Below are 72,089 nucleotides of genomic sequence, written 5' to 3'. Positions count from 1 at the left end.
GTTTCTCAGAAAACTCCCTTTTCGTTTTTATGTGAAGATGTTTCCTTTTTGAACATAGGCCTCAACACCCTCCCAAATATAACTTTGCAGAATCTACAAAAAAAACTGTTTCCAAACTGCTCAATCAAAAGAAAGTTTCAACTCTGTGTGATGAATGCACACATCAGAAAGTTTCTCAGCAAGATTCTCACTAGTTTTTATGTGAAGATAGTTCCTTTTTCAACTTGGGTCTCAAAGCACTCAAAAATATCCCTTTGTACATCCTAGAATAACAGAGTTTACAAACTGCTCAATGAAAAGAAACGTTTACCTCTGTGAGATGAATACACATATTTTAAAGCAGCTTCTCAGAATGCTTCTTTCTAGTTTTTATGTGAAGATATTTACTTTTTCACCATAGGCCTCAACGTGCTCCTAAATATCCCTTTGCAGATTGTAAAAAAAGACTGTTTCCTAACTGCTCAATCCGAAGAAAGTTTCAACTCTGTGAGATGAATGCACACATCACAAAGAAGTTTCTCAGAATCTTTCTTTATAGTTTTTCTGTGAAGGTATTTCCTTTTTCACCATAGGCCTCAAAGCCCTCACAAATATCCTTTTACAGATTCTACAAAAACTCTGCTTCCAAACTGCTCAATAAAAAGAATTATTGAACACTGTGAGATGAATGCACACATCTCAAAGAAGTTTCTCTGAAACCTTAAGTCTAGTTTTTATGTGAATAGATTTCCTTTTTCACCATAGGCCTCAAAGTGTGCCAAATATCCATTTGCAGATTCTACAAAAAGACTGTTTCCAAACTGCTCAATAAAAACAAAGGTTCAACTCTGTTTGATGAATGCACACATCACAAAGAAGTTTGTCAGAATGCTTCTGTGTAGATATTATGTAAAAATATTTGCTTTTTCACCATAGGCCTCAAAGTGCTCACAAATATACCTTTACAGATTCTATAAAAATACTTTTTCCAAATTGCTCAATCAAAAGAAAGGTTCAAATCTGTGACATGTATGCACATTACAAAGAGTTTTCTCAGAAAGCTTCTCTCTACTTTTTATGTGAAGATATTTCCTTTTTCACCATAGACCTCAAAACGTTCACAAATATCCCTTCACAGATTCTACAAAAAGACTCTTTACACACTGCTCAATGAAAATAATGTTTCAACTTTGTGAGATAAATGCTCACATTGCGAGGAAGTTTCTCAGAAAGCTTCTGTGTAGTTTTTATGTGAAGATATTTCCTTTTTCACCATATGCTTCAAAGGGCTCAAAAATATCCCTTTGCAGATTTTACAAGAAAAGAGTTTCCAATCTTCTCAATGAAAAGAAACAGACACATCTGGGAGATGAATGCACATATCACAAAGCAGTTTCTCAGAAACATTCTGTCTAGTTTTCATGTGAAGGTATTTCGTTTTTCACCACTGGACACAAAGCACTCAAAATTGTCCGTTTGCAGATTCTACAAAAAGTCTGTTTCCACACTGCTCATCAAAAGAAAGGTTCAACTCTGTGAGATGAAGGCACACATCAAAAAAAAGTTTCTCAGAAAGCTTCTATTAAGTTTTTATATGAATGTTTCCTTTGTCACCACGAGCCTCAAAGTGCTCACAAATATCCACATGAAGAATATTTAAAAAGACTTTTTCCAAACTCCTCTACCAAAAGAAAGTTTGAACTGTGTGAGATTAATGCACACATCACAAAGAAGTTTCTCAGAAAGCTTCTTTATAGTTTTTCTGGGAAGATATTTCCTTTTTCACCATAGGCCTCAAAGCCCTCACAAATATCTCTTTGCAGATTCTACAAAAAGACTGTTTCCAAACTGCTCAATAAAAAGAATTATTGAACTTTGTGAGATGAATGCACACATTTCAAAGAAGTTTCTCAGAAACGCTTAGTCTAGTTTTTATGTGAATATATTTCCCTTCTCACCATAGGCTTCAAAGTGCTCTAAATAGCCATTTGCAGGTTCTACAAAAAGTCTGTTTCCAAACGGCTCAATGAAAAGAAAGTTTCACCTCTGTGAGATGAATGCACACATCACTAAGAAGTTTCACAGGAGGCTTCTGTCTAATTTTTATATGAAGACATTTCCTTTTTCACCATAGGCCTCCATCTGCTCACAAATATCCCTTAGCAGATTCTACAAGAACAGAAATCCAGACTGATCAAAGAAAACAAAGGTTTTTCTCAGTGAGATGAATGCACACATCAGAAAACTGTTTCTCAGAAACCGTCTGTATACTTTTTATGGGATGATATTTCTTTTTTCCGCCTAGGACACAAAGCGCTCAAAAATATCACTTTGCAGATTCTATGAAAAGATTGTTCCCAATCTGCTCCATCAAAAAAATAGTTCAACTCCGTGAGATGAATGCATACATCACAAAGAAGTTTCTCAGAAACCTTCTTTATAGTTTTTATGTGAAGATATTTCCTTTCTCACCATAGGCCTCAAAGTGCTCAGCAATATCCCTTTGCAGATTCTGCAAAAAGACTGCTTCCCAACTGATCAACCAAATAAATGCTTGAACTCTGTGAGATGGATGCACACATCACAAAGAGGTTTCTCAGGGATCTTCTGTCCATTTTTTATGTGAAGATATTTCCTTTTTCACCATAACACTCAAAGCCCTGATAAATAACCCTTGCAGATTCTACAAATAGACTGTTTCCAGATTGGTCAATCAAAAGGATGGTTCAAATTTGTGAGATGATTGCACACATCACAGAGATGTCACTAAGAAAGCTTCTGTCTAGTTTTTATGTGAAGATATTTCCTTTTTCACGATAGGCCTCAAAGCACTCACAAATACCCTGTTGCAGATTCTACAAGTACAGAGTTTCCAGACCGATCAGAGAAAATAAACGTTTACCTCTGTGAGAGCAATGCACACGTCACAAAGCTGTTTCTAAGAAACCTTCTTTATATCTTTTATATGAATATATTTCGTTTTTCACCATTGGCCTCAAAGTGCTCATAAATATCCCTTTGCAGATTCCACAAACAGACCGTTTCCATACTGCTCAATCAAAAGTAAGTTTAATCTTTTTGAGATGAATGCCCACATCACAAAGAGGTTTCACAGAAAGCCTCTGTCTAGTTTTTATGTGAAGATATTTCCTTTTTCACCGTAGGCCTCAAAGCACTCACAAATATCCCTTTAGAGACTCTACAAGAACAGTTTCCAGACTGACTAGAGAAGAGAAACGTTTACCTCTGTGAGATGAATGCATACATCACAAAGCTGTTTCTGAGAAACCTTGTTTATACTTTTTATGTGAATATATTTCCTTTTTCACCATAGTCCTCAAAGCACTCATAAATATCCCTTTGCAGATTCTACAAAAATACTGTTTCCAATCTGTTCAATCAAAAGAATGGTTGAACTCTATGAGATGAATGCACACATCACAAAGAAGTTTCTTGGAAAGCTTCTGTCTAGTTTTTATGTGAAGATATTTCCTGTTTCATCATAGGCCTCAAAGCTCTCAAAAATATGCCTTTACAGATTCTACAAAAATATTGTTTCCAAATTGCTCAATCCAAAGAAAGTTTCAAATCTGTGAGATGAATGCACACATCACAAAGAGGGTTCTCAGAAAGCTTCTCTCTAGTTTTCATGTGAAAATATTTCCTTTTTCACCATAGGCTTCAAAGCATAAAAAATATCCCTTTGCAGATTATACCAAAATACTATTTATAAACTGCTCAATCAGAAGAATATTTCAACTCTGTGAGATGAATTCTCGCATCTCCAAGATGTTTCACGGAAAGCTTCTGTCTACTTTTTACGTGAAGATAATTACTTTTTCACCATAGGCCTCTAAACGCTGACAAATATCCCTTTGCAGATTTTACAAGAAGATATTCAGCTCAAGGAAGAGAAATGGTAACCTCTGTGAGATGAAAGCACATATCACAACGCAGTTTATCAGAAATATTCTGTCTAGTATTTATATAAAGTTAATTCCTTTTTCAACATAGGACAAAAAACACTAACTAAATTCTACAAAATACTTTGGAAATTCTACAAAATACTGTTCCCAAACTGCTCATCAAAAGAAAGGTTCACCTCTGTGGAATGAATGCGTATATCAAAAAGATGATTCTCAGAAAGCTTGTATCTTTTTTTATGTGAATGTGTTTCCTTTTTCTCCATGGGCCTCAAAGTGCTCAAAAATATCCCTTTGCAGATCCTAAAAAAAGACTGTTTCCAAACTGCTGAGCCAAAGGAATGGTTCAAATCTGTGAGATGAATGCACACATCACAAAGAAGTTTCTCACAAACCTTCTTTATAGTTTTTATGTGAAGATATTTCCCTTTAACCATAGATCTCAAGGGGCTCAGAAATATACTTTGCATATTCTACAAAAAGACGGTTTCCAAACTGCTCAATCAAAATAATTGTTGAACTCTGTGAGATGAATGGATACATCACAAAGAAGTTTCTCAAATTCTTTAGTCTAGTGTTTATGTGAAGATATTTTCTCTTTCACCATAGGCCTCAAAGTGCTCATAAATATCCCTTTACAGATTCCACAAAAAGACGTTTCCAAACTGCTCAATCAAAAGAAAGTTTCAATTCTGTGAGATGATTGCACACATCACCAAGAAGTTTCTCAGTATGTTTCTGTCTAGTTTTTATGTGAAGACAATTCCTTTTTCACCATAGAGGTACTACACACTCACAAATATCCCTTAGCAGATTCTAAAATAAGAGAGTTTCCCAATGATCAAAGAAAAAAATCATTTACCTCTGTGAGATTAATGCAGACATCATGAAACAGTTTCTCAGAAAACTTCTTTATACTTTTCTGTGAAGATACTTCTTTTTCTGCATAGGCCTCAAAATGCTTACAAATATCAGTTTCCAGATTCTACAAAAATACCGCTTCCAAATGATGAATCAAAAGAGAGGTTCAACTCTGTGAGATGAATGCATATATCACAAAGAAGTATCTCAGAATCTTTCTGTATACTTTGTGTGTGAAGATATTTCCTTTGTCAACACGGGCCTCAAAGTGCCCAAAAATACCCTTTTTCAGATTTTACAAGAACAGAGTTTCTAGACTGCTCAGAGAAAAGAAACTGCTTACCTCTGTGAGATGAATGCACACATCACAAGGCTGTTTTTAGGAAACCTGCTTTACAGTTCTTATGTGAAGATATGTCCTTTGCCACCATAGGCCTCACAGCAATTCAAATATCCACTTGCAGATTCTACAAAAAGAGTGTTTCAAAACTGTGCAATCAAAGGAAAGGTTCAACTCTGTGAGCTGAATGCAAATATCACAAAAAATTTTCTCAGAATGCTTCTGTCTAATTTTTATCTTAAGGTATTTCCTTTTCCACCATAGGCATCAAAGCGCTTCAAATATCCACATGCAGATACTTCATAAAGACTGTTTCCAAACTGATCAATAAAAAGTGTAGTTAAACTCTCTGGGATGAATACACACATCACTAAGAAGTTTCTCAGAATGCTTCTATCTAGTTTTTATATGAAGATATTTCCTTTTGCAACATAGGCCTCAAATCGCCACAAATATCCACTTACAAATTCTAAAAAAAGAGTATTTCAAAACTGGTCAATCAAAAGAAAGTTTGAAATCGGTGAGTTGAATGCACACATCACAAAGAAGTTTCTCAGAATGCTTCTGTCTGGTTTTTATGTGAAGATATTTCCTTTTCCGCTCTAGGCCACAAAGCGCTCCATATATCCACTTGCAGATTCTACAAAAAGAGTGTTTCAAAACCGCTCAATCAAAAGAAAGGATCAACTCTGTGAGTTGAATGCACACACCACAAAGAAGTTTCTCAGAATTCTTCTGTCCAGTTTTTATGGGGAGATATTTTCTTTTCCAACATAGGGCTAAAAGTGACATAAATATCCACTTGCAGATTCTACAAAAAGAGTTTTTCAAAACTGCTCAATCAGAAGAAAGGTTCAACTCTGTGAGATGAATGAACACATCACAAAAAATTTCCTTAAAAATTTTCTGTCTAATTTTTATGAAAGATATTTCTTTTTCATCACAGGCCTCAAAGCGCTGCAAATATCCCCTTGCAGATTCTACAAAAATACTGTTTCCAAACTGCTAAATCAAAGGAAAGTTCAACTGTGTGAGATGAATGCACACATCACAAAGAAGCTTCTCAGAAAGCTTCTGTCTAGTTTTTATGTGAAGCCAGTTGCTATTTCACCCTTCACTCAACACCCTCCAAATATCCATTTGCAGACTCTACAAAATGACTGTTTCTAAAATGCTCAATCAAAAGAAAAGTTCAACTCTGTGAGATGAAAGAACACATCACAAAGTAGTTTCTCAGAAAGCTTCTATCTAGTTTTTATATGAAGATATTTCCTGTTTCACCAGAGACCTCAAAGGGCTCACAAATATCCCTTTCCAGATTCTACAAAAAACAGTTTCCCAACTGCTCAATCAAATGAAAGGTTCAACTGTGTGAGATGAAAGCACACATCCCCAAGAAGTTTCTCAGAAAGCTTCTGTCTAGTTTTTATGCAAAGATATTTCCTATTTCACCACAGGCCTCAATGGGTTCACAAATATCCCTTTGCATATTCTACAAAAAGACTGTTTCCAAACTGCTCAGTCAAAAGAAGGTTTTAACTCTGTGAGATGAGTGCACACATCTCAAAGTGGTTTATGAGAATGCTTCTGACTAGTTTCTATATGAACATATTTTCAATTCACCATAAGCCTCAAAGTGCTCGCAAATATCCCTTTGCAGATTTTATAAAAAGACTTTTTCCAAGCTCCTCTATCTCAAGAAATTTTCAGCTCTGTGAGATGAATGAACACGTCACAAATAAGTTTCTCAGAATGCTTCTATCTAGTTTTTATGTGATGATATTTCTTTTTCACCACAGGGCTCAAACCCCTCAGAAATATCCCTTTGCCTATTGAACAAAAACTCTGTTTCCTAACTTCTCAATGAAAAGAAAGGTTCAACTATGGGAGGTGAATGCAAACATCACAAAAAAATTTCTCAGAAAGCGTCTGTCTGGTTTTCTTGTGAAGATATTTCCTTTTTCACCGTAGGTCTCAAAGCCCACCAAATATCCATTTGCAGATTATATGAAAAGACTGTTTCCAAACTGCTCAATCAAAAGAATGGTTCAACCCTCTGAAATGAAAGAACACACCACAAAGAAGTTTCTCTGAAAGCCTCTGTCTATTTTTTATATGAAGATATTTCCTGTTTCACCATAGGCCTCAAAGGACTGTCAAATATCCCTTTGCAATTCTGTGAAAGAAGTCACTGGTAGCTTGATGGGGATGGCATTGAATCTATAAATTACCTTGTGCACTATGGCCATTTTCACAATATTGATTCTTCCTACCCATGAGCAAGGAATGTTCTTATATTTCTTTATATCCTCTTTTATCTCATTGAGCAGTGGCTTGTAGTTCTCCTTGAAGAGGTCCTTCATGTCCCTTGTAAGTTGGATTCCTAGGTATTTTATTCTCTCTGAAGCTATGCAGCCATAAAAAATGATGAGTTCATGTCTTTGTAGGGACATGGATGAAATTCTAAATCATTTTTCTCAGTAAACTATCACAAGAGCAAAAAACCAGACACCACATATTCTCACTCATAGGTGGGAATTGAACAATGAGAACACATGGACACAGGAAGGGGAACATCACACTCTGGGGACTGTTGTGGGGTGTGGGGTGTGGGGAGGGATAGCATTAGGAGATATACCTAATGCTAAATGACAAGTTAATGGGTGCAACACACCAGCATGGCACATGTATACATATGTAACTAACCTGCACATTGTGCACATGTACACTAAAATTTAAAGTATAATAATAATGAAACAAAAATAAAAATAAAAACAAAAAAATAAAAAAATCCCTTTGCAGATTCCACGAACAGACTGTTTCCCAACTGCTCAATCAAAAGAAAGGTTCAACTCTGTGAGATGAGAGCACACATAACAAAGCACACATAACAAAGCTGTTTCGCATAAAACATCTGTCTAGCTTTTATGTGAAGACGTTTCCTATTCCACCGTAGGCCTCAAAGGTTTCACAATATACCTTTGTATATTCTACAAAAATACTGTTTCCAAATGCCCAATCAAAAGAAAGCTTCAACTCTTTGAGATACATGCACACATCACAAAAAAGTTTCTCAGAAAACTTCTATACAATTTCTATTTGAAGATATTTCCTATTTCACCTTAGTCCTCAAAGGACAAAAAACTATCCCTTTGCAGATTCTACAAAAAATTGTTTCCAAACTGCTAAACCAAAAGAAAGTTTCAACTCTATGGGTTGAATGCACACATCACAAATAAGTTTCTCAAGATGCTTCTGTCTAGTTTTTATGTGAAGATATTTCCTATTTCACCAAAGTCCTCAAAGGGCTCAAAACTATCCTTTTGCAGATTCTACAAAAAGATTGTTTCCAAGCTGCCCAATCAAAAGAAAGATTCAAATCTATGAGATGAGTGCACACATCGAAAAGAAGTTTCTCAAAATGCTTCTGTCTAGTTTTTATGTGAAGATATTTCCTATTTCACCAAAGTTCTCAAAGGGCTCAAAACTATCCCTTTGCAGATTCCACAAAAAGACCGTTTCCAAACTGCTCTATGAATAGTAAGGTTCAACTCTATCAGATGAATGAAAAAATCACAAAGAAGTTTCTCAAAAAGTTTCTGTCTAGTTTCCATATGAGGATATTTCCTATTTCACCATAGGCCTCAAAGGGCTCAAAAATATCCCTTTGCACATTTTACAAAAAGACTGCTTCCAAACTGCTCAATCAAAAGAAAGGTTCAACTTTGTGCATTTAATGAACACATCACAAAGATGTTACTTAGAATTCTTCTGTCTAGTTTTTATGTGAAGATATCCCCTTTTTCACCATAGTTCTCAAACCTCTCCCAAATATCCCTCTGCAGAATTACAAAAAGACTTTTTCCAAAGTGCTCAATCAAAAGAAAGATTGACTTCTATTAAATGAATGCACATATCAGAAAAAAGTTTCTCAAAATGTTGCTGTCTAGTTTTAATGTGAAGATATTTCCTTTTTGACTTTAGTCCTCAAACTGCTCACAAATATCCCTCTGCATGTTCTACAAAAAGACTGTTTCCAAACTGCTCAATCAGAAGGCAGTTTCAATTCTGTGAGATGAATGCACAAATCACAAAGAAGTTTCTCAGAAAGCTTCTGCCTAGTTTTTATGTGAAGATATTTTCTTTTTCACCATAGGCCTCAAAGCCCACCCAATATCCATCTGCAGATTCTACAAAAAGACGTTTCCGAACTGCTCAATCAAAAGAAAATTTCAACTCTGTGAGATAAACACACATATAACAAGGAAGTTACTCAGAAAGTTTCTGACAAGTTTTATGTGAAGATATTTCCTATTTCACCATAGGCCTCAAAGGGCTCACAAATATCCCATTTCATATTCTTCTAAAAGACTGTTTGCAAACTGCTTAATGAAAAGAAAGGTTAATCTCTGTGAGATGAATGCACACATCACAAAGAAGTTTCTCAGAATGCTTCTGTGTAGTCTTTACATGAAGATAGTGTCTTTTTCACCATAGGACTCAAACTGCTAAAAAATATCCCTCTTTAGATCCTACAAAAAGAGTGTTTCCAAACTGCTCAATCTAAAGAAAGGTTCAACTCTGTGGGATGAATGCACACATCAAAAAGAAGTTTGTCAGAAAGCTTCTCTCTAGTTTTTATTTGAAGACAATTCCTATTTCACCCTAGGATCAAATCGCTCCAAATATCTATTTGCAGGTTCTACAAAAAGATGGTTTCCAAACTGTTCAATCAAAAGAAAGGTTCAGCTCTGTGAGACGAATACACACATCACAAAGAAGTTTCTCAGAATGCTTCTGTCTCGTTTTTATGTGAAGACATCTCCTTTTTCAACATAAGCCTTAAATCACTTACAAATATCCCTCTGCAGATACCAAAAACAGACTGTTTCCAAACTGCTCAATCAAAATAAAGGTTCAACTCTGTGAGATGAATGCACTCATCACAAAGAAGTTTCTCATTAGGTTTCTGTCTGGTTTTTAGGTGAGGATATTTCCTATTTCAACACAGGCATCGATAGGCTCAGAAATATCCTTTTGCAGGTTCTACAAAAGGACTGTTTCCAAACTGCCCAATCAAAAGAAATTTTCAACTTTTTGAAATGGAAGCACACATCACAAAGAAGTTTCTCAGAAATCTTCTGTCTAATTTTTATCTCAAAATTATTCTTATTTTGTCACAGGCCTCAATGGGTTCACAAATATCCCTTTGCAGATTTTACAAAAGTTTTGTTTCCAAACTGCTCAGTCAAAAGAAACTTTCAACATTGTGAGATGAATGCACACATCACAAAGAAGTCTCTCAGAATGCTTCTGTCTAGTTATTATGTGAAGACATCTCCTTTTTCAACATAAGCCTTAAATCACTTACAAATATCCCTCTGCAGATACTACAAAAAGACTGTTTCCAAACTGGTACATCGAAGAAAGTTTCAGCTCTGTGAGATGAATGGACTCATCACAAAGAAGTTTCTCAGAATTCTTCTGTCTAGTTTTTATGTGAACATATTTCCTTTTTCACCATAAAACACAAATTGCTTCAAATATCCATTTGCAGATTATACAAAAAGAATGTTTCCAAACTGCTCAATCAAAACAAAGGCTCAACTCGTGAGATGAAAGCACACATCACAAAGAAGTTTCTCAGAAATCTTCCATCTACTTTTTATATGAAGGTCATTCCTTTTGGACCTTAGGCATTTAACTGCACACAAATATAAATCTGCTTACACTACCAAGAGACTTTCTCCAAATTGCTAAATCAAAAGAAAGGTTCAACTCTGTGAGATAAATGCACACATCACAAAGAAGTTTCTCAAAATGCTTCTGTCTAGTTTTCATGTGAAGACATTTATTTTTCTCCATTGGCCTCAAACCGCTCAGAAATATCCCTTTGCAGTTTGAACAAAAAGACTGTTTCCAAACTGCTCAATGAAAAGAAATGGTAAACCCATAAAGGTGCATGGAACTGTCACAAAGAGTTTTCTCAGAAAGCTACTGTCTAGTTTTTATGTGAAGATATGTACTTTTTCACTATAGGCCTTAAAATGCTCCAAATATCCATTTGCAGATTCTACAAAAAAACTGTTTCCAAACTGCTCAATCAAAAGAAAGGTTCAATTCTGTGACATGAATGGACAAATCACAAAGAAGTCTCTCAGAATGCTTCTATCTAGTTTCTATGTGCAGATATTTCGTTTCCACCATAGGCCTCAAATGGCTCAGAAATATCCCTTTGCAGATTGTACAAAAAGACTGTTTCCAAACTGCACAATCAAAAGAAAGATTCAACTCTGTGAAATGACAGTGCACATCACACAGAAGTTTGTCAAAATGCTTCTGTCTAGTTTTTATGTGAATATATTTCCTTTTTGACCATAGGCCTCTAATCTCTCCAAATATCCATTGGTAGATTCTTCACAAAGACTGTTTCCAAAGTGATCAATCAAAAGAAAAGTTCAACTCTGTAGGATGAAAGCACACATCATAAAGAAGTTTCCCAGAAAGCTTCTGTCTGGTATTTATGTGAAGATATTTCCTATTTCTACATAAGCCTCAAAGGGATCAAAAATATCCCTTTGTAGGTTCTACAAAAAGACTGTTTCCAAACTGCTCAACAAAATAAAGGTTCAACTCTGTGAGGTGAATGCACAGATAAAAAAGAGGTTTTTCAGAATGCTTCTGTCTAGTTTTTATGTGAAGATATTTCTTTTTCACCACAGGACTGAAAACACTCAGAAATATTCCTTTGCAGATTGCATAAAAAGAATATTTCATGGCTCCTCAATGAACAGAATGGTTCAACTCCTTGAGATGAATGCAAACATCACAAAGACTTATCTGAAAAAGCTTCTGTCTGGTTTTTATTTGAAGATATTTAGTTTTTCACCATAGGCCTCAAACTGCTCACAAATATACCATTGCAGATTATACACAATGACTTGATCTCAAACTGCTCAATGAAAAGAAATGTCCAAATATGTGGGATGAAAGCATGGATCACACAGAAGTTTCTCAGAAAGTTTGTCTAGTTTTTAGGTGCAGATACTTCCTTTTTCACCTTATGCCTCAAAGCGCTCCAAATATCCGTTTACAGATTCTACAAAAAGAGTGTTTCCAAACTGCTCAATCAAAAGAAAGGTTCAACTCTGTGAATCCAAACTGCTCAATCAAATAAAAAGTTTCAACTCTGTGAGATGAAAGCACACATCATAAAGAAGTTTCTCAAAAAGCTACTGTCTAGTTTTCATGTGAAGATATCTCCTATTTCACCATACACCTCAAAAGGGCTCAGAAATATCCCTTTGCAGGTTCTATGAAAAGACTGTTTCTGAACTACTGAATGAAATGAAAGTTTCAACACTGTGGGATGAATGCACACAAAACAAATAAGTTTCCCGGAATGCTTCTGTCTGATTTTTATGTGAAGATATTTCTTTTTCACCACAGGCCTCAAATCACTCAGAAATATCCTTTTACAGATTGTGCAAAAAGACTGTTTCTAAACAGCTCAATGAAAAGGAAGATTCAACTCTGGGAGATGAATGCAAACATCACAAAGAGGTTTCTCAAAAACTTCTGTCTGGTTTTTATGTGAAGGTATTTCCTTTTTCACCAAAGGTCTCAAACCGCTCACAAATATCCCTTTGCAGATACTATAAAAAGACAGTTTCCAAACTGCTCAATGAAAAGAAAGGTTAAACTCTGTGAGATGTAAGCACACATCACAAAGAGGTTTCTCAGAATGATTTTGTCTAGTTTTATGTGAAGAATTTTCCTTTTTTACCATAGGCCTCAAAGCACTCCAAATATCCATTTGCACATCCTATGAAAAGACTGTTTCCAAATTGCCCAATCAAAAGAGCGGTTCAAATCTGTGAAATGAATGTACACACCCCAAAGAAAATTCTCAGAAAACTTCTGTTTAGTTTTTATGTGAACATATTTCCTTTTTCACCATGGGTCTCAAAGCACTCCAAATATCCACTTGCAGATTCTACAAAAAGAGTGTTTCCAATCTGCTCAATCAAAACAAATGTTCAACCCTGTGAGGTGAAAGCACACATCCCAAAGAAGTTTCTTAGAAACCTTCTACCTAGTTTTTTGTGTAGATATTTCATATTTCAAAATAGGCCTCAAAGTGCTCAGAAGTATACCCTTGCAGATGCTACAAAAAAGAGTGTTTCCAAACAGCTCAATCAAAAGAAAGCTTTAACTATCTGAGATGAATGCACACATTACAAAGAAGTTTCTCAGAATGCTGCTGTCTAGTTTTTCTGAGAAGCCATTTCCTTTTCACTGTAGGCCTCAGTCTGCTCACTAATAGCCCTCTGTAGATACTACAAAAAGACTCTTTCCAAACTATTCAATCAAAATAAAGGTTCAAATCTGTGAGATGAAAGCCCAGGTCACAAAGAAGTTTCTCAGAAAGTTTCTGTCTAGTTTTTGTGTGAAGATATTTCCTATTTCACCTTAGGCCTCAATGGGATCAAATATATCCCTTTTCAGATTCTACAAAAAAAGTTTCCGAACTGCTTCATCAAAAGAAAGGTTCAACTCTGTGAGATGAATGCACACGTAAAAAATTAATTTCTCAGAATGCTTCTGTCCTGTTTTTATGTGAAGATATTACTTTTTCAACATAGGTCTCAAACCGCGAACAAATATTCCTTTGCACATTGCACAAAAAGTATGTTTCCACACTGCTCAATGAACAGAAAGGTTCAACTCAGTGAGAGGAATGCAAACATCACAGTTTTCTCAAAATGCTTCTGTCTAGGTTTTATGTGAAGATATTTACTTTTTCACCATAGGGCTCAAACCGCTCACATATCTCCCTTTGCAGATTCTACAAAATGACTTGTTGCCAAACTGCTCAATGAAAAGGAAGGTCCAAATTTGAGAAGAGAGCAAGCATCAAAAAGAAGTTTCTCAGGAAGTTTCTGTCTAGTTTTTATCTGCAGATCCGTTTGCAGGTTCCACAAAAGGAGTGTTTCCAAACTGCTCAATCAAAAGAGAGGTTCATCTCTGTGAGATGAAAGCACACAGCACAAAGAAGATTTTCAGAAAGCTTCTGTCTAGTTTTTATGTGAAGATATTTCCTATTTCACCATAGACCTCAATGGGCTCACAAATACCCCTTGGCAGATTCTACAAAAGGGCTCTTTCCGAACTGCTCAATCCAAGGAAAGTTTCAGTCCTGTGACATGAATGCACACATCACAAAGGGGTTTCTCAGAATGCTTCTGTCTTTTTTTTATGTGAAGAAGTTTCCTGTTCACCACAGGCCTAAATTACTGCAAATATCTATTTGCAGATTGTACAAAAAGACTGTTTCCAACCTGCTCAATCAAAAGAAAAGCTCAACACTTGAGATGAAAGCACATATCACAAAGAAGTTTTTCCAAAAGCTTCTGTCTGGTTTTTATGTGAAGATATTCCCTATTTCACCATAGGCCTGAAAGGGCTCACAAATATCCTTTCACATATTCTGCAAAAAGACTATCTCCAAACTGCTCAATCAAAAGAGAGATTCAAATATGTGTGATGAATGCACACAACACAAAGAAGTTTCTCAGAATTCTTTTGTCTAGTTTTTATGTGAAGATATTTCTCTTTCACCATAGGCCTCAAATGGCTCAGAAATATCCCTTTGCAGATTGTACAAAAAGAATGTTTCCAAACTGCTCAGCCAAAAGAAAGTTTCAGCACTGTGAGATGAATGCACACATCACAAAGAAGTTTCTCAGAAAGCTTCTGTTTAGCTTTCATGTGAAGATTTTTCCTTTTTCGCCATAGACCTCAATGGGCTCAGAAATGTCTCTTTGGAAATTCTACAAAAGGACTTTTTAGAAAACTGCGCAATCCAAAGAAAGGCTCAACTCTGTGAGATGAACACATACGTCTCAAAGAAGTTTCTCACAATGGATCTGTCGAGTTTTTTTGAGAAGATATATCCTTTTTAACCATAGGCTGTAAACTGCTCATGAATATCCCTCTGCAGATACTATAAAAAGACTGTTTCCAAACTGCTGCATCCAAAGAAATGTTCAACTCTGTGAGATGAATACACCCATCACAAAGAAGTTTCGCAGAATGCTCCTATCTGGTTTTTATGTGAAGGTATTTCCGTTTTCACCATAGGCCTTAGAGTGCTCCAAATATCCATTTACAGACTCTACAGAAAGAGTGTTTCCAAACTGCTCATTCAAAAGAAAGGTTCAACTCGGTGAGATGAAAGCACACATCACAAAGTTGTTTCTCAGAAAGCTTCTGTCTGGTTTTTATGTGAAGATATTTCCTATTTCACTGTAGGCCATAAAGGGCTCAAAATTATTTTTTGCAGATTGTTCAAAAAGATTGTTTTCAAACTGATCAATCCAAAGAAAGTTTCAACTCTGCGAGATGAATGGACACATCACAAAGAAGTTTCTCAGAAAGCATCTGTCCAGTTTTTATGTGAAGTTATTTCTTTTTCACCCTACGCCTCAGTAGGCTCAGAAATATCCCTTTGCAGATTCTAAAAAAGGACTGTTTCCAAACTGCTCAATATAATGAAAGTTTCACCTCTGTAAGTTGAATGTACACATCACAGAGAAGCTTCCCAGAATGCTTTTGTCTAGTTTTATGTGAAGGTATTTCCTTTTTCACCATAGGCCTAAAACTGCTCACAAATATCCCTCTGCAGATACAACAAAAGGACTGTTTCCAATCTGCTAAAACAAAAGATAGGCTCAGCAACGTGAAATGAATGCACACGTCACAAAGAAGATTTTCAGAATGTTTCTGTCTAGTTTTAATGTGAAGATGTTTACTTTTCACCATAGGTCTCAAAGCATTCCAAACATCCATTTGCAGATTCCACAAAAAAACTCCTTCCAAACTGCTCTTTCAAAAGAAAGGTTCAACTCTGTGCGATGAAAGCACACATCACAAAGAAGTTTCTCAGAAAGCTTCTGTCTAGTTTTTATGTGAGGATATTTCCTATTTCACCACAGGCCTCAATAGACTCACAAATATCCCTTTCAGATTCTACAAAAAGCGTGTTTCCGAACTGCTCAATGAAAAGAAAGTTTCAACTCTGTGAGATGAATGCAGAAATAAAAAAGAAGTTTCTCATAATACTTCTGTCTGATTTTTTTGTGAAGATATTACTTTTTCACTGTAGGCCTCAAACCGCTCAGAAATATCTCTTTGCAGACTGTACAGAAAGACTGTTTCTAAACTGTTCAATGAAAAGAAAGATTTATCTCTGTGAGATGAATGCACACATAAAAAAGGAGTTTCTCAGAATGCTTCTGTCTCATTTTTATGTGAAGATATTCCCTTTGTGACTATAGTCCTTAAACTGCTCACAATTCTCTCCCTGCAGTTACTACAAAAAGACTGTTTCCAAACTGCTCCATGAAAACAAACGTTCAACTCTGAGAGATGAATGCACCCATCACAAAGAAGTTTCTTAGAATGATTCTGTCTAGTTTTTATGTGAAGAAAATTCATTTTCAACATAGGCATAAAATGGCTCAGAAATATCCATTTGCAGATTGCACAAAAAGACAGTTTCCAATCTGTTGAATCTAAAGAAAGCTTCAGCTCTGTGATATGAATCCACGCATCACAAAGAAAGTTCTCAGAAAGCTCCTTTTTAGTGTTTTTGTGAAGATAATTGCTTTTTTGCCATAGGCCTAAAAGCACTGAAAATATTCATTAGTGGATTCTACAAAAATACTGTTTCCAAACTGTTCAATCGAAAGAAAACTTCAACTCTTTGAGATGAAAGCATACATCACAAAGCATTTTCTCAGAAAGATGCTGATAAGGTTTGATGTGAAGGTATTTCCTATTTCTTCATAGGCTGTAAGAGCTCACAAAAATCCGTTTGCATATTCTAAAAAAAGACTGTTTCCAAACTGCTCATAAAAAACAAATATTCAACTCCGTGAGATAAGAGCACATATCAGAAAGAAGTTTATCAGAATGCTTCTGTCTAGTTTTTATGAGAAGATTTTCTTTTATTATTATCATTATTATACTATAGGTTTATGGTACACGTGAACAATGTGCAGGTAAAATGTGGAATGGAATGGAGTTGAATGCGGAATGGAATGTCAAATGGAATGGAATCAAAAGTGGAATGGAATGGAAAGGAATGGAATGTGGAATGGAATGTGGAATGTAATGTGAAATGGAATGTGGAAAGGAATGTAATGGAATGTGGAATGGAATGTGGAATGTAATGTGAAATGGAATGTGGAAAGGAATGTAATGGAATGTGGAATGGAATGTGGAATGTAATGTGAAATGGAATGTGGAAAGGAATGTAATGGAATGTGGAATGGAGTGTGGAATGGAACGGAATAGAATGTGGAAAGGAATGGAATGGAATGTGGAATGGAATGGAATTGAAAGGAATGTGGACAGGAATGGAATGGAATGGAATGCAAAGTGGATTGGAATGGAATAGAAAGTGGAATGGAATGTGGAATGGAAGGGAATGGAATGTGGAATTGAATTGAATGGAATGTGGATAGGAATGTAATGGAATGGAATGGAATGTGGATTGGAATGGAATGGAATGTGGAATGGAATGTGGAATGCAATGTGGAATGGAATGGAATCGAATGTGCAATGGAAAGTGGAATGGAATGGAGTGAGGAATGGCATGGAATGGAATGAAATGGAATTTTGATTGGAATGTGGAACGAAATGGAATGGAATATGGAATGGAACATGAAATCGAATGGAATAGAATTTGGAATGCAACAAGGAAAGTAATGGAATGGTACATGGAATGGAACGTGGAATGCAATGGAATGGAACGTGGTTTGGAAGATGGAATGTAACGTGTAATGTAACCTAGAATGGACTGTGGAATGGAATATGGAATTCAATGGAAAAGAAAGTGGAATGGAATGGAATGGAATGGAATGGAATGTGAAATGTTATGAAATGTAATGTGGAATGTAATGTGGAAAGGAATGGAATGCGGAAAGGAAAGTGAAACGCAATGGAATTTACCACGGAATGGAATGGAATGGAAAGTGGAATGGAATAGAATAGAATGTAGAATGGAATGGAATAGAATGTGTAATGGAATGTGGAATTAAATGGAATGGAAAGTGCAATGGAATGGAATGGAATGTGGAATAGAAGGAGGAAAGGAATGGAATGGAATGTGGAATGGAATATCGAATGGAATTTAATGGAATGTGGAATGGAATGCGGCATGGAATGCAATGGAATGTGGAATGGAATGGAATGGAATGTGGAATGGAAGAGAATGAAACGTGGATTGGAATTTGGAATGGAATACAATGGAATGTGAAATGGAATGTGGCATGGAATGGAATGGAATGGAATGTGGAATGGAAGGGAATGGAATGGAATGGAATATCGAATGGAATGAAGTGGAATGTGGAATGGAAGGGAATGGAATGGAATGGAACGAGTAATGGAAAGGAAAGGAATGTGGAATGGAACATGGAATTGAAGGGAAAGGAACGTGGAATGGAATGGAATGGAACGCGGAATGGAATGGAATGGAATCTGAAATGAATTTTTATTTGGAATGTAGAATGGAATGTGGAACGGAAAGGAATGCAATATGGAATGGAATGGAATGGAATGTGGAATGGCCAGGAATGCAATGTGGATTGGAATGGGGAATGGAATGTGGAATGGAACGTGGAATGGAATGGAATGTGAAATGGAATGTGGAATGGAAAGTGGAAAGGAATTGAATGTAGACTGTATTGTGGAATGGAATCTGGAATGGAAATTGGAATGGATTGTTGAAGGGAATGTGGAATGGAATGTGGAATGGAATGTGGAAGGGAATGTGGAATGGAATGCAATGGAATGTGGAATGAAATTTGGAATTGAATGGATTGGAATTTGGAATGGAATGTGTAATGGAATGTGCAATGGAATGTGAAATGGAATGGAATGGAATGTGTAATGGAATGTGGAATAGAACGTGGAATAGAACTTGGAATAGAATGAGGAATGGAATGGAATGGAAAGTGGAATGGAATCTGGAATGGAACATGGAATTCAACGTGGAGTGGAACGAAAAATGGAAATTGGATTGGAACGGAAAGAAACGTGGAATTGAACTTGAAATGGAATGTGAAATGGAATGGAAAGAAATGTGGAACCGTATGAAATGGAATGTGGAATGGAATGGAATGTGTACTATAATGGTATGGAATGGAATGTGGAAAGGAATGGAATGGAATCGAATGTGGACTGGAATGGTGTGGAATGGAATGGAATGGAATGTGGAATTGAATGGAAAAGAATGTTGAATGGAATGGAACGGAATGTGCAATAGAATGTGGAACGGAATGGAAATGAATGTGGAAAGGAATGTATTTGAATGTGGAATGGAATGGAATGGAAAGTGGAATGGAATGTGGAATGGAATGGAATGCAATGTGGAATGGAACTTGGAATGGAATGTGCATTGGAACGTGGAACAGAATGGAATGTGCAATGGAATGTGGAAAGGAACGTGGAAAGGTATGGAATGTGCAATGGAATGTGGAATGGAATTTGGAATGGAATGTGGAATGGATTGTGGAATGGAATGTGGAATGGAAAGTGGAATGGAATGGAATGTAATATGGAAAGGAATGTGAAATGGAATGGAATGGAATGTGAAATGGAATGTGGAATTGAATGGAATGAAATGTGCAATGGAATGTGGAATGTAATGGAATGGAATGTGTAATGGAATATGGAATGGAATGGAATGGAATGGAAGGGAATCTGGAATGGAATGTGGAATGGATTGGAATGTGGAAATCAATGTGGAATGGAATGGAATGGAAGGTGGAATGGAATGTGGAATGCATTGGAATGCAAAGTGGAATGGAACATGGAAAGAAATATGCACTGGAACATGGAAAGGAATGGAATGTGGAATGGAATGTGGAAGGAAACGTGGAATGGAATGGAATGTGCAATGGATTGTGGAATAGAATTTGGAATGGAATGTGGAATGGATTGTGGAATGGAATGTGGAATGGAAAGTGGAATGGAATGGAATGGAATATGGAATGGAATGTGAAATGAATGGAATGTAATGTGGCATGCAATGTGGAATTAAATGGAATGGAATGTAAAATGGAATTTGGAATGGAATGTGCAATGGAATGTGGAATGTAATGGACTGGAATGTGTAATTTAATGGAATGGAATGTGTAATGGAATGTGGAATAGAATTTGAAATTGAACGTGGAATGGATCATGGAAAGGAACATGGAATGGAAAGGCATGGAACGTGGAAGGGAAAGTGGAATGGAACATGGCATAGAAAATCGAATGGAACGTGGAATGGAATGGAATGCAACGTGGAATGGAAATGAATGGAACTTGGAATGGCATGGAAAGGAATGTGGAATTGAATGGAATGTAATGTTGAATGAAATGGAATACTTTGTGGAATGGTATAGAATTGAATGGAATGTCGATAGGAATTTAATGGAATGTAAAGGAATGAGGATTGAATGGAATGGAATATGGAATGGAATGTGGAATGGAAGGGAATGAAATGTGGAATTGTATGGAATTGAATGGAATGTGGACAGGAATGGAATGGAATAAAATGGAATGTGTATAGGAATGGAATGGAATGTGGAATGGAATGTGGAATGCCATGTGGAATGGAATGGAATCAAATGTTGAATGCAATGTAAACGGTATGAACTGTGGAATGGCATGGAATGGAATGAAATGGAATTTGGAATGGAATGTGGAATGGAATGGAATGGAACATAGAAACGAATGCAATGGAATGTGGAATGGAATGCGGAATAGAATGGAATGGAACATGTAATGGAAAGTCGAATGGAATGGAATGCATTGAGGAATGGAAAGTGGAATGGACTGGAATGGAACGCAGAATGGAACGTGGAATGAAAAGTGGAATGGAATGTGGAATGGAATGTGGAATGTGGACTGGATTGGAATGGAATGCGGAATGGAATGGAATGGAATGGAATATGGAAAGGAATGGAATGAAACGTGAAATGCAATGGAATGTAGAGGAGAATGTGGAATGCAATGGAATGCAATGTGGAATGGAATGTGGAATGGAATGGAATGGAATGAGGAAAAGAATGGAATGGAATGGAAAGTGGAATGGAATGGATTGGAATACAATGTGGAATGCAGTGGAAGGGAATGGAATGGAATGTGAAATGGAACGGAATGGAATGTGAGGTGGAAAAGAATGGAATGTAGAGAGGAATGGAATGCAATGTGGGATGGGATGGAATGGGTAATGGAATGGAATGGAATGTGAAATGGAATGTGGAATTGAATGGAATGGAATGTGCAATGGAATGTGGAATGTAATGGAATGGAATGTGTAATGGAATATGGAATGGAATGGTATGGAATCTGGAATTGAAAGTGGAATGGATTGGAATGTGGAAATCAACGTGGAATGTAATGGAATGGAATGTGTAATGGAATATGGAATGGAATGGTATGGAATCTGGAATTGAAAGTGGAATGGATTGGAATGTGGAAATCAATGTGGAATGGAATGGAATGGAATGTGGAATGGAATGTGGAATGCATTGGAATGCAATGTGGAATGGAACTTGGAAAGGAATATGCACTGGAATATGGAAAGGAATGGAATGTGGAATGGAATGTGGAAGGGAACGTGGAATGGAATGGAATATGCAATGGATTGTGGAATAGAATTTGGAATGGAATGTGGAATAATTGTGGAATGGAATGTGGAATGGAAAGTGGAATGGAATGGAATGGAATATGGAATGGAATGTGAAATGAATGGAATGGAATGTGGCATGCAATGTGGAATTAAATGGAATGGAATGTAAAATGGAATGTGGAATGGAATGTGCAATGGAATGTGGAATGTAATGGACTGGAATGTGTAATTTAATGGAATGGAATGTGTAATGGAATGTGGAATAGATTTCGAATTGAATGTGGAATGGATCATGGAATGGCACATGGAATGGAACATGGAATGGAATGGCATGGAACGTGGAAGGGAAAGTGGAATGGAACTTGGCATACAACATCGAATGGAAAGTGGAATGGAATGGAACGGAAAGTGGAATAGAAATCAATGGAACCTGGAATGCCATGGAAAGGAATGTGGAATTGAATGGAAGGTAATGTTGAATGAAATGGAATGCTTTGTGGAATGGTATAAAATTGAATGGAATGTAGATAGGAATTTAATGGAGTGTAAACGAATGTGGATTGAATGGAATGGAATATGGAATGGAATGTGGAATGGAAGGGAATGAAATGTGGAATTGTATGGAATTCAATGGAATGTGGACAGGAATGGAATGGAATGGAATGGAATGTGTGTAGGAATGGAATGGAATGTGGAATGGAATGTGGAATGCAATGTGGAATGTAATGGAATCAAATGTTGAATGCAATGTGAATGGTATGGACTGTGGAATGGCATGGAATGGAATGAAAGGGAATTTGTAATGGAATGTGGAAAGGAATGGAATGGAAAGTAGAAACGAATGCAATGGAATGTGGAATGGAATGCGGAATGGAATGGAATGGAACGTGTAATGGAAAGTGGAATGGAATGGAATGCAATGAGGAATGGAAAGTGGAATGGACTGGAATGGAACGCAGAATGGAACGTGGAATGCAAAGTGGAATGGAATGTGGAATGGAATGGAATGGAATGGAATATGGAATGGAATGGAATGAAACGTGAAATGGAATGGAATGTGGAAGAGAATGTGGAATGCAACGGAATGCAATGTGGAATGGAATGTGGAATGGAATGTGGAATGGAATGGAATGGAATGTGGAAAAGAATGGAATGGAATGGAAAGTGGAATGGAATGGATTGGAATAGAATGTGGAATGCAGTGGAATGGACTGGAATGGAATGCGAAATGGAACGGAATGGAATGTGGGGTGGAATAGAATGCAATGTGGAAAGGAATGGAATGGAAAGTGGGATGGAATGGAATGGGTAGTGGACTGGAATGGAATGCAATGTGGAATCAAATCGAATGGAACATGGGAAGGAATTTGGAATGGAATGCAATGGAAACGGAAGGAATGGAATGCAATGGAATGGAACTTGGAATGGAAAGTGGAATGGAATGGAATGCAATGTGGGATGGAATCTGGAATGGAATGTTATGTGGACTGGAATGGAATGTAACGGAATGTGGAATGGAATGGAACGGAATGGGGAAATGGAATATTGATTGTAATGGAATGGAATGTAGAATGGAATGGAATGCAATGGAATGTGGAACGGAATGTGGAATGGAATGGAATGGAAAGTGGAAATGGAATATTGATTGTAATATAGTGGAATGTAGAATTGAATGGAATGCAATGGAATGTGGAATGGAATGGAATGGAAAGTGGAATGGAACGGAATGGTATGTTTAATGGAATGTGCAATGGAATGCAATGGAATGTGAAATGGAATGTGGCATGGAATGGGATGGAATGTGGAATGGAATGGAGTGGAATGCAGAATGGAACAGAATGGAATGTGGAATGGAAAGTGGATTGCAACGCAATGGAATGTGGAAAGGAATAAGTTATGGAAAGGAATGGAATGTGGAATGGAATGGAAAGGAAGAGAATGGAATTGAATGGAATGAAGAATGAAATGGAATGGAACGTGGAATGGAATGGAATGGAATGTGGAATGGAAGGGAATGGAATGGAATGGAACGCGTAATGGAATGGAATGGAATGTGGAATGGAACATGGATTGGAATGGAAAGGAACGTGGAATGGAATGGAATGGAACACGGAATGGAATGGAATGTGGAATGGATTGTGGATAGGAATGTGAAATGGAATGTGGAATGGAATCTGGAATTAAATGGAATGGAATGTGGAATGGAATGCAATGGAATGATATGGAATGTGAAATGGAATGGAATGGACTGGAAACAAAAGTAATGAAATGTGGAATGGAATATGTAATGTAATGTGGAATGGAATGTGGAATGGAAAGTTATGGAATGTGGAAAGGAATGTGGAATGGAATGGAAGAAGGAATGGTATGTGGAATGGAAGGGAATGTGGAATTGAATGGAATGGAATATGGAATGGAATGTGGAATGGAAAGGAATGGAAGGTAGAATAGAATGTGGAATGAAATGGATTGGAATGTGGAATGGAATGGAATGGAACGTGGAATGGAAAGTGGAATGGAATGGAATGTGGAATGAAATATGGAATGGAATGGAATGAAATGTGGAATGGTATGGAATGGAAGGCGGAAAGGTTTCGCTTGGAATGGAATGTGTACTATAAAGGAATGGAATGGAATGTGGAATGGAATGGAGTGGAATGGAATGTGAACTCGAATGGAAAGGAATGGAATGGTATGGAAAGTGAAATTGAGTGGAATGAAATGTTAAATGGAATGGATTGGAATGTGGAGTGGAACGTGGAATGGAATGGAATTGATTGTGGAATGAAATGGATTTGAATGTGGAATGGAATGGAATGGAATATGGAATAGAATGTAATGGAATATATGATGGATTGGAATGGAAAATGGAATGGAAAGGAATGCAATGGAATGTGGAATGGAATGGAATGGAATGTGGAACGGAAAGGAATGGAATGGAAGGCGGACTGGAATGGAATGGAATGGAGTGGAAATTGGAATGGAATGGAATGGAATGTGGAATGCCATGGAGTGGAATGTTGAATGGAAAATGCAACGAAATTGAGAGGAATGGAATGTAGAATGGAATGGAATGGAATGTGGAATGGAATGGAATGTGGAATGGAATGTGGAAAGGAAAGTGTAATGGAATGGAATGGAATGGAATGTGAAATGGAATGGAATGGAATGTGGAATGAAATGGAATGGAATATGGAATGGAAGGTGAAATGGAATGGAATGGAATGTGGAATGGAAGGGAATGGAATGTGAAATCGAATGTGGAATGGAATGGAATGGAATGGAATAAAATGTGGGATGGAATGGTTAGGAATGTGGAATGGAATGTGGAATGGAATGTGCAAAGGAATGGAATGGAATACGGAATGGAAAGTGGAATAGAATGGAACAGAATGTGTAATGGAATAGAATTTTGAATGGAATGGAATGGAACGTGGAAAAGAATGATGAATTGAATGGAATGTAATGGAATGTGAAATGGAATGGAATGGAATGTGGAATGCAATGGAATACAATATGGAATGGAATGTGGAATGGAACGGAATGGAAAGTGGAATGCAATGGAATGGAATGTCGAATGGAATGTGCAATGGAAAGGAATGGAAAGGAAGGAATGAGGAATGGAATGGAATGGAATGTGTAAGGGAATCGAATAGAAGGTGGAATGGAATGGAATATGGAATGGAATGAGTTATGGAATGTGGAAAGGAATGAGTTATTGATTGAGGAATGGAATGTGGCATGGAACTTGGAATGGAAAGTGGAATGGATCATTGAATGGTTCGTGGAATGGATCATGGAATGGAACGTGGAATGGAACATGGAATGCAACGTGGAATGGAATGGAATGGAAAGTGGATTGTAATGTTGAAAGAAATGGATTGGAATTGAGTGGAATGTGGAATGGAAGGGAATGTAAGGTGGAAAGGAATGTAATGGAAGGTGGAATGGAATGCAATTGAACGTGGAATGGAATTGACTGGAACGTAGAATGGAATGTGGATGCGGAATGGAATGGAATGTGGAATGGAAGGGAATGGGGTGTAATGGAGTATGGAATGTAATGGATTGGAATATGGAATGGAATGCAGAATGGAATGGAATAGAATGTGGAAAGGAATGTTGAAATGAATGGAATGCAAAGTGCAGTAGAATGGAATGTGGAACAGAATGTCGAATGCAATGGAATGAAACGTTCATTGGAATGAGGAATGGAATATGGAATGGAATGGAATGAAATGTGTAATGGAATGTGGAATGGAATATTTAATGCAATGTGGAATGCAAGGTGGAATGGAATGGAATGTAACGTGGAATCGATTGGAATGGAATGTGGAATGGAAGGTGGATGGTATGGAATGGAATGTGGAGTGGAATGGAATGGAATATGGGATGGAACGTGGAATCGAATGGAATGGAACGCGGAATGGAATGAAATGTAACGTGGAATGGAAAGTAATGGAATGTGGAATGGAATGTGGAATGGAACGTGGTATGAAATGGAATGTGGAATGTAATGGAATGGTATGTCATAAGCAATGGAATGCAATGTGGAATATAATATGGAATGTAATGGAATGGAATGTGGAATGGAAGGTGGAATGGAATGGAAAGGAATGTGGAATGGTATGTGAAATGGAATGAAATGCAACGTGCAATGGAAAGTGGCATGGAATTGAAAGGAATGTGGAATGTAATCGAATGTAATGTGGAATGGAATGTGGAATATAATGGAATGGAATGTGGAATGGAAAGTGTAACGGAATGGATTGGAATGTGGAATGGAATGTGGAATGGAATGAGGAATAGAAACGAATGGATTCTGGAATGGAAGCGAATGGAATGTAACAGAATATGGAATGGAAAGCATTGCAATATGGTATGTAATGAGGAATGGAATGGAATGGAATGTGGAATGGATGGGGGAATGGAATTTAATGGAAACTGAAATGGAATGGAATAGAATGTGGAATGGAACATGGAATGGAATGGAATGGAAAGTGGAATGCAAAGGAAAGAAATGTGCAATGCAATGGAATGGAATCTGGAAAGGAATTTGAAAGGGAGTGGAATGGATTGTGGAAAGGAATGGAATGGAATGCGTAATGGAAAGGAATGGAATGTAGAATGGAATGGGGAATGGAATGTGGAATGGAATGGAATGAAATGTGGAATGGAATGTGGAATGGAATGGAATGGAATAAGAAATGGAATGTGGAATGGAATATGGAATGCAGTGTGGAATGCAATGTGGAATGGAATGGAATGGAATGGAATGTGGAATGGAATGGAATGGAATGTGGAATGGAAGGGAAGGGAATGGAACGGAATGTGGAATGGAATGGAATGGGATACGGAATGTAACGTGGAATCGAATGGAATGGAACGTGGAATGGAAGGTGGATGGAATGGAATGGAATGTGGAATGGAATGGAATGGAATATGGGATGAAACGTGGAATGGAATGGAATGGATCGTGGAGTGGAAAGGAATGATATGTGGAATGGAACGTGGAATGGAATGGAATGGAACACGGAATGGAATGGAATGAAACGTGGAATGGAAAGTAATGGAATGTGGAAAGGAATGTAGAATGGAACGTGGTATGGAATGGAATGTGGAATGGAACGGAACGGAATGGTATGGTATGTGGTAAGCAATGGAATGCAATGTGGAATAGTATGTGGAACGTAATGGATTGGAAAGCGGAATGGAAAGTGGAAAGGAATGGAAAGGAATTTGGAATGGAATGTGGAATGGAATGGAATATGAAATGGAATGGAATGGAAAAGTACGTGGAATGTACTGTGGAAAGGAATGGAATGGAATGTGGAATGCAATGCAATGGAATGTTGAATGGAATGGAAAGGAATGTGGAATTAAATCTGGAATGCAATGGAATGGAATGGGAATGGAATGTGGAATGCAATTGAATGGAATGTGGAATGAAAGGGAATGGAATGGAATGGAATGTGGAATGGAATGGAAAGGAAAGTGGAATGGAATGTAATGGAACGTAATGAAGAATGGAAATGAATGCAAAGTGGAATTAAATGGATTGGAATGTGGAATGCAATGTAAGGGAAAGTGGAATGGAAATTGGAATGGAACGTGGAATGCAACTTGGAAAGGTACGGAATGATACATGGAACGGAATTGAATGGATCGGGGAATGGAATGGAATGGAATGGAATGTGGAATGTAATGGAATTGAATGTGAAATGGAATGTGGAATGGAATGGAAAGGAATGTGGAATGGAATGGAATGGAGTGAGGAGTGGAAAGGAATGGAAAGTGGAATGGAATGGAATGGAATGTGGAATGGAATGGAATGGGGTGTGGAAAGGAACGTGGAATAGAACATGGAATGGAACATGGAATGGAACGTGGAATGGAACGTGGAATGGAAAGGAATGGAACGTGGAATGGAATAGAATGGAATGCGAAATTGAATGGAGGGGAATGTTGAATGGAATGGAACGGAATGAAATGTTGAATGTAATGTGGAATTGAATGGTATGGAATGTCGAATGGAATGTGGAATGGAATGTGGAAGGCAATGGAATGGAATGTGGAATGGAACGTCTAATGGAACGTGGGATGGAAAGGAATAAAACGTGGAATGGAACGCGGAATGGAACGTGGAAATTATACTGGAATGGAAAGTGAAATGGAATGGAAAGGAAAGTGGAATTGAACGTGGAATGGAAAGTGGAATGGTATGGAGAGAAATGTGGAATGGAATGGAATGGAATGTGGAATAGAATGAAATGGAATCACTGTGGAATGGAATGTAAAGGAAGGGAATGTTGACATGAATGGAGAGGAGTGGAATGAAATGTGGAATTGAATAGAATGGAATGTGGAATGGAATGGAATGGATCGTTGAATGGAATGTGGAATGGAATGCAAAGTGGAATGGAATGTGGAATGGAATGCAATGGAATGTGCAATGGAATAGAATGGAATGTGTAATGGAACGGAATGCAATTTGGAAAGGAATGGAATGGAATGAGGAATGGAATGGAAAGCAATGAAGAAGGGAATGGAATGGAATGTGGAATGGAATGGAATGGAATTGAATGTGGAATGAAATGCAACGGAATGTGGAATGTAATGGAATGGAATGTGGACTGGAATGGATTGGAATGTATTGCGGGATGAAATAGAAGTGAATGTGGAATGGCAAAGAATGGAAGGTGGAATGGAACTTGCATTGGAATTGAAACCAATGGAATGTGGATTGGAAGGGAATGGAATGGAATGTCGAATGGAAAGGAATGGAATGTGGGCTGGAACGGAATGGAATGGAATGTGGAAGGAAATGGAATGGAATGTGGAACGGCACGGAATGGAATGTGGAATGGAACTTGCAATGGAATTGAAACCAATGGAATGTGGATTGGAATTGAATGGAGTGAAATGTGGAATGGAATGGAATGGAGAAAGGAAAGGAATGGAATGTGGAATGCAATGTGGAATGGAATGGAATGGAATGGAATAGAATGGAATGGAGTGGAATGTGGAATGGAATGTGGAATGGAATTTAATGGAATGTGGAGTGGAATGTGGAATGGAATGGAATGGGATTTAGAAAGGAACATGGAATAGAACGTGGAATGGAACGTAGAATGGAAAGGAATGTAACGTGAAATGGAATGGAATGCATCGTGGAATGGAATGGAATGGAATGTGGAATGGAATTTGAAAACGAACGGAATGGAAAGTGGAATGTAATGGAATGGTATTCGAAATGGAACGGAATGGATAGTGGAATGGAATGTGGATTGCAATTTGAAATGGAATGCAATGGAATGTATTTGGAATGTGAAATGGAATGGAATGGAATGCGAAATGGAAAGGAAAGGAATGTGGAATGAAATGGAATGGAATGTCGAATGGAATGGAATGAAATGTCGAATTAAATGTGGGATTTAATGGAATGGAATGTCGAATGGAATGGAATAACATGTCGAATGTAATGTTGAATTGAATGGAACGGAATGTGTAATGGAATGTGGAATGGATTGTGGAATGCAATGTGGAATGGAATGTGGAATGGAATGTGGAATGGAATGGTAAGGAATGAGAATTGGAATGTGGAATGGAATGGAATGGAATGTGGAAAGGAATGAGGAATTGAATGGAATTGAAGGGGGAAAGGGATGGAATGGAAAAGAATGGAATGGAATGCAATGTGGAATGGAAAGGAAATGAAATTCAATATGGAATGGAATGTGGAATGGAATGAGGAATGGAACGTGGAATTTAACGTGGTATGCAAAGTGAAATGTATCGTGGAATGGAACGTGTAATAGAACGTGGAATGGAATTTGGAATGCAATGTGGAATGGAACGGAATGAAATGTGCAATATAATGTGGAATGGAATGGAATAGAATGGAGTGGAATGTGGCATGGAAATGAACGGAACGTGGAATGGAATGGAATGGAAAGTGCAATGGAATGGATTGGGATGTGGAATGGAATGGAATTGAATGTGGAATGGAATGTGGAATGGAACGTGGAATTGAATGGAATCGAATGTGAAATGGAACGTGGATATGTAATGGAATGTGGAATGGAAAGGAAAGGAAAGTGGAATGGAATGTGGAATGTTATGGAAAGGAATGTGGAATGCAATGGAAAGGAAGGTGGAATGGAATGTGGAAAGGAATGGAATGTGGAATCCAATGAAATGGACGAATGGAGTGGAATAAAATGTGGAAAGGAAAGGGGAATGAAATGGAATGGAATGTGGCATGCAGTGAGGAATGTAATCGAATGTAATGTCGAAAGGAATGTGCGATGGAATGGAATGGAATGTCGGATGGAATGCGGAATGTAATGTGGAATGAAACGTGCAATGGAATGGAATGTGGAATGGAATGTAGAATGGAACGTGGAATGGAATAGAACGTAGAATGGAATGTAGAATGGAAAGTGGAATGGAATGGAATGTGGAATGGAACGTGGAATGGAATGTGGAATGGAACGTAGAATGGAATGTAGAAAGGAACATGTAATGGAATGGAATGAAGAAGGGAATGTGGAATGGAATGGATGGTGGAATGGATTGTGGAATGGAATGTGGAATGGAATGGAATGGAATGTGGAATGGAATGTGGAATGGAATGGAATGGAATGTGGAATGGAATGCGGAATGCAGAGGAATGGAATGGAATGTGGAATGGTATTTGAAATGGAATGTGGAATGGAATGTTGAATGGAATGTGGAATGGAATGGAATGGAATCTTGAACGCAATGGAAAGGAATGTGGAATAGAATGGAATACAATGTGGAATGGAAAGTGGAAAGGAATGGAATGCAATGTGCAATGGAATGGAATGTGGAAAGGAATGCATAATGGAATGGAATGAAACGTGGAATGGAAATTGGAATGGAAGGGATTGAAATGTGGAAAGGAATGTGGAACGGAATCTGGAATGAAATGTGGAATGGAATGTGGAGTGGAATGGAAAGGAAGGTGGAATGGAAAGGAATGGAACGGAATGTGGCATGGAATGGAACGGAATGTGGAATGGAATGGAGTGTAATGGAATGTGGAATGGAATGGAATGGAACGTGGAATGGAATGGAATGTGGAATGGAAAGGAATGGAATCTGGAATGGAATTCAAAAGAATGGAACGTGGAAAGGAATTCAATGGAACGAGTAATGGAAATGAATTAAGAAGGAATGGAATGGAATTTTATGTGGAATGGAATGGAACGGAATGTGGAATGGAACGGAAAGCAATGGAATGTGGAATGGAATGGAATGGAATGTGGAATGGAATTGAATGGAATTTAATAGAAGGTGGAAAGGAAAAGAATGGAACGTGGAATGGAATGGAATGCACCGTGGAATGGAATGTATAGTAACGTGGATTAGAATGGAATAGAATGTGGAATGGAATAGATTGTGGAATTGAATGGAATGGAATGTGGAATGGAACGTGGAATGCAATTGAAAGTAATGGAATGTGGAATGGAATGGCAAGGAATGGAATGTGGAATGGAATGGAATGTGGAATGGAAAGGAATGGAATGAGGAAAAGAATGTGCAATGGAATGGAATGGAATGTGAAATGGAATCGAATGGATTATGGAATGCAATGGAATGGAATAATGAAAGGAATATGGAATGGAACGGAATGGAAAGTGGAATGGAATGGAATGCAGTGTGGAATGGAATATGCAATGGAATGGAATGGAATGGAATGGAATGTGGAATGGAATGGAATGGAATGCGTAATGGAATCGAATAGAATGTGGAAAGGAATGGAACGGAATATGCAATGGAATGAGTTATGGAATTTGGAAAGGAATGAGTTATTGATTGAGGAATTGAACGTGGAATGGAACACGGAATGGAAAGTGGAATGGATGGTTGAAAGGATCGTGGAATGGATTGTGGAATGGAAATGGGAATGGAATGTGGAATACAATGACTAATGGAATGGAATGGAATGTGGATTGTAATGTGGAAAGCAATGGATTGGAATGGAGTGGAATATGGAATGGAAGGGAATGGAAGGTGGAATGGAATGGAATGGAATGGAATGTGGAATGGAATGGAATGTGGAATGGAATTGAATGGAAAATGGAGTGGAATATGAAATGGAATGGAATGGAATGGAATGTGAAATTCAATGGAATGGAATGTGGAATGCAATGTAATGGCATATGGAATGGAATGTGGAATGGAATGGAATGGAATGTGGAATGGAATACGGAATGGAATGGAATGTGGAATGGAATACGGAATGGAATGGAATGGAATGTGGAATGGATAGGAATGGAATGTGCAAAGGAATGGAATGGAACATGGAATGGAATGGAATGGAATGATGAATGGAATGGAATGGGATCTGGAATGGAATGTGGACTGGATTGTGGAAAGGAATGGAATGGGATGTGGAAAGGAACATGGAATAAAACGTGGAATGGAACGTGGAAAGGAACGTGGAATGGAATGGGATGTGGAAAGGAACATGGAATTAAACGTGGACTGGAACGTGGAAAGGAACCTGGAAAGAAATGCAATGTAACGTGGAATGCAATGGAATGGAATATGGAATGGAATTGGAAATGGAATGGAATGGAATGTGGAATGGAATTCAATGGAATTCGAAATGGAATGGAATGGATAGTGGAATGGAATGTGGATTGGAATTTGAAATGGAATGCAATGGAATGTGTAATAAAATGTTAAATGGAATGGAATGCATTGTGAAATGGAATGGAATGGAATGTCGAATGGAATGGAATTAAATGTCGAATGTAATAGAGAATTGAATGGAATGGAAAGTGGAATAGAATGTGGAAAGGAATGTGGAATGGAATGTGGAATGACATGGAATGTGGAATGGATTGGAATGGAATGAGGAATGGAATGTGGAATGGAATGGAATTGAATGTGAAATGGAATGTGGTATGGAATGAAATGGAATTTGGAAAGGAATTGAAAGGAATGGAATGTGGAATGCAATGGAATGGAATTTGGAATGGAATGGGATGGAAAGAGGAATGGAATGGAATGGAATGGAATGGAACGTGGAATGGAATAGAATGGAACCTGGAATGGAATGGAATGCAATGTGGAATGGAATGGATAGTGAAGTGGAATGGAAGGGAATAGAATGTTGTATGGAATAAACTGTGTAATGGAATGGAATGTGTAATGGAATGGAATGGAATGTGGAATGGAACGGAAATAATGAGGAATGGAGGGGAATAGAATGGAATGGAAAGTGGAACGGAATGGAATGGAATGTGGAATATAAGAGAATAGAAAGGAATTGAATGTGGAATGGAATGGAAGGGAATACGGAATGGAACGTGGAATGGACTGGAACGGAATGTGGAATTCAAGGTGGAATGTAATGGAATAGAAGGTAGAAAGGAATGGAAAGGAATTTGGAGAGGAACATGGAATGGAAGGAAATGGAAAGTGGAATGGAATGCAATGGAATATGGAATGGAACGTGGCATGGAATGGAATGGAACGTGGAGTGGAATGGAATGGAAAGTGGAATGCAATGGAACGGAATATGGAATGGAACGTGGAATGGAATGGATAGAATGTGAAGCACAATGGAATGGAATGTGGAATGGAAAGTGGAATGGAAATGAATAGAAAGGAACGTGGAATGGAATGAAATGAAAGGTGGAATGGAAAGGAATCGAAAGTGGAATGGAAACTGGATGGAACGTGGAAAGTAATGGAATAGAATGTGGAATGGAATGGAATGGAATGCAATGAGGAAGGTAAAGGAATGCAATGTGGAATGGAATGTGGAATTTAGTGGAATGAAATGCGCAATGGAAAGTGGAATGGAATGGAAAGGAATGTCGAATGCAATGTGCAATGGAATGGATTGAAATGTGGAAAGGAATGTGGAATGGAATGGAGTGCAATGTGGAACGGAATGTTGAATGGAATGGAATAGAATGTGGAATGGAATGAAGAATGGAATGGAATGGAATGTGTAATGCAATGTGGAATGGAAGGGAATGGAATGTGCAATGGAAGGGAAATGAATGGAATGGAATATGGAATGGAATGGATTAGAAAATGGAATGGAATGTGGAATGGAAAGGAATGGAATGTGGAATGGAAAGAGGAATGGAATGGAATGGAACCTGAAAAGGAATGGAATGGAATGTCGAATGGAACGTGGAATGGAATGGAATGGAACGTTGCATATAATGCAATGGAACGTGGATTGGAATGGAATGGAACGTGGAATGGAATGGAATGAAATGTGGAATGGAACGTGGAATGGATTGGAACGGAATGTGCAATGGAATAGAATGAAATATGGAAAGGAATTTGAATAGGAATGGAATGGAATGTGGAATGGAATGGAGTGAAAAGCCTAATGGAATAGAATGGAATGTGGAATGGAATGTGGATTGGAATTTTAAATGGAATGAAATGCAATGTCGAATGGAAAGTGAAATGGAATGGTATGGAATGAGAAGTGGAATGGAATGGAATGTGGAATGGAATGGAATGGAATGTGGAAAGGAATGGAATGCAATGTGGAATATAATGGAATGGAATGTGGAATGGAATGTAGAATTCAATGGAACGGAATGTAGAATGGACTGGAATGTGGATTGGAATGGAATGGAATGTGGAATGGAATTGAATGGAATGTAGAATAGAATACAATGATGAATTGAATGGAATAGAGTGGAATGTGGAATGGAATGGAATTGATTGTGTAATGGAATGTGTAATAGAATGTAAAATATTATGGACTGGAATGTGGAATGGAATGGAATAGAATGTGGAATGGAATGGAATGGAATGTTAAATGGAACGTGGAATGGAATGTGGAATGAAATGGAATGAAACGTGGAATGGAATGTTGAATGGAATGGAACAGAATGTGCAAAGGAATGGAATGAAATTTGGAAAAGAATTTCAATTGAAATGGAATGGAATTTAGAATGGAATGGAGTGGAAAGCGAAATGGAAAGGAATGGAATGTGGAATGGAATGTGGATTGGAATTTCAAATGGAATGCAACGCAATGTCGAATGGAAAGTGAAATGGAATTGTATGGATTGGGAAATGGAATGGAATGGAATGGAATGTGGAATGGAATGGACTGCAATGTGGTATGTAATGGAATGGAATGTGGATTTGAATGTAGAGTTGAATGGAAAGGAATGTGGAATGGAATGGAATGTGGATTGACAAGAAATGGAATGTGGAATGGAATGGAATGGAATGTGGAATGGAATGGAATGGAATGTGGAATGGAATAGAATTGAATTGAAAGTGGAATGGAATTCAACGGAATGTGGAATGGAAGGGAATGGAATGGAATGGAATGTTGAATGAAAAGGAATGAATTCTGCAATGGAAAGGATAGGAATGGAATGGAATGTGGTATGGAAAGTAATGTAGTGGAATGGAATGGAATGTTGAATGAAAAGGAATGAATTCTGCAATGGAAAGGATAGGAATGGAATGGAATGTGGTATGGAAAGTAATGTAGTGGAACGGAATGTGGAATGGAATGGAATGCAATAAGGAATGGAATGTGGAATGGAATTGAATGGAATGTGGAATGGAACGGAATGTGGAATGGAATGGAATGGAATGTGGAATGGAACATGGAATGGAATGGAATGGAACGTGCAGTAGAAAGGATTGGAATGTGGAATGGAAAGTGGAATGGAATGGTATGGAACGTGGAATGGAATGGAATGAAATGTGGAGTGGAACGGAATGCAATGTGGAGTGGTATGTGGATTGGAACTTGGAATGGATTGGAATGGAATGTGGAATGGAATACAATGGAATGGAATGCGGAATGGAAGGGAATGGAATGGAATGGAATGTGGAATGAAAAGGAATGAACTCTGCAATGGAAAGGAAAGGAATGGAATGGAACTTGGAATGGAAGGTAAAGCAATGGAACAGAATGTGGAATGGAATGGAATGCAATACGGAATGGAATGTGGAATGGAATGGAATGGAATGTGGAATGGAACGTGGAATGGAATGGAATGTGGAATGGAATGGAATGGAATGTGGAATGGAACGTGGAAAGGAATGGAATGGAACGTGCAGTAGAATGGATTGGAATATGGAATGGACAGTGGAATGGAATGGTATGGAACATGGAATGGAATGGAATGAAACGTGGAGTGGAATGGAATGCAATGTGGAGTGGAATGTGGATTGGAAATTGGAATGGATTGGAATGGAATGTGGAATGGAATACAATGGAATGGAATGTGGAATGGAATGGAATGGAATGCCGAATAGAATGGAAAGGGATGTGGAAAGGAATGTGGAATGGAACGTGGGATGGAATGGAATGGAATGTGGAATGTAATGGAATGGAATGTGGAATTGAACGTGGAATGTATTTGAATGGAAAGTGGAATGGAATGGAAAGGAACGTGGAATGGAATGGAATGAAATGTGGAAAGCAATGTGGAATGGAATGGAATGGAACGTGTAATGGAATGGAATGGAATGTGGAAGGGAAAGTGGAATGGAATTTAATGGAACGGGGAAAGTAATGGATTGGAATGTGGAATGGAATGTGGAATGCCACCTGCAATGGAAGGGAAGGTGGAATGGAATGTGGAATGGAATGTGGAATGGAATGGTATGTGGAATGGAATGGAATGGAATGTGGAATGGAATGGAATGGAATGTGGAACGGAATGGTATGGAATGTGGAATGCAACGTGGAATGGAATGTGGAATGGAATGTGGAATGGAATGTGGAATGGAATGGAATGGAATGTGGACTGGAATGGTATAGAATGTGGAATGGAATGGAATGTGGAATGCGAAGTGGAATGGAATGAGGAATGGAACGGAATGGAATGTGGAATGGAATGTGGAATGGAATGGAATGAAAAGTCGAATGAAATGTTGAATGAACTGGAATGGATTGTGGAATGCAACGGAATGGAATATGGAATAGAACGTGAAATGGAATGGAATGTGGAATGCAATGTGCGATGCAATGGAATGGAATCTAAACTGGAACTTGGTATGGAATGGAATGCAATGTGGAATGGAACTTGGAATGGAATGTGGAATGGGACGTGGAAAGGAATGGAATGTGGAATGGAACGTGGAAGGGAAAGAGAAATGGAATGTAATGTCTAATGGATTCTAGAATGCAATTTGCAATGGAATGTTGAGTGGAATGTGGCATGGAATGTGGAATGGAATGGATCGAAATGTGGAACAGAATGTGGAATGCAATGGAATGGAATGTGTAATTTAATAGAATGTGGAATGGAAAGTGGAATGCAATGATATGAAATGCGGAATGGAATGTGGAATGGAATGCAATGGAATGTGGAATGGAATGGAATGCAATGCAGAATGAAATGTGCAATAGAATGGAATGGAATGTGGAATCAAATGTGGAATGGAAAGGAAAGGATGAGGAATGGAATGTGGAAAGGAATGGAATGGAAAGATGAATGGAAGGGAATGGAATGGAATGGAATATGGAATGGAATGGAATATGGAATGGAATGGAAAGTGGAATGGAAAGTGGAATGGAATCGAATGCAGCCTGAAATGGAATGTAATCCAAAGTATAAAGGAACGTGGATTGGAATGGAATGGAATATTGAATGGAATACGACGGAAGGTGCAATGGAGTGGAATGGAATGTGGAATGGAATGGAATGCAATGTTGAATGGAATGGAAAGGAATGTGGAATGAAATGGGATAGAATGTGCAATGGAATGTGGAAAGGAATGGAATGGAATATGAAATGGAATGGAATGTGGAATGGAATGTGCAATGGAATGGAATGAAATGTTGAACGGAATGATATGTGGATTGGAATGGAATGGAATGTGGAATGGATTTGAATGGAATATAGAATGGAATGGAATGGAATGTAGAATGGAACGGAATGCAGAGGAATGTAGAATGGAATGGAATTGTTTATGGAATGCAATGTGGAATGGAACGGAGTAGAATGTGGAATGGAAAGTAGAATGCAATGGAGTGGAATGTGGAATGGATTGGAATGGAATGTGGAGTGGAATGGAATGGAAAGAGGAAGGGAATGATGAATTGAATGGAATGGATGGTGGAATGGAATGGAAAGAGGAATGGAATGAGGAATTGAATGGAATGGATGGTGGAATGGAATGTGTAATGGAATGGAAAGGAATGTGGAAGGGAACGTGGAATGCAACATGAAATGGAATGTGGAATGGAATCTGGAATGGAATGGAATGGAATGGAATCTAGAATGGAATGGAATGGAATCTGGAATGGAACGTGCAATGGAATGTGCAATGCAATGGAATGCATTGCGGAATGGAATGTGGAATGGAATGTGGAATGGAAAGAAATGGAACGTGGAATCCAATGCGGAATGGAATGGAAAGGAAAGTGGAATGGAATGGAATAGAATGTGGAATGGAATATGGAAAGGAATGGAATGAAACATTGAATGGAATATGAAATGGAATGGAATGAAATGTGGAATGGATCATGGAATGGAACGTCTATGGAAAGTGGAATGGAACCTGGAATGGAATGGAATGGAACATGGAATGGAAAGTGGAACTGAACGTGGAATGGAACGTGGAATGGAACGTGGAAAGGAAAGGGGTGCAAGGTGGAATGGAATTAAATGGCATGTGGAATGGAAGGGATTGGAATGTGGAATGTAGGGGAATGGACTGTGGAATGGAATGCGGAATGGAACGGAATGGAATTTGGAATGGAATGTGGAATGTAATGGAATGTGAAATGTAATGAAATGTAAAGGAATGTTGAATGGAATGTGAAATGGAATGGAATGGAATGAGGAATGGAATTGAATGCAATGTGGAATGGAATCTGGAATGCAATGGAATGGAATGTGGAACAGAATTTGGAAAGGAATTGAAAGGAATGCGGAATGGAAGGGAATGGAATTGAATGGAATGTGGAATGGAATGGAATGGAAAGTGGAATGGAATGTGGAATGGAATGGAATGGAATGGAATGAGGAATGGAACGGAATGGAATGGGATTTGAAATGGAATGGAATAGAATGTGAAATGGAATGCAATGGAACGTACAATTGAATGGAAAGGAAAGTGGAATGGAATGTAATGGAATTTGGAATGGAATGGAATGGAAGGCGGAATGGAATGGAATGGAATGGAATGGAATGGAAATTGATTTGGAATGGAATGCAATGTGAAATGGAATGGAATGGAAAGTGGAATGGAATGGAATGGAATGTGGAATGGAATGTAATGGAAAGTGGAATGGAATGGAATGTGGAATGGAATGGAATGTGGAATGTAATGGAATGGAATGGAATGGAATGGAATGTCGAATGGAATGTAATGGAATTAAGAATGGAATGGAATGGAAATTGGACTGAAAAGGAATTGAATGAAGAAGAATGGGAAATGGAATGGAATGGAATGTGGAATGGAAGTAAATGGAATGTGGATTGGAAAGACATGGAATGTGGAATGGAATGTGGAATAGAATGTGGAATACAATGGAATGGAATGCAATGTGGAATGGAATGAAATGGAATGTGGAATGTAATGGAATGGAATATGGAATGGAATGGAAATGAATGTGGAAAAGAATGCGGAATGGAATGTAATGCAATGTGGAATGGAACGTGCAATGGAACGTGGAATGGAACGTGGAATGCAACATGGAATGTAATGGAATGGAAACGTGGAATGGAACGTGGAATGCAACATGGAATGTAGTGGAATGGAACGTGGAGTAGAACGTGCAATGGAACATAGAATGGAAAGTGGAATGGAACGTGGAATTGAGTGGAATGCAACGCGGAATGGAGTGGAATGGAATGTGGAATGGAATGGAATGTGGACAGGAATGGAATGCAATGCTATGGAATGTGGATTGGAATGGAATGGAATGTGGAATGCAATGTGGAATGGCATGTAATTGAATGTGGAATGGTTAGGAGAGGAATGTGAAATGGAAAGTGGCATGGAATGGAATGGAATGCTAAATGGCATGGAATGGAATGTGGAAAGGAAAGTAATGGAAAGGGGATTGAAAGTGGACTGGAATGGAATGGAATGTGGAGTGGGATGGAATGGAATGTAGAATGGAATGGAATGGAATGTGGAATGCAAACTGGAATGGAAAGGAACGGAACACGGAATGGAACATGGAATGCAACGTGGAATGGAAAGTGAAATGTGGAATGGAATGGAATGGAATGTGGAATTGAATGGATTCGAAATTGGAATGGAATTGAATGGAATGTGGAATGGAATGTGGAATGGTATGGATTCAGGAATGGCATGGAATGGAATGGAATGGAATGAGGAATGGAATCTGGAATGGAATGGAATGGAATGTGGAATGCAACGAAATGGAAGGGAATGTTATGTGGAATGGAATGTGGAATGGATTGGAATGGAACATGGAATGGAATCTGGAGTGGAATGCAACGTGGAATGGGATGTGTAATGGAATCGAATGTGGAATGGAATGCGGAATGGAATGGAATGGAAGGTGGAATGGAATGTGCAATAGAATGGAATGGATGTGGAATTGAATGCAATGGAATGTGGAATGGAATGTGGAATGGACTGGAATGGAATGTGAAAGAGAATGGAATGGAATGTGGAATGAAATGGAATGGAATGCAGAATGGAATGGAATGGAGTGGAATGCGGAATGGAATAGAAAGGAATGTGGAATAGAATGAAGAATGGAATGCGGAATGGAATGTGGAATGGAATATGGATTGGAATGGAATGGAATGTCTAACGCAATGTAATGGATTGTGGACTGGAATGGAATGGAATGGACTGGAAAATGAAATGTAGTGGAAAGGAGTGTGGAATGGAATTCAATGGAATTGGCAATGGAACGGAATGGAATGTGGAATGGAACGTGGAATGGAAGGAAATGGAATGTGTAATGGAATGGAATGGAACGTAGAATGCAATGGAATGGAATGTCAAATGGAATTTCAACTGGAATGGAATGGAATGTGGAGTGGAATTGAATGGAATGCGAAAAGGAATGGAATGGATTGTGGAATGGAATGTGGATTGGAATTTGAATTAGAATGCAATGGAATGTTGAATGGAATGTGAAATTGAATGGAGTGGAATGCGAAACGGAATGGAATGTGGAAGGGAATGGAATGGAATGCGGAAAAGAATGGAACGAATTCTCGAGTGTAATGTGGAACTGAATGGAATGGAGTGTGGAATGGAATGTGTAATGGAAAGTGGAATGGAATGTGGAATTGAATGGAATGGAATGTGGAATGGAATGTATAATGGAACATGGAATGGAACGTGGAAAGTAATGGAATGAAATGTGCAATGGAACGTGGAATGTAACGTGGAACCGATAGTGGAATGGAAAGTGGAATGGAATGGAACGGAAAGTGGAATTGAACATGGAATGGAATGTGGAATGGAATGGAATGAATCTGGAATGGAATGGAACGGAACGGAATGTGGACTTGAATGTAATGGAATGGACTGTGGAATGGAATGGAAAGGAACGTGGAATTGAATGGAATGGAGTGGAATGCAATGTGGAATTGAGTAGAATGGAATGTGGACTGGAATGGAATGCAACGTGGAATGGAAAGTGGAATGGAATGCAATGTGGACTGCAATGTGGAAAGGAATGGAATGGAATGAGGAATGGAATGGAATGCAAAGAAGAAGGAAATGGAATGGAATGTCGAATGGAATGGAAGGTAATTGAATGTGGAGTGGAATGGAATGGAAGGTAATTGAATGTGGAGTGAAATGCAATGGAATGTGGAATGGAATGGAATGGAATGTGGAAGGAAATGGAATGGAATGTGGAATGGCACGGAATGGAATGTGGAATGGAACTTGGAATGGAACTGAAACCAATAGGATTTGGAATGGAATGGAATGAAATACAATGTGGAATCTAACGGAATGTGAAATGGAATGGAATGTATTGTAGAATGGAAGGTGGAATAGAATGGAATAGAAAGGAATGTGAAATGGAATGGAATTGAATGTGGAATGCAATGTAATAGAATATGGAATGGAATGTGGAATGGAATGGAATGGATTGTGGAATGGAATGGACTGCAATGTGGAATGGAATGGAATGGAATGTGGAATGGAATTTGGAATGGAATGGAACGGAATGTGGAATGGAATGGAATGGAACGTGGAATTGAACGGAATGGAATTTGGAATGGTATGGAATGGAATGTGGAATGGGATGGAATGGAACGTGGAATGGAATGGAATGGAAAGTGGAATGGAATGAGTAATGGAATGTGGAATGGAATGAGGAATGGAATGAGGAATGGAACGTGGAATGGAACGTGGGTTTGAAAGTGGAATGGAACTTTGAATGCAATATGGAATTGAATGGAATGAAATATGCAACGTAAAGTGTAATGGAACGGAATGGAATGTAGTGGAGTGTGGAACGGAATGGAATGGCACGTGGAATGGAATGGAATGGAATGAGGAATGGAATGGAATGGAATATGGAATGGACTGAAATTGATTGTGGAATGGCATGGAATTGAATTTAATGTGGAATGGAATGGAATGGAAACGAATGGAATGGGATGTGGAATATAATGCAATGGAATGTGGAATGGAATACAATGGAATGTGGAATGGAAAGGAATGGAATGGAATGAAATATGGAATTGAAGGGAATGGACTGGAAAGTGGAATGGAATGGAATGGAATGAAATGTGGAAAGGAATGTGATGCAATGGAATGTCATGGAATGGAATGTGGAATGGAATGGAATGGAAGGTGGATTGCAATGGAATGGAATATGGAATAGAATGGAATGGAATATGGAATGGAATTTAATGGAAAGGAATGGAATGTGGAATGGAATGGAAGGGAATGTGGAATGTAATGTGGAATGGAATGGAATGGAAAAGAATGGACTGTGGAATGGAATGGAAGGGAATTTGTAATGGAATGTGGAATGGAATGGAATGATAAATGGGATGGAATGGAATTGGTTTTGGAATTTAATAGAATGGAATGGAATGTGGAATGGAATGGAATGTGGAGTGGAATCGAATGGAACAAGGAATGGAGCTTGGAATGGTACGTGGAAAGGAACGTCAAGTTGAACACAGAATGGAACGTGGAATGGAATGCGGAATGGAATATGTAAGGGAAAGTGCAATTGAACGAAATGCAATGTGGAATGGAACTGAATGGCAGGTGGAGAGGAATGGAAATGAACGTGAAATGGATTGTGGAATGGAATGTGGAATGGAATGGGGAATGGAATGGAATGGAATGTGGAATGGAATGTCGAATGAAATGGTATGGAATTTGGAATGGAAAGTGGAATGGAATTTAATGCATTGTGCAATGGAATGGAATGCAATGTGAAAAGGAATGGAAAGGAAAGTGGAATGCAATGGAATGGAATGTGGAATGGAATGGAATGTGCAATGGAATGGAATTGAACGGAATGCGGAATGGAATGAAATGGAATGTCGAATGGAATGTGGAATGGAATGTAATGGAATGTGGAATGGAATGTGTAATGAAATGCAATGGAAGGTGGAATGGAATGTGCAATGGAACGTGGAATGGAATAAGGAACGGAACTTGGAATGGTACATGGAAGGGAACGTCAAATAGAACGTGGAATGGAACGTGGAATGGAATGTGGAATGGAATATGGAATGGAATGTGGAATGGAATGGAATGGAATGTGGAATGGAATTTGGAATAGAATGGAATGGAATTTGGAATGGAATGTGGAATGGAAATAAATGCAGTGTGGAATACAATGGAATGTAATGTGGAATGCAATAGAATGGAACGTGGAATGGAATGTGGAATGGAATGGAACGGAATGTGTAATTGAATGGAATGGAATGTGGAAAGGAATGTGGAATGTAATGGAATGGAAAGTGAATTAGAAAGGAATTGAATGTGGAATGAAATGGAATGGAGTGGAATGTGAAATAGAAAGGAATGGAATGTGGAATCAAATATAGAATGGAATGTGGAACGGAAAATGTAGTGGAATGTGGTATGGAATGGAATGGAATTTGGAATGTGATGGTTTGGAACGTGGACTGGAAAGGAATGGAATGGAATGGAATGTGACATGGAATGGTATGGAACGTGGAAAAAAATCCAATTTAATTTGGAATTCAATGGGATGGCATGAGGAATGGAATGAAAAGGAATGTGGAAAGGAAAGGGGAATGGAAAGGAATGGAATTTCGAATGGAATGGAATGGATTGCGGAATAGAATGCAATGGAATGGAAGTTGGAATTTAATGGAGTGGAAAGGAATTCTTTGGAATGTGGAATGCAATGCAATGCAATGTGGAATGGAATGGAATGGAATGGAATGTGGAATACAATGGAATGGAAAGGAATGGAATGTGGAATGCAATGGAAGGGAATAGGGAGTGGAATGTGGAAGGGAATGGAATGGAATGTGGAATGGAATGGAATGTAGTGGAATGCAGAATGGAAGTTAACGTGGAATGGAAAGGAATGTAACGTGGAATGGAACTTGGATTTGAATGTGGAATGGAATGGAATGGGATTTGTAGTGGAATGCGGAAGGCAATTCAATGGAACCTGGAATGGAACGTGGAATGGAACGTGGAAAGGAAAGTGGAATGGAACATGGAATGGAACGTGGAATGGTATGTGGAATGGAATGTGGAATGGAGCGTGGAATGGTCTGTGGAGTGAAATGTGCAATGCAACGTGGAATGGAACGTGGAATGGAATGTGGAATGGAAAGTGGAATGGAATGTGGAATGGAGTGGAATGGAATGTGGAATGGCACGGAATGGAATATTGAATGAGATGGAATGGAATGGAGTGGAATGTGGAATGGCATGGAATGGAATGCGGAATGGAATGTGGAATGGAATGCAGTGGAATGTAGAAGGCAATGGAATGCAAAGTTGAATGGAGTGATTAATGGAATGTAGAATGGTACGTTTAATGGAATGGAATGGAACGTGGAATGGAATGGAATGGATTGTGGAATTCAATGCAACGGAATGTTGAATGGAATGGAATGAAATGGAAATTGAAATGGAATGAAATGGAATGTTGAATGGATTGAAAAGGAAAGTGGAATGAAATGGAATGTAGTGGAATGTGGAATGGAACGGAATGCAATGTGGAATGCAATGTGGAAACGAATGTGGAATGGAATGTGGAAAGGAATGAAGTGGAATGTGCTTTGGAAAGTGAAATGGAATGGGGTGGAAAATGGAATGGTATGGAATAAATAGGAAAGTTAAAATGAATGGAATGCAATGTGGAAAGGAATATGGAAAGGAATGGAATGGAATGTGGAATGGAATGTAGAATGGAATGCAATGAAACGTGGAATGGAACATCGAATGAAAAGTGGAATGGCATTGAATGGAATGTGGAAAGGGATGGAATGGACTGGAATGTGGAATGGAATGGAATAGAAGTTGGAATCGAATATAATAGAATGTGGAATTGAAGGGAATGGAGTGGAATATGGAATGTAATGCAATGCAATGAAGAATGGAATGTGAAATGGAATGCAGAACGGAATGGGGTGTAATGTGGAATAAAATGTGGAATGGAATGGAGTGGAGTGTGGAATGGAATGAAAAGGAATATGGAATGGAATGGAATGCAATGTGGAATGGAATGTGGAATGAAACGGAATGTGAAATGGGATGGAATGGAAAGTGGAACGCAATGGAATGGAATGTGGAATGGAATGGAATGAAATGTGGAATGGAATGTCAAGTGGAAAGGAATGGAACGTGGAATGGAATGGAAAGGAATGTGGAATGGAATGGAATGGAAAGTGGAATGGAATGTGGAATGCACTGGAATGGAATGTGGAATGGAACATGGAATGGAATGGAATGGAATGTGGAAAGCAATGTGGAATGGAAAGGAATGGAATGTGGAATGCAATGGAATGGAAAGTGGAATGGATTGTCGAATGCAATTGAATGGAAAGTGGAATGGATTTTGGAATGAAATGGAATAGAAAGTGGAATGAAATGGAATGTGGACTCGAATGGAATGGAATGGGGAATGGAATTCAATAGAATTTGGAATGGAGTGAGATGGAATCTGGAATGGAATGGAAAGGAATGTGGAATGGAATGGAATGGAAAGTGAAATGGAAAGGAATGGAATGTGGAATGGAATGTGGAATGGAATGGAACGGAATGGAAAGAGCAATGGAATGGAGTTGAATGGAATGGAATGTGAAATCCAATGGAAAAGATTGTGGAACGGAACGGAATGGAATGCAATGTGGAATGGAGGGGAATGGAAACGAATGGAATGAAATGTGGAATATAATGCAATGGAATGCCGAATGGAATGGAATGGAATGGAATCGAAAGTGGAATGGAATGCAATGGAAAGGAATGGAAAGTGGAATGGAATGGATGGGAATGTGGAATGGAATGTGGAATGGAATGGAAAGGAATGTTGAATGGAACGGAATAGAATATGAATTGGAATGGAAAGAAACATGGAATGGAACGGAATGTGGAAAGGCATCCATTGGAATGAAATGGAATGGAATGTGGAATGAAATGGAGTGGAATGTGGAATGGAATGGAATGGAAAGTAGAATGGAATCGAAAGGAATATGGAATGGAATGGAATGGAAAGGAATGGAATGTGAAATTGAATGGAAGGGAATTTGGAATGGAATGTGGATCGGAATGGAAGGCAATGTGGAATGGAACGGAATGGAGTTTGGAATGGAATGGAATGGAATGTGGAATATAATGGAATGGAATGTGGAATGGAATGGAATGGAATGTGGAATGGAATGTGGAATGAAAGGGAATGACATGTAAAATTGAATGGAATGGAATGTAGAATGGAATGGAATGGAATTGAAGTGAATAGGAATGGAGTGGAATGTGTAATGGCATCTGGATAGGAAAGGAATGGAATGTGGAATTGAACGTGCAATGTAATGCAATGGAATGGGGAATAGAATGGAATGGAATTTGGAATGGAATGAAATGGATTTTTGATTGGAATGGAAAGGAATATGGAATAGAATGTGGAATGGAATGTGGAATGGAATAGAGTGAAATGTTGAATGGAATATTGAATGGAATGGAGAGGAGTGTGGAATGGAATTGAATGGAATGTGGAATGGAATGGGGAATGGAATGTGGAATGATATGGAATGCAATGTGGAATGGAATGTGGAATGGATCATGGAATGGTAAGTGGAATGGAACGTGGAGTGTACCTTGGAATGGAATGTGGAATGGAATGAGGAATGGAATGAAATGGAATGTGGAATGGAATGGAATGCGGAATGGAACGTGGAACGGAATGGAATGGAATGGAATGTGGAATGGAATGTGGAGTGGAATGGAAAGGAATGTGGAACAGAATGGAATGGAGTGGAATCTGCAATGTATTGGAAAGGAATGTGGAATGGAATGGAGTGGAATGCGGAATGGAAAGACGAATGGAATCGAATGAAATGGAATGGAATGACGAATGGAATGTGGACTGGAATGTAATGGAGTGGAATGTGCAATGGATTGGAATGGAAAGAGGAATGGAACGTGGAATGGAATTTGGTATGGAATGGAGTGGAATGAGGAATGGAAAGTGGAATGCAATGGACTGGAATGTGGTATGGAACGGAATGGAAAGTGGAATGTAATGCAACGGAATTTAATGGAGTGAAATGAAACTGAATGGAATGTGGAATGCAATGTGCAATGGAATGGAATTGAATGGAATGAAATGAAATGTAATGTACAATGGAATGGAATTGAATGGAATGGAATGTGGAATAGAATGGAATGCATTGCAGAATGGAATGGAATGGAATAGAATGTGGAATGGAAGGAAATGGAAACGAATGGAATGCAATGTGGAATAGAATGCAATGGAATGTGCAATGGAATGGAATGGAATGTGGAATGGTATGGAATGGAGTAGAAGGTGGAATGGAATGGAATGGAATGTGGAATGGAATGTGGAATGGAATGGAGTGAAGTGTGGAATGGAATGTGGAATGAAATGGAATGGAACGTGGAATGGAACGTGGAATGGAATGTGGAATGGAATGGAATGGAACGTGGAATGGAATAGAATGGTATGTGGAATGGAATGGAATGGAATGTGGAATGGAATGGAATGGAATGTGGAATGGAATGGAATGGAATGTGGAATGGAATGGAAAGAAACGTGGAATGGAATGGAATGGGTGGAATGTGGAGAGGAATGTGGCATGGAATGGAATGGAATGTGGAATGCAATGTGGAATTTAATGGATTGGAATGTGGAATGGAATGTGGAATGGAAAGTAGTGGAGTGTGGAATGGAATGGAATGGTATTTCGAATGCAATGGAATGTAATATGGAATGGAATGTGGAATGACATGGAATGGAAAGTGGAAAGGAAAGTGCAATGGAATGGAATTGACTGTGGAATGGATTGGAATGTAATGTGGAATGGAATGGAATAGAATGGATTGTGGAATGGAGAGAAATGAAATGTGGTATGGAATGTGGAATGGACTGGAATGGAACGTGGAATGGAATGCGTGATGCAACGGAATGGGACGTGAAATGAAATGTGGAAAGTAATAGAATGGAACATGGAATGGAACGTGGAATAGAATGTGGAATGGAATGTGGAATGGATTGGAATTGAATGTTGAAAGGAAAGTGCATTTGCATGGAAAAGAACGTTGAATGGAACGTGTAATGCAACGTGGATAAGAATATGGAATGGACCGTGGAATGGAAAGTGGAATGGAATGTGGAATGCAACGTGGAAAGGAACGTACAATGGAATGTGGAATGGAACGTGGAATGGAACGTGGAATGGAAAGGGGAATGGAACGTGGAAAGAAATTAAATGGAAAGTGGAATGGAATGTGGAAGGGAATGTGGAAGGAAAGTCGCATGGAATGGCAAGGAATGTGGAATGGAATGGAATGTGCAATGGAATGGAATGAAATTTGGAAAGAAATGGAATGCAATGGAATGGAATGCAGAATGGAGAGGAATGGAATGGAATGTGGAATGGAATGGAATGCAATGGAATGAAATGGGGAAGTGAATGGAAAGGAATGGAATGTGGAATGGAATAGAATGGAATGGAATGGAATTTTGAATGGAATGAAATGTGGAATGGAACGGAATGCAACGTGGAATGCAGTGGAACGGAATGTGGAATGGAACGTGGAATGGAATGGAATGGAATAGAATGTGGAATGGAATGAGAAATGGAATAAAATGGAAGGTGGAATGGAATGTGGAATGAAACGTGGAATGGAATGGCAGGGAATGGAATGGAATGTGGAATGGAAAGTGGAATGGAAAGTGGAATGGAATGGAATGGAATGCAATGTGGAATGGAATAGGGAATAGACTGCAATGGAATGTGGAAAGGAATGGAATGGAATGTGGAATGGAATGGAATGCAATGTAATGTGTAATTGAACGAAATGCAATGGAATGGAATGGAATGTGGAATGCAATGTGCAATGGAATGGAATATGGAATGCAATTTAATGCAAGGGAATGGAATGTGGAATGCAATGTGCAATGGAATGGAATATGGAATGCAATTTAATGCAAGGGAATGGAATGTGGAATGGAATGGAATGGAATGGAATGGAATGGTGTGCGGAATGCAATGGAATGGAATAGAATGGAATGGATTTTAGAATGGAATGAAATGTGCAATGGAAGAGAATTCAAAGTGGAATGGAATGGAAGGGAATGTGGAATGGAATGTGTAATGGAACTTGGAATGGAATTAGATGGAATAGAATGAGGAATGGAATGGAATGTGGAATGCAAAGTGGAATGGATTGGAATGGAATGTGGAATGGAATTGAACGGAATGTGGAAAGGAATGTGGAATGGAATGTGGAATGCAATGCCATGGAATGGAATGGGATGTGGAATGGAATCTAGAAAGGGACGTGGAAAGGAATGGATTAGAATGTGGAACGGAATGTGGAATGGACTGGAAGGGAATGAGGAATGGAATGGAATGGAATGTGGAATGGAATGGAATGGAATGGAATGTGGAATGCAATGCAAAGGAATTTAATGTGGAACGCAATAGAATAGAATCTAATGGAATGGAATGTGGAATAGAATGGAATGGAATGTGGAAAAGAATGTGGAATAGAACGTGGAATGGAGTGGAATTGAATGGAATGGAATGTGGAATGGAATGTGGAATGGAACGTGGAATGGATTGTTTCAAAAGGAATGGTATGTGGAATGGAATTTGTAATGGAAGGTGGAATGGAATGGAATGGAATGGAGTGGAATGTGGAATTCAATGAGGAATGGAACGTGGAATAGAACGTAATTGAAGGTGGAATGGAATGTGGAATGGATGGGAATGGAATGTGGAATGGAATAGAATGTAATGTGGAATGGAACAGAATGGAAAGTGGAATGAAACGTGGAATGGAATGGAATGGAATGTGGCATGAAATGGAATGGAATGTGGCATGAAATGGAATGGAATGTGGAAGGGAATGGAACGGAATGGAATGTGGAATGCAATGGAATGGAATGGAATGGAATGTGGAATGGAACGTTGAATGGAATGGAATGCAATGAGGAATGGAATGAGGAAGGGAATGGAAGGGAATGTGGCATAGAATGGAATGGAATGTGGAATGGAATGGAATGGAATAGATTGTGAAATGCAATTGAATGGAACGAAATGGCATGGAATGTGGAAAGGAATGGAATGTAACGGGGAATGGAATGAGGAATGGAACGTGGAATGAAATGGAATGTGCAATGTAATGTGGAATGGAAAGTTGAATGGAATGGAATCGAATGTCAATGCAATGTGGAATGGATGGGAATGTCATGTGGAATCGAATGTAATGGAATGTGGACTGCAATGCCACGGAATGGAATGGAATGTGGAGTGGAATTGAATGCAATGTGGAATTGAATGGAATGGAATGTGGAATGGAATGCAATCGAATGTGGAACGAAATTGAATGGAAAGTGGAATGGAAATAAAATTTAATATGGAATGGTAAGGAATTCAATGTGGAATGGAATGGAATTGAATGTGGAATGGAACGTGGAGAAGAATGGAAAGGTACGTGGAATGGAATGAAATGGAATGTGAAATATAATGCGGAATGGAATGGAATGTGGAATGGAATGGAATGGCATGTGGAATGGAATGGAATGGAATGCAATGTGGAATGCAATGGAATGGAAAGGAATGCAATGTGGAATGGAATGGAATGTGGAATGGAATGTGGAATGGAATGTGGGATGGAATGTGGAATGGAAAGTGGAAAGGAATGTGGAACGGAATGGAATGGAATGTGGAATGGAATCTGGAATTGAATGTGCAATGGAATGGAATGTTATGGAATGGATGGAATATGGAATGGAATGGAATGTGGAAGGGAATTTGGAATGGAACGTGAAATGGAATAGAATGGATCTTGGAAAGGAATGGACTGGACATTGGAAAGGAATGGAAGGTGGGATGGAATGGAATGGAATGGAATGGAATGTGGAAGGGAATGTGGAATTGAATGGAATGGAAACGGGAATACAATGGAATGGAATGTGGAATGGCACGTGGAATGGAATGGAATAGATGGGAAAGTGGAGTGGAATGTGGAACGGAACGTGAAATGGAATGGAATGTGGAATTGAAAGTGGAATGGAATGGAATGGAATTTGTAATGCAATGGAATGGAATGAGGAATAGAATGTGGAATGACGCATGGAATGGAATGGAATGGAATGGAATGTGGAAAGGAATGTGGAATGTAATATAATGGAATGGAATGCAATGTGGAATTGAAAGTGGAATGGAATGTGCAATGGATTGGAATGGAATGGATTGGAATGGAACGTGGCATGGAATGTGGAATGAACGTGGAATGGAATGGAATGGAATGGAATGTGGAATGGAATATGGAACGGAATGGAATGTAATGTGGAATGGATTGGAATGGAACGTGGCATGGAATGTGGAATGAACGTGGAATGGAATGGAATGGAATGTGGAATGGAATATGGAAAGGAATGGAATGTAATGTGGAATGGATTGGAATGGAATGTGGAATGAAATCGAATGGAATCGAATGTGATATGGAATGGAAATGAATGGAATGGAATGGAATGTGCAATGGAATGTGGAGTGGAATGCAATGTAATGGAATGTGGAATGGAAGTTAATGGAATGGAATTGGAAGCGGAATGGAATTGAATGGAACGGAATGGAATGGAATACAATGTTGAATGGAATGGAATGGAATGGAAATTGGAAAGGAATGGAACAGAATGTGGAATGTAATGGAATGGCAAGTGAAAAGTAAATATAATGGAATGCGAAATGGAAATAGAATGGAATGTGGAATGAAACGTGTAATTGAATGTGGAATGAAATGTGGAATGGAAAGCGGAATGGAATGTGCAATGGATTGTGGAGTGGAACGGAGAATGGAATGTAATAGAACGTAGAATGGAACGTGGAATTGAATGGAATGAAACGTGGAACGGAACATGGAATGGAATTTAGCAGGAAATGTGGAATGGAATGTGGAATGCAATGGCATGGAACTTGGAATGAAACGTGCAATGCAATGGAATGGGACTTGGAATGGAATGTGGAATGGAATGTGGAATGGAAAGTGGAATGCAATGAGGAATGGAACATAATGGAGCGAGGAATGGAATGGAATGGAACTTCAAGTGAAATGTGGAATGGAATGTGGTATGGAATGTGGAATGGAACATTTAATGGAATGTGGAATCAAATGTGGAATGGAACGTAATGGAATGTGGAATAGAATGGAATGGAATGTGGAATGGAATGGAATGTATTGTGGTATAGAATGGAATGGAATTTGGAAATAGAATGTGGAATAGAATGTAGTGGAATGGTATGGAACACGGAAAGGAAAGGAATGGAATGTGCAAAAGAATGTGGAATGGAATGTTGAATGGAAAGTGGAATGGAATGGAATGCAATGAGGAATGGAAAGTGGAAAGGAATGGAATGAAACGTGCAATGGAAAGTCGAATGGAACGCAGAATGGAAAGTTAATTGAAATGTGGTAGGGAATGGAATGGAATGTGGAATGGAATGGAATGGGAAGTGGAATCGAATGTGGAATGGAATGGAATGGAATATGGAGTGGAATGGAATGTGGAATGGAAAGGAAAGGAATGTGTAATGGAATGTGGAATGGAATGTGGAGTGGGATGTGGAATAGAATGGAATGGAATGTGGAATGCAATGTGGAATGGAACGTGGAATGGAATGGAATGGATTGTGGAATGGATTGTGGAATGGAAAGTGGAATGTAATGGAATGGAATGTGGAATGGAATGTGAAATTGAATGGGCAATGGAATGTAGAATTGAATGGAAAGGAAGGGAATGTAATCTGGAATTGAATGGAATGCAATGTGGAATGGAATGTTGAATGCAATGTGAAATGGAATGGAATGGAATGTGGAATGGAATGTGAAATGGAATGGAATGTGGATAGGAATGGAATGGAATGAGGAAGGAAATGTAAAATGGAATGGAAACTGGAATGGAATGGAATTGAATGTGGAATGGAATGGAATGGAATGAGGAATGGATTGTGGAATGGAATGGAAGGTGGAATGGAATTTAATGGAATGGAATGGAAAGGAATGGAATGGAATATGGAATGGAATGCAGAATGGAATTGAATGGAATGTGGAATTTATTGTGGAGTAGATTGGAATGGAATGTGGAATGGAAAGTGGAATGGAATGGAGTGGAATGTGTAATGGAATGTGAAATGAAATGGAATTTAATACGTAATGGAAAGTGGAATGGAACATGGACTAGAACGTGGAATGGAATATGGAATGGAATGCGGAATGGAACATGGAATGGAAAGGAATGGAACGTGGAATGGAATGGAATGGAATAAGGTAAGGAATGGAGTGGAAAGAGGAAGGGAATGTGGAATGGAATGGAATTTAATGGATTGTGGAATGGAATGGAATGTGGATTGGAATGGAATGTGGAATTGAATAGAATGGAACGTGTAATGGAATGGAATGTGTAATGGAATGGAACGTGTAATGGAATGGAAAGGAACATGGAACGGAATGGAATCTAGAATGGAATGCAATGTAATGGAGTATTGAATGAAATGGAATGGAATGCAATGTGGAATGGAAGGGAATGTGGAATGGATTGGAATGGATTGGAATGGAACGTGGAATGGAATGGAAAGGAACGTGGAATGGAATGGAATGGAATGTGGAATGGAATGCAATGTGTCATGGAATGGAATGGGTTAGAATGGAATGTCGAAAGGAATGCAACGTGGAACGCAATGGAATGGAACGTGGAATGGAATGGAATGGAACATGGAATGGAATGGAATTGAATGTGAAATAGAATGGAATTGAAAGTGGAATGGAATTGAACTGCAAGTGGAATAGAATGGAATGGAATGCAATGTGGAATATAATCGAATGGAATGTGGAATAATTGAAATGGAATGTTATGTGGATTGGAATGGAATGGAATGTGGAATTGAATGGAATGGAATGTGGAATGGAATGGAATGGAATGGAATGGAGGAGGGAAATTAATGGAATGTAGAATGGAATGCAATGCTATGGAATGTGGAAAGAAATGGAATGGAACGGAATGTGGAATGGAATGAAATGTAATCTGAATTGGATTGGAATGGAATGTTAAATGCAATGGAATGGAATGGAATGCAGAATGGAATGGAATGAAATGTGGAATGCAATAGAAGGGAATGGAACGTGGAATGGAATGGAATGGAGTGTGGAATAGAATGGAATGGAATGTGCACTGGAATGTGGAACGGAATGTGGAATGGAATGTGGAAAGGAATGTGCAATGGAACAGAATGGAATGTGAAATGCAATGAAAAGGAATATGTATTGGAATGTGGAATGGAACGGAATGGAATGTGAAATTCAAAGTGGAAAGGAATGTGGAATGGTACGGAATGGAATGTGGAATGGAAGGTGGAATGGAGTGGGCATTGGAATGTAGAATGGAATGTGGAATGCAATGCGGTTAGGAAGGTGTAAAGGAATGTGTAATGGAACGGAATGGAATGTGGAATGGAATGTGGATTGGAGTGTGGAAAGGAATGTGGAATTGAGCGTAATGCAATGTGGAATGGAGTGTGGAATTGAATGTGGAATGGAACGGAATGGAATGTGGAATAGAATGTGGAATGGAATGTGGAAAGGAATGTGGAATGGAGTGGGGAATGGAATGTGTAATGGAATGGAATGCAATGTGAAATGGAGTGTGTAATGGAATGTGTAATGGAATGTCAAGTGAAATGCAATGGAATGTGTAATTGAAAGTGGAATGGAATGGAATGGAATATGGAAAGGAATGTGGAATGGAACGGAATGGAATGTCGAATGGAATGTGGAATGGAATGTGGAATGGAATGGTATGTAAAGTGGAATGGAATGGAGAATGGAATGTTGAAAGGAAGTGGAATGGAATGGAATGGAATGCGGAATGAAACGTGGCATGATATTGAATGGATCTTGGAATAGAACGTTGAATGGAACGTGGAATGAAAGGTGGAATGGAATGGAATGTGAAAGGAATTTAATGTAATGTGGAAGGGAATATGGAATTCAGCGGAATGGTTTGTGGAATGGATTGGAATTGTATGTGGAATGGAATGGAATGGAATATGCAATGGAATGTGGAATGCAATGGAATGGAAAGTGGAATGGAATGTGGAACGGTTGTAGAATGGAAAGTGGAATGGAATGGAATGTAACATGGAATGGAATGTGGAATGGAATGGGAAGCAATGTGGAAGGGAATGTAGAATGGAATGCGGAATGTAATGGAATGGAAAGAAATATGAAATGGAATGTGGAGTGGAATGTGAAAAGGAACGTGGAATGGATAAAAATGGAAAGTGGAATGGAAAGTTGAATGGATTGTGGAATGGAACGGAATGGAATGTGGAATGGATTATGCAATGGAATGGAGTGGAATGTGCAAAGGAACGTGGAATGGAATGTGGAAAGGAATGCAATGGTATGTCAAATGGAATGTGGAATAGAATGTGAAATGGAATGTGGAAACAAATGTGTAATTGAATGGATTGTGGAATGGAACGTGGAATGTAACACGGAAAGGAACGAGGAATGGAAAGTTATGGAATGTGGAATGGGATGTGGAATGGAATGCGGAATGGAATGGAATGGAATGTGGAATGGAATGTAATGTGGAATGGAATGTGGGAAGCAACGTGGAATGCAACGTGGAATGCAATGGAATGGAATATGGAAAGGAATATGGAATGTTACGTGGGATGGAAAGTGGAATGGAACGTGGAATGGAATGGAAAGCAATGTGGAATGGAATGTGGAATGGAAAGTGAAATGCAATGTGGAATGGAATGTGAATTGCAAAGTGGAATATAATGGAATGTAAGGTGGAAAGGAACATGGAATTGAATGGATAGGAATGTGGAATGGAAGGTTGGATGGAATGGAAAGAAACATGGAATGGAACGTGGAATGGAACGTGGAATGGAATGTGGAATGGAATGTGGAATGTAAAGAGGAATGGAATGTGGAATGGAATGGAATGCAATGGAATGTTGAATGGAAAGGGATGGGATGTGAAATTCAATGGAATGGAATGGAATGTGGAATGCAATGGAATGGAATGGAATGTGGAATGGAACGGAAAGATTGTGTAATGGAATACGTAATGGAATGGGAGGCAATGTGGAATGGAATTTGGAATGGAATGAGAAATTGAATGGTATAGAATGTGTAATGGAATGTGGAATGGAATGCAATGGAATGTGGAATGGAAAGTGGAATGGAATGTGGAAAGGTATGTGGAATGGAATGGAATGTGCAATGAAATGTGGATTGGAATGTGCAATGAAATGTGGATTGGAGTGTGGATTGGAATGTGGAATGGAATTTAATGGAATATGGAGTGGAATGGAATGGTATGTGGAATGGAATGTGGAAAGGAATGGGGAATGGAATGTTGAATGAAAGTGGAATGGAAAGGAATGGAATGGGAAAAGTAATGTGTAATGGAATGGGGAATGGAATGTTGAAAGGAAACTAGAATGGAATGGAATGGAAAGAGGAATGCAACGTGGAATGATATTGCATGGAATTTGGAATAGAACATTGAATGTAACATGGAATGGAATGTCGAATGGAATGGAGTGGAAGGTGGAATGGAATTTAATGGAATGTGGAATGGAATGGGGAATGTAATGGGGAATGGATCGTGGAATGGAATATGGAATGGAACAGAATGGAAAGTGGAATGGAATGTGGAATGGAGTGTGGAATTGAATGTGTATTGGAACGGAATGGAATGTGAAATGGAATGTGAAATGGAAGGTGGAATAGTATGTCAAATAAAATGGAACGGAATGTGGAATTGAACATGGAATGGAATGGAATGGAGTGTAGAAGGGAATATGGGATGGAATAGAATGGAATGTGGAATGGATAGTGGAATGGAATGTGGAATGGAAAGTGAAATGGAATGGAGTGGAATGTGGAATGCAATGTGAAATGGAATGTAATGGAATGCGAAATGGAATTTGGATTGGGAAGTGGAATGGAACATGGAATGGAATGTGGTATGGAACGTGGAGTGGAATGGAAAGGAACGTGAAACGGAATGTGGAATGGAATGGAATGGAATGTGGAATGGAATGTGCAAAGGAAAGTGGAATGGTATGCAATGTAATGGGGAATGGAACATGGAATATTGTTGAATGGAACTTGGAAAGGAATGTAGAAAGGAAGGTGGAATGGAGTGTGAAATGGAATGTGGAATGGATTGGAAAGCAATGTGGAATGGAATGTGGAACGCAATGTGGAATGGAATGTGGAAAGGAATCTGGAATGGAAAGAATGGAATGTGAACTTGAATTCAATGGAATGGGGATGGAAGGTGGAATGGAATGGAATGGAGTGTGGAATGGAATGTGGAAAGGAACGGAATGGAATGTGGAATTGAATGTGGAATGGAATGTGGAATGCAAAGGAAAGGAATGTAGAATGGAACGTGGAATGGAATGGAATGGAACGGGGAATGGAACATGGAATGTAACGCAATGGAACGTTGAATGGGATGTGGAAAGGAAACTGGAATGGAATGTGGAATGGAATGGAATGGAGTGGAAAGTGGAATGGAATGGTATGGAACGGAATGGAATGGAATGGAATGTGGAATGGAATGGAACACAATGTGGAATGGAATGTGGAAAGAAATGGAATGGAATGTAATGTGGAATAGAATTGAATGGAATGTGGAAAGAAATGGAATGGAATGCAATGTGGAATGCAATGGAAAGGAATGTGGGGTGGAATGGAATGGAAAGGAATGGAAAGTGGAAAAGAATGGAAAGGAATGGAATGTGAAATTGAATGGAAAGAGGAATGGAATGTATAACGGAATGGAACGGAATGGAATGTGGAATGGAATGGAATGAAATGTGGTATGGAATTCAAAGGAATGTGAGACGGAATGGAAAGTCAAATGGAATGGAAAGCAATGGAATGTGGAATGGAATGGAATGTGGAAAGGAATGAAATGTGGATTGGAATGTGTAATGGATGGAATATAATGGAATGTAGAATGGAATGGACTGTGGAATGGAATGGAATGGAATGTGGAATGGAATAGATGTAAATGTGGAATGGAATGTAATGGAAAGTGGAATGGAATGGAATGTGGAAGGAATAGAATGGAATGTGGAAAGGAAAGGAATGGAAAGTGGCCTGGACTGAAATGGAATCTGGAATTGAATAGAGTGGAACGAGGCTTGGAATGGAATGTAGTGTGGAATTTAATGCAATGGAATATGGAATGGAAGGGAATGGAATAGGGAATGGAATGTGGAATGGAATGGAATGGAATGGAATGTGGAGTGGAATGGAATGAAATGGAATGTGGCATGGAATGGAATGGAAGGTAGCATGGAATGGAATGGAATGTGGAAAGGAATGGAATGGAACATGGAGTGGAATAGTATGGAAAGTGGAATGGAGGGGGATGGAACCTGGAATGGAATGTGGAATGGAATGGAAGGAATGGAATGTAAAGTTGAATGGAATGGAATGTGAAATGGAATGGAATTGAAAGTGGAATCGAATGTGGAATATAATGGAATGGAATGTGGAATGGAATGTCGAATGGAATGGAATTTGAAATGGAAATAGAATGGATTGTGAAATGGAAATAGAATGGAAAGTGGAATGGAATGGAATGTGGAATGGAATGGAATGGAATGTGGAATGGAATGGAATGGAATGTGGAATTGAATGGTATGCAACGTGGAATGGAAGTTGGAATGGAATGGAATGGAATGAGGAATGGAATGTGGAATGGAATGTGGAATGGACTGGAATGGAAAGTGGAATGGAATGGAATGGAATGGAATGGAATGGAATGGAAGGGAATGTGGAATTGAGTGGAATGGAATGGAACAGAATATGCAATGGAATGTGGAAAGGAATGGAATGCTATGCGAAATGGAACGTGGAATGGAATGGACGGAACGTGGAATGGAATAGAATGTAATGTGTTATGGAATGAGGAAAGGAATGCAATAGAATGGAAAGGAATTTGGAATGTAATGGAGTGGAATGTGGAAAGGGAAGTGAAATGGAATGGAATGGATTGTGGAAAGAAACGTGGAGCAGAATGGAATGGAATGTGGAATGGAATGGAATGGAACGTGGAACGGAATGTGGAATGGAATGTGGAATGGAATGGAATGGAATGTGCAATGGAATAAGGATTGGAACGTGGAATGGAGTGGAATGGAACGTGTAATGAAATGTGGAATTGAATGTAATGGAATATGGAATGGAAAGTGGAATAGAATGGAATGTAAAGTGGAATGGAATGGAATGGAATGTGGAATGGAATGTGGAATGGAAAGTGGAATGGAATGGAATGGAAGGTAGAATGGATTGAGGAATGGAACGTGGAATGGAATGCAACGGAACGTGGAATGAAACATTGAATGGAATGTGGAATGCAACATGGAATGGAAAGTGGAGTGGAATGAGTTATGGAATATGGAATGGAATGGAGAGGAACGTGGAATGGAATGAGGAAAGGAACGTGGAATGGAAGGGAGTGGAACATGTAATGGAACGTGGAATGGAATGTGGAATGGAAAGTGGAATGGAACGTGGAATAGAAAGGAATGGAACGTGGAGTGGAATGAGGAATGGAATGTGGAATGCAATGGAGTGTAACGTGGCATGGAATGAGGAAAGAAACGGGGAATGTAATTGAAAGGAATGTGTAATGGAATGTGGAATGGAATGGAATGGAACAGAATTGAAAGTGGAATGGTATCTGGAAAGTAACGTTGAATGGAATAGAATGGAATGGAATGTGGAATGGAAAGTGGAATGGAAATGAATGGACTGTGGAATGGAATGGAAACGAATGTGGAATGGAAAGGACTGGAATGGAATGGAATGGAATGTGAAATGGAATCGAGTGGAATGTGGAATGGAATGGAATGGAATGTGGAATGGAATGGAATGGAATGTGGAATGGAAAATAGAATGGATTGGAATGGAATGGAAGGTGGAATGGAATGGAAAGGAAGTGGAATGACATGGAATGGAATGAAATGGGCAATAGAATGGAAGGGAATGTGGAATGGAAGGGAATGGAATGGAATGGAATGTGGAATTGAAAGTAAGGTGGAATGAAACGGAAAGGAAGTGGAATGGCATGGAATGGAATGAAATGTGCAATAGAATGGAATTGAATGTGGAATGGAAGGGAATGGATTGTAATGGAATGTGGAATGGAATGGAATGGAATGTGGAAAGGAAGGGAATGGAATGGGGAATGGAATTTGGAATGTAATGGAATGGAATGGGATGTGGAGTGGAATGGAATGGAAGGTGGAATGGAATGGAAAGGAATGTGGAATGGAATGCAATGGAATGAAATTTGGAATAGAATAGAATGGAATTTGGAATGGAAGGGAATGGAATGGAAGGGAAAGTTGAATGGAATGTGGATTGGAACTTAGAATGGAATGGAATGGAACGGAATGGAACGTGGAATGGAATGTGGAATGGTAAGTGGAATGGAATAGGTAGGAACAGAGTGGAATATGGAATGGAATGTGGAATGGAAAGAGGAATGGCATGGAATGTTGAAAGCAATGTGGAAATGAACATGGAATGGAAAGGAATTGAACGTGGAATGGAAAGTTTAATAGATTGGAATGGAATTTGGAATGGAATAGAATGGAAAGTGAAATGGAATGTGGAATGCAATGGAATGGAATGAGGAATGGAAAGTGGAATGGAATGGAATGGAATGCGGCATGAAATGGAATGGAATGTGGAATGGAATGGAATGGAATGGAATGCGGAATGCAATGGAATGGAATGGAATGGAATGTGGAATGAAACTTTGAATGGAATGGAATGGAATATGGAATGGAATGTGAAATGGAATGGAACGGAAAGCGGAATGGAATGAAACAGAATGTGGAATGGAATTGAATGGAATGGAATGTGAAATGCAATGGAATGGAATGGAATGGAATGTAGAATGGAATGGAATGGAATGGGGAATGGAATTTGGAATGCAAAGTGGAATGCAACGGAACGTGCCATGGAATGTGGAATGGAAAGTGGAATTGAATGGAATCGAATCTGGAATGCAATGTAGAATGGATGGGAATGGCATGTGGAATCAAATGGAATGGAATATTGAATGCAATGAAATGGATGGGAATCGCATGTGGAATCAAACGGAATGGAATATTGAATGCAATGCAATGGATGGGAATCGCATGTGGAATCAAATGGAATGGAATATTGAATGCAATGCAATGGAATGGAATGGAATGTGGAATGGAATGCAATGGAATGTGGAATGGAATTCAACGGAAAGTGTAATGCAAATAGAATTTAATGTGGAAAGTTATAGAATTTAATGTGGAATGGAATGGAATTCAATGTGGAATGGAACGTGGAATGGAATGCATTGGAATGTGAAATAGAATGTGGAATGGAATGGAATGTGGAATGGAATAGAATGGAATGTGCAATGGAATGGAATGGAATGTGGAAAGGAATATGGAATGGAATGGAATGGAATGCAATGTGTAATACAATGGAATGGACTGGAATGCAATGTGGAATGGAATGGAACTTCGAATGGAACGTGAAATGGAATGTGGAATGGAATGGAATGGAATGTGGAATGGAATGTGGAATGGAACGTGGAAGGGAATGGAAAGGAATGAAATGGAATGGAATTTGGAATGGAATGCAATGGAATGCAAAGTGGAGTGGAATTAAGAATGGAACGTGGAATGGAATGGAATTTAATGGAATGTAGAAAGGAAAGGTATGGAATGGAATGTGCGATGGAAATGAATGGAATGCAATGGAAAGTGGAATGGAATGGAATCTGGAATGGAATGCAATGGACTGCGGAATCCAATCAAAAGGAATGGAATGTGAAATGGAATGGAATGGACTAAGGAATGGAATGGAAAATTATGTAATATGAAATGGAATGGAAAGGAATGTGGAAAGGAATTGTATGGAATAGAATGTGGAATGGAAACGAATGGAATGGAATTTGAAAGTGGAATGGAACTCAATGCAGCATGGAATGGAATGGATTGGAATGGAATGTGGAATGGAATACAGAATGGAATGGAATGGAATGTGGAATGGAATGGAATGGAATGTGGAATGGAATGGAATGGAATGTAGAGTGGAATGGAATGTAGTAAAATGCTATGTGGAATGGAATGGAATGGAATGGAATGGAATGGAATGGAATATATAATGGAATGGAAAGTGGAATTGAAGGGAATGGAAAGTGGAATGTAATGGAACGTGGAATGGAGTGGATTTGAACGTGGAATGGAATATGGAATGGAATGGAATGGAATGAACAATGGAATGAGGACTGGAACATTTAATGGAATCGAAAGGAAGATGGAATAGAACGTGGAATGGAACGTGGAATGTATCGTGGAATGGAATGGAATGGAACGTGTAATGGAATGGAATGGAACGTGGAATGGAATGGAATAGAACGTGGAATGGAATGGATCGTCGAATATAATGGAATGTAATGTGGAATGAAAAGGAATGGAACATGGAGTGAAATACTATGGAAAGTGGAATGGAGTGGGATGGAACATGGAATGTAATGTGGAATGGAATGGAAGGAATGGAACGTAAAGTGGAATGGAATGGAATGTGGAAAAGAATGGAATGGAATGTGGAATGGAATGTGGAATGGAATGGAATGGAATGTGGAATGGAATGTGGAATGGAATGGAATTTAAAATGGAAGTAGAATGGAATGTGAAAAGGAAATAGAATGGAATGTGGAATGGTATGTGGAATGCAATGGAATGCAATGTGGAATGGAATGTGGAATGGAATTTGGAATGCAATGGAATGGAATGGAATGTGGAATGGAATGGAATGCAATTTGGAATGGAATGGAATGGAATGTGGAATGGAATATTGAATGAATTGGAATGGAATGGAAGGTGGAATGGAATGCTAGGAATGTGGAATGGAATGCAATGGAATGAAATGTGGAAGAGAATGGAAAGGAATTCGGAATGCAAGGGAACGGAAAGGAATGCAATATGCAATGCAATGGAATGGAAAGTGAAATGGAATGTGGAATAGATCTTGTAATACAATGGAATCGAACGTAATGAAATGTGGAAGAGAATGGAAAGGAATTCGGAATGCAAGGGAACGGAAAGGAATGCAATATGCAATGGAATGGAATGGAAAGTGAAATGGAATGTGGAATATATCTTGTAATAGAATGGAATCGAACGGAATGGAATGTGGAATGGAATGTGGAATGGTACGTGGAATGGAATAGGTTGGAACGGAATGGAATGTGGAATGAAGTGTGGAATGGAACGTGGAATGGAATGGAATGGAATGGAATGGAATATAGAATGGAATGGAATGTGGAATGGAATGGAATGAAATGGAATGGAATACAGAAAGGAATGGAATGCGGAATGCAATGGAATGCAATGTGGAATGGAAGGTGGAATGGAAAGAAATGTGGAATGGAATGCAATGGGAATGGAATGTCGAATGGAATGTGGAATGGAACGGAATTGAATGCGGAATGGAATGGAATGGAATGGAATGTGGAATGGAATGGAATCGAATGTGGAATGGAATGAAATGGCATGTGAAATGGAAACAGAACGGAAAGTGAAATTCAAATAGAATGGGATATGGAATGGAATGGAATGTGGAATGGAATGGAATGGAATGTTGAATGGAACGTGTAATTAAATGGAGTGGAATGTGGAAAGGAATGTGAAATGGAATGGAATGAAATGTGGAATGGAAGGGAATGGAATGTCGAATGGTATGAAGTGGATCGGAATGTGGAATGCAATGGAATGGAATGTGGAATGGAATGGAATGGAATGTTGAATGTAATGTGGAATGGAATGGAATGGAATGGAATGAGGAATGGAATGTGGAATGCAATGTGGAATGGAATGGAATGGAATGTGGAATGGAATATGGAATGGAACGGAATGGAATCTGGAATGGAACGGAATCGAATGTGGAATGCAATGGAATAGAATGGAATGTGGCATGGAAGGGAATGGAATGTGGAATGGAATGGAATGGAGTGGAATGTGGAATGGAATGGAGTGCAATGTGGAATGGAATGGAGTGGAATGTGGAATGGAATAGAATGGAATATGGAATTGAATGTAATTTAATGTGGAATGGAATGGAATGGAATGAGGAATGGAATGGAACGCAACGTAATGTGTAATTGAATGAGGAATGGAATGGTATAGAATGGAAAGGAAAGTGGAATGGAACGTTTAATCGAATGGATACGAATGTAATGGAATGCGGAGTGGATTGTGGAATGGAATGTGGAATGTAATGGAATGGAATGTGGAATAGAATGTGGAATAGAATGGAATGGAATCGAATGTAATGGAATGTGGAACGGAATGGAATGAAATGAGGAATGGAATGGAATGTGGAACGGAATGTAATGGAATGTGGAATGGAATGTAGAATGGAATGTGGAATGGAATGGAATTTAATCTGGAATGGAATAAGTAATGGAAAGTGGAATGGAATTGAATGGAACGTGGAATGGAATGCCATGGAAATTGGAATGTAATGGAACTTGGAATGGCGTGGAATGGAATGTGGAATGGAATAAGTAATGGAACGTTTAATGGAATGGAATGCAACATGGAATAGAAGGTGGAATGGAACGTGCAATGGAATAGAAGGTGGAATGAAATGGATCGTGGAATGGAATGGACTGGAAAGTGGAATGGAATAGTATAGAAAGTGGAATGGAGAAGGATGGAACGTGCCATGGAATGTGGAATGGAATGACACGGAACGCAATGCAAAGTGGAATGGAATGGAACCTGGAAAGGAATGGAATTTAATGTGGAATGGAATGTGGAATGGAATGGAATGGAATGTGGAAAGGAATGTGGAATGGAATGGAATGTGAAATGGAAATAGAATGGAATGTGAAATGGAAATAGAAAGGAATGTGGAATTGAATGAAATGGAATGTGGAATGGAATGGAATGAAATGTTGAATAGAATGTGGAATGGAATGGAATGGAATGTGGAATGCAATGGAATGGAATGGAATGGAAAGTGGAATGGAGTGGAATGGAATGGAAAGTGGAATGGAATGGAAAGGAATATGGAATTCAATGTGGAAAGGAATGGCAAGGTATGTGGAATGGAATGGAAAGGAATGTGGAAAGGAATGTGGAAAAGAATGGAATGCAATGTGGACTGGAATGGAATGGAACGAGGAATGGAATGTGGAATGGAATGTTGAATGGAATATAATGGAATGTGTAATGGAATAAGGAACGGAAAGTGGAATGGAGTGGAATGGAACGTGTAATGGAATGTGTAATAGAAAGGAATGGAATGTGGAACGGAAAGGATTGGAATGTGAAATGGAAAGTTTAATGGAATGGAGTGGAATGTGGAATGCAATGTAATGGAATGTGCAATAGAAAGTGGAATGGAATGGAATGGAACGTGGAATGGATGAGCAATGGAACGTGATATGGAATGCAATGGAACGTTGAATGAAACATGGAATAGAACGTGGAATGGAAAGTGGAATCGAACCTGGAATACAAAGGAATGGAACGTGGAATGGAATGAGTTATGGCATGTGGAATGGAATGGAATGGAACGTGGAATAGAATTAGGAAAGGAACGTGGAATGGAATGTGGAATGGAATGTGGAATGTAATTGAACGTGGAATAGACTGAGGAAAGTAACGTAGAATGGAATGGAATGGAACATGGAATGGAATGTGGAATGCAACGTGGAATGGAATGTGGAATGGAATGTGGAATGCAATGGAATGGAAAGTGGAATTGAATGGAATGGAACGTGGAAAAGAATGGAATGGAATGTGGAATGCAATGGAATGGAATGTGGAACGGAATGTGGAATGGAATGTGGAATTAAATGGAATGGAATGCTATGTGGAATTGAATGGAATGGAATGTGAAATGGAATGGAATGTGAAATGGAATGGAATGGAATGGAATAGAATGTGGAAAGGAAAGTTTAAAAGAATGGAATGGAAAGTGGAATGGAATGTGGAATGGAATGGAATGTGGAATGGAATGGAATGGAATGGAATAGAATGTGGAAAGGAAAGTTTAATAGAATGGAATGGAAAGTGGAATGGAATGTGGAATGTAATAGTATGGAAAGTGGAATGGAGAGGAATGGAACGTGGAATGGAATGTGAAATGGAATGGAACGGAAAGAAGTGCAAAGTGGAATGGAATCAAATTGAATGTGGAAAGTAATGTGGAATGGAATTCAATGGAATGTCGAATGGAATGTGGAGTGTAAAGTGGAATGGAATGGAATGGAACGGAATGGAATGTGGATCGGAATGTGGAATGGAACGTGGAATGGAATGGAATGGAATGTGGGGTGGATTGTGGAATGTAATGTGGAAAAAAATGGAATGGGATGGAATGGAATCGAATGCAGAATGGAATGAAATGGAATGTGGAATGGAATGGAATGTGGACTGGAATGTAATTGAATGGATAGGAATGGAATGGAATACGGAATGCAATGAGAAATGGAATGGAATGGAATGGAATGGAATGGAATGTGGAATGGAAAGGGGAATGGAATCTGGAATGCAATGTGTAATGGAATGGAAGGGAATGCAATGTGGAATGGAATGTGGAATGGAATGTGGAAGGGAATGCAATGTGGAGTGGAATGGAAAGTAATGTGGAAAGAAATGGAATGGAATGTGGAATGGAATGCAAAGAATAGAACGGAAAGTGGAATGGAATGGAGTGTAATGGAATGGAATGTGTAATGGAATGTGGAACGGAATGTGGAATAGAATGGAATGAATGTGGAATGCAATGTTGAATGTAATGGAACGTGGAATGGAATGTGAAATGGAATGGAAACTGGAATGGAATGTGGAATGGAAGGGAATGTGCAATGGAAAGTTGAATGGATTGGAATGGAATGTAGAATGGAATAGAATGGAATTTGGAATGGAATCTGGAATGCAACATTGAATGTAACGTGGAATGGAATGAAATGTAACGTGGAATGGAATGAAATGTAACGTGGAATGGAAAGTGGATTGGACAGTGTAATGGAATGTGGAAAGGAATGTGGAATGTGGAATGGAATGGAATGTGGAATGGAATGCAATGGAATGTGAAATGGAAGTTTGAATGGAATGGAATGCAATGTGGAATAGAATGGAATGGATTGGAAATTGGAATGGAAAGGAAAGGAATTTAGAGTGTTCTTTAATGGAATGGAATGGAATGGAATGTGGAATGGAATGGAATTGAATGTGGAATGGAATGGAATGCTATGTGGAATGAAAAGTGGAAGGGAGTGGAATGGAATGAGTAACGGAATGTGGAATGGAAAGGAATAAAATGTGGAGAGGAATGGAATGGAATGTGGAATGGAAAGTGGAAAGGAAGGTGGAATGAAACGGAATGGAAAGTGCAGTGGAAGGTGGAAAGGAACACGGAATGGAATGGAGTGTATCATGGAATGGATAATGGAATGGAACGTGCAGTGGAAAGTGTAATGTAATGAAAAAAAAGGTGGAATGGAAAGTGGAATGGAACGTTGAATGGAACGTGGAATGCAATGGAATGGAAAGCGGAATGGCATGGAATGGAATGTGGAATTGTATGGTATGGAATGTGGAAAGGAATGGAATGGAATCGTATTTGGAATGGAATTAAACAGAAGGTGGAATGGAATGGAATTGAATATGGAATGGAAAGGAATGGAATGTGGAATGGAATTAAATGGAATGGAATGTGGACTGGAAGCGAATGAAATGGAACGGAATGTGGATTGGAATGGAATGGAATGTGGAATGGAAACTGGAAAGGCATGGAATGGAATGTGGAATTTAATGGTAGGGAATGTGGAATGGAAAGTAATGCAATGTGGAATGGAACATGGAATGGAACGTCGAATGGAATGGAAAAGAACGTGGAATGGAACGTGGAATTATACGTGGAATGGAACCTGGAATGGTATGAGGAATGTGGAATGGAATGGAATGGAGTCTGGAATGGAATGAAATGGAACGTGGATTGGAATGGGATGGAATGTGGAATGGAATGGAACGGAAAATGGAACAGAATTGAAAGGAATGTGTAATGGAAAGTAGAATGGAATGGAATGTGGAATGGAACGGAATGGAATGTGGAATGCAATGGAATGGAATATGGAAAGGAACGTGTAATGGAATGGAAAGGAACGTGGAACGGAACATGGAATGGAATGTAATGGAACGTGGCATGGAACGTGGAATGGAATGGAACGGAACGTGGAATGGAACGTGGAAAGAAATGTGAAATCGAAAGTGGAAAGGAAAGTGGAATGGAATGTGGAATATGGAATGGAATGGAATGGAATGTGGAATGGAATGCAATGGAATGCCTTCTGGAATGGAATGGAATGTGGAATGGAAAGTGGAATGGATTGTGGAAAGGAATGGAATGCAATGTGGAATGGAATGTGGAATGGAATGTTATTTGGAATGGAATGGAATGGAATATGGAATGGAATTAAACGGAATTGAATGGGCAATGGAATGTGAAATGGAGTGGAATGGAATGTGGAATGGAATGGAATGGAATGTGGAATTGAACATGGAATGGAATGGAATGAAATGTGGAATGGAATGGAATGGAATTGAATGGACAGGAACGTGGAATACAATGGAATGGAAAGTGGAATGCAATGTGGAATGGAATGCAATGGAAAGTGGAATGGAACGTGTAATGGAAAGTGCAATGGAAAGTGGTATGGAATGTGGAATGGAACGTGGAATGTAACGGAGAATGTAATGGAATGGAATGTGGAATGCAAAGTGGATTGGATAGGGGAATGGAATGTGGAGTGGAATACAGAATGTGGACTGAAATGTAATGTGGAATGGAATGCAATGGAAAGTTAAATGGAACGTGGAATGGAATGGATTGCAATGTGGAATGGAATGGAATGGATTGGAAAGTGGAATGGAATGGAATGGAATTTCCAGTGTTTTGGAATAGAAGTGAATGGAAAGTGGAATGGAATGGAAGGTAATGTGGAATGGTACGGAATGGAATGGAATGGAATGGAATGTGTAATGGAATGGAATGGAATGGAATGCGTAAAGGAATGTGGAATGGAATGGAAAGTGGAATGGAATTGATTGGAATGTGGAATGGAATGTGGAATGGAATATGTAATGGAATGGAATGGAATGTGTAATGGAATGTGGAATGGAAAGTGGAATGTAATGTAATGTGGAATGGAAGGTAATGGAGTGTGGAATGTGGAATTGAATGGAATCGAATGTGGAATGGAATATGGAATGGAATGTGGAATGGAATGGAATGGAATGTGGAATGGAATCTGTAATGGAATGTGGAATGGAATGTGCAATGGAATGTAATGTGGAATGCAATAGAATGTAATGGAATGGAATATGGAATTGAATGTGGAATGGAATGTGGTATAGAATGAAATGGAGTGTGGAATCGAATGTGGAATGGAAGGGAATCGAATGTGGAATGGAATGGAATGGAACGTGGAACGGAACCTGGAATGGAATGTGGAATGGAATGGAATGTGGAATGGAATTGAATGGAATGTGGAATGGAATGTGCAGTGGAATGTAACGGAATGTGGAATGGAATGTTGTATGGGATGGAATGGAATGTGTAATAGAAATTGGAATGGAATGGAATGGAATGCAGAATGAAATGTGGAATGGAATGGAATGGAATGCAGAATGAAATGTGGAATGAAATGGAATGTAATATGAAACTGAATGTGGATTGGAATATAATGGAATGTGGAACAGTAGTGGAATGGAACGAGGAATGGAATGGAATGGAAAGTGGAATGGAATGGAATGGAATTCGGAATGGAATGCGGAACGGAATGGAGTGGAATATGGAATGGAATGGAGTATGGATTGGAGTGCAATGGAATGTGGAAAGGAACATGGATTGGAATGTAGAATGAAAAGTGGAATTGAACGCGGTATGGTATGTAATGGAAAGTAGAATGGAATGTGGAATGGAATGTGGAATGGAACGTAGAATGGAACGTGGAATGGAATGCAATGGAAAGTGGAATGGAACATTGAATGGAATGAGGAATGGGACGTGGAATATAATGTGGAATCTAATGTGGACTGGAAAGGAAAGGAATATGTAACAGAAAGGAATAAAATGAGGAATGGAATGCAATGGAATGTGGAATGGAATGTGTAATGGAATGGAGTGGAGTTTGGAATAGAATGTGGAATGGAATGGAATGCAATGGAATGGAATGGAATGCAATGGAATGGAATGCAATGGAATGGAATGGTAAGGTATGTGGAATGGAATGTGGTATGGAAAGTGGAATGGAATGTGGAAAGCAATGGAAAGGAATCTGGAATGGAATGTGGAATGGAACGGAATGGAATGGAATGGAATGTGTAATGGAATGTGGAATTGATTTGGTATGGAACGTGGAATGGAACGTGGATGGAATGGAATGTGGAATGGAATGTAAAATGGAATGGAATGGAATGGAATGTAGAATGGAATGTGGAATGGAATGGAATGGATTTTTAAAGGGAATGCAATAGAACGTGTAACGGAATGTTGACTGCATAGAATGCAATGTGGAAAGCAATGTGGAATGGAAAATAATGAAAGAGGAATGGAAAGTTAATGGAATGTGGAATGAAATCTGTACGGGAACGTGCAATGGAACGTAGAAAGGAATGGATTTGATCGTGGAATGGAACGTGTAATGGAAGATGGAATGGAATGCAATGGAACGTGAAACAGGAAGTGGAATGGAATGAAATGGAACATGGAATGGAATGTGGAATGGAATGGAATGTGGTAGGCAACGTGGAATGGAATGGAATGGAATGTGGAATGAAATGTGGCATGGAACGTGGAATGGAATAGAATGCAATGTGGAATGGAAGGTGGAATGGAACGGAATGGTACGTGGAACGGAATATGGAATGGAATGGAATGGAACGTGGAATGGGAGGTGGAATGGAATGGAATGGAATGTGGAATGGAAAGTGGAATGGAATGGAATGTGGAAAGGAATGGAATGGATAGTGGAATGGAATGGAATGTGGAA

At 38.8% G+C, this 72,089-nt stretch overlaps 1 protein-coding gene across 1 annotated transcript; it reads left to right on the top strand.

Annotated features, from left to right (window-relative positions):
• The first annotated feature begins 41,640 nt into the window (after positions 1-41,640).
• On the top strand, positions 41,641-42,969 carry LOC134759558 (bifunctional endo-1,4-beta-xylanase XylA-like). Its single transcript, XM_063712639.1, has 2 exons — positions 41,641-42,024; positions 42,057-42,969. Exons 1-2 carry the CDS (start codon positions 41,692-41,694, stop codon positions 42,210-42,212), a joined length of 489 nt encoding a protein of 162 aa, XP_063568709.1. The 5' UTR covers positions 41,641-41,691; the 3' UTR covers positions 42,213-42,969.
• Positions 42,970-72,089: the final 29,120 nt, after the last annotated feature.

This window comes from Pongo abelii, chromosome 11 (assembly GCF_028885655.2).
Source record: "Pongo abelii isolate AG06213 chromosome 11, NHGRI_mPonAbe1-v2.0_pri, whole genome shotgun sequence".
Lineage (NCBI taxonomy): Eukaryota > Metazoa > Chordata > Mammalia > Primates > Hominidae > Pongo > Pongo abelii.
This window is presented reverse-complemented; position numbering and strand designations above follow the sequence as displayed.

Coding starts and splice junctions, on each gene's coding strand:
- LOC134759558 (XM_063712639.1), top strand. CDS start 41,692: ATGGAACGGAAAGTGGAATTGAACATGGAATGGAATGTGGAATGGAAT. Junction 42,025..42,056: donor AATGTCGAATGGAATGGAAG/GTAATTGAATGT, acceptor ATGGAATGGAAG/GTAATTGAATGTGGAGTGAA.